Here is a 72,089-nt window from a genome sequence, read left to right on the forward strand (position 1 = left end):
CAGAGTATATCACGAGAAACGCTGGGCTGGATGAAGCACAAGCTGGAATCAAGTTTGCCGAGAGAAATATCAATAACCTCAGATATGCAGATGACACCACCCTTATGGCAGAAAGTGAAGAGGAACTAAAAAGCCTTTTGATGAAAGTGAAAGAGGAGAGTGGAAAAGTTGGCTTAAAGCTCATGGCATCCAGTCCCATCACTTCATGGCAAATAGATGGGGAAACTGTGGAAACAGTGGCTGACTTTATTTTTTTTTTTGGCTCCAAAATCACTGCAGATGGTGACTGCAGCCATCAAATTAATGCTTACTCCTTGGAAGGAAAGTTATGACCAACCTAGACAGCATATTAAAAAGCAGAGACATTACTTTGCCAACAAAGTTCCGTCTAGTCAAGGCTATGGTTTTTCCAGTGGTCATGTATGGATGTGAGAGTTGGACTGGGAAGAAAGCTGAGTGCCGAAGAATTGATGCTTTTGAACTGTGGTGTTGGCGAAGAATCTTGAGAGTCCCTTGGACTGCAAGGAGATCCAACCAGTCCATCCTAAAGGAGATCAGTTCTGGGTGTTCATTGGAAGGACTGATGTTGAAGCTGAAACTCCAATACTTTGGCCACCTGATGCAAAGAGCTGAGTCATTGGAAAAGACCCTGATGCTGGGAGGGATTGGGGGCAGGAGGAGAAGGGGACGACAGAGAATGAGCTGGCTGGATGGCATCACTGACTTGATGGGCATGAGTTTGAGTAACTCCAGGAGTTTGTGATGGATAGGGAGGCCTGGCGTGCTGCGATTTATGGGGTCACAAGGAGTCGGACACAACTGAGTGACTGAACTGAACTGAATTGAACTGAGTATAAAAAGCAGAGACATTACTTGCCAACAAAGGTCCATCTAGTCAAGGCTATGATTTTTTCAGTGGTCATGTATGGATGTGAGAGTTGGACTATAAAGAAAGCTGAGCACCAAAAAATTGATGCTTTTGAACTGTGGTGTTGGAGAAGACTCTTGAGAGTCCCTTGGACTGCGAAGAGATCCAACCAGTCCATCCTAAGGGAAATCGGTCCTGGGTGTTCTTTGGAAGGACTGCTGTTAAAGCTGAAACTACAGTATTTTGGCCACCTGATGTGGAGAGTTGACTCATTTGAAAAGACCCTGATTCTGGGAAAGATTGAAGGCAGGAGGAGAAGGGGACGACAGAGGATGAGATGGTTAGATGGCATCACTGACTCAGTGGACATGAGTTTGGGTAAACTCTGGGAGTTGGTGATGGACAGGGAAGCCTGGCATGCTGGCATTCATGGGGTCACAAAGAGTCGGACATGATTGAATGACTGAACTGAACTGAACTGAAGTTACTTAATCATACTTATTTTTATTGCTCTGTCTTTGTATTTTACTTATATGCATGTTTTTTCAAATGATTTCTGGATATTTGAGGATTAGTTGTTATATTAGCTTAAGTCAACAAATATTACAATAATATTGATTTAAATATATTAATCAATCACTTTCTCTTAGACATATAAGAAAAACCAAAAATATACAAACTAGGTAAATTGTGATGTCCACAATCCAAATATGTTAGAGCACAAGCAGCATAAAGAAGAGAATAAAGTTGGAAAAAAATTACTGCGAAAAATAAGACACAGTAAGATAAATAATTAAAAGTTAAATCGATTTGTCATTTAGTCACTAAGTTGTGTCTGACTCTTGGTAATCCCATGGACTGTAGCATGCCAGTCTCCTCTGTCCATGGGCTTTCCCAGTAAGTATACTGGAGTAGGTTGCCATTTTCTTCTCCAGGGATCTTCCCAACCCAGGGATTGAACCTGCACCTCCTGCACTGGCAAACAGATTCTTTACTATTGAACCACCTGAGAAGCCCAAAAATTTAAACAGCATTGTTAAATAGTTCATTAAGGTGCATGAAAAAGAGGTATTTATATAATTACATAATTTATATACACATATATTTTAGTATGAAGGAAAAGTATGCTTAACAATGGAGACTGATATTTTATAAGGTTTATTGGAAATTGCAAATATTGGTTATTTCTTATGCCATTTCCTTAACATGCATAGAATGTAATATAAGATAATGTTTCTAGTGGAATATATAAAGTCCAGAAATCATTCTTACCTTTTAAAGGAAATTTTGTATTTACCTAGAGTTGGATTAAAAATTCTTCATCATAAACCAGGTTTCTTTCCTGTACTGTCCTGTATATAGTCTGGAATATCAATTCGTGTAATTATTTTTAAAATTCCTAGCCAATGTAAATTAAAAATCAAACTGTTGAAGATTTTCTATCTAATACTGTGCTGTTCAATATGGTAGCCCCTAGCCAAATATAGCATTTAAGTTTTAATTTAAATTAATAAAACAAGAAAAAAGCAGAAAAAATAAAAATAAAGTAAAAATAAAAAATAAAAGTTGAATATAATCAAAAATCCAGTTTCTCAGCTGAATTAACCTAATGAAAGTAGTCACATGTGGGTAGTAACACCTTATGGGATAGTGTGGATATAGCATTCTCCCATCCATTTCATTGGGTAGTTCAGGTAATAAGAGAGATTACATGTCAAGAATTAATCATAATGCAATATAACATGAATGTGACAAGCAGGTATAAGGTGCTGAAGTAATGCAGAAGAGACAAGAGCAGGGAGAAGAAGTGGGGAATTAAGAGGGAAAGAAAGAGAAAGGGAGGAGAGGGAAGTTGGAGGGAGAAGAGGAGAGACAAAGAGAGAAAAGGAGAGAGATTTTATCAGGGGTCTGGTTCTTCTTTCTTTGACAGAGGCAATTACTCCACCCAAGTAATTAATAAACAAGGAGTTTCGTTTCATTCAACAAATACCCTGGGTTTTTTTTTAATTTCTTAAGAATAGTGGACGTTAATTCTAATGAACAATCAAAAGCCATACATTCCCATGGCTGTACACTTATCTGTTCATGTAACAGATATTTCCAATATCCAAGATTCAAAAAAAAACTTTTTTTGATTCCTTAATTTGTTTTCAGGAATCCTTGTTGGGGTGGGTAGCAAGAAGCCTTTACATTGTGCCACAGTGTCATGTATAAAGAATATATAATAATATAACATATACATATAAGATATGCTAAAGAAACATTTCTTTAAAAAATCATGGAGACAGAAGAATGGATAGACGTATCTATGAGATACAGACGTATCTCATTGGCCACTGCTCTCCAGGGAGCATCCAGGATTCAGTATGGTCTGGACATCAGACATAGACAAGGGACCCCTCTCCTTGGGCAGTGTGTCTTAGGGTTCCAAAATTATGGAATAGCAGCTACTCACCTGCTATGACCAGGTGCCAGAATATAACAGCAACGAGATGTGACAAAATCTTAGTTGTAGGTGTACACTGCCAAGTCAGCATTCATGGTTGTTGAAGCACCAGTGTTTCCTTTGGTGTAGCTTTTGGAGTCACTAAGATGCAAAGTCTTAAACCTTGGTTCATGCAGTTTTGCAGTTTTCCTTACGTCTCATGAAAGCAACCTATCAGCCCTAGCCAGGTTTATTCTCATTTAGCAGTAGAGCGTTTTATGTCGAAAATCATTTTTGTTGAAAAGCCAAAGGCCGTTTTCCATCCTCTTCTGAGAAATGTGCTAACCCTAAATGCAAAACAGAAAAAGAGACACAGATGTACAGAACAGACTTTTGGACTCTGTGGGAGAAGGTGAGGGTGGGATATTTCAAAAGAACAGCGTGTATACTATCTATGGTGAAACAGATCACCAGCCCAGGTGGGATGCATGAGACAAGTGCTCCGGCCTGGTGCACTGGGAAGACCCAGAGGAATCGGGTGGAGAGGGAGGTGGGAGGGGGGATCGGGATGGGGAATACGTGTAAATCTATGGCTGATTCATATCAGTGTGTGACAAAACCCACTGAAATGTTGTGAAGTAATTAGCCTCCAACTAATAAAAAAAAAATAAGATAATAAAATAAATAAATAAACTATAGCTATATTGTCAATAAATAAATAAATAAAATAAAATAAAATAAAAAGTCAGATGCTGTTCTGATTCTTACTCTTTTTTTTTAGATGGTTTCCTTTCCTTTTTGAAAGTGCACGGAATACATAACATAGAGACTATTTTTAGTCTTAAGGGTTTTAAATTTCACAGTGATGAAGGCGGGAGAAGAAGGGGACGACGACAGAGGATGAGATGGTTGCATCACTGACGCGATGGACATGAGTTTGAGTAGGCTTCGGGAATTGGTGATGGACAGGGAAGCCTGGCCATTCTGCAGTGCATGGGGTCGCAAATGACTGAGCTACTGCTGCTGCTGCCGCTGCTAAGTCGCTTCAGTCGTGTCCGACTTTGTGCGACCCCATAGACGGCAGCCCACCAGGCTCCCCAGTCCCTGGGATTCTCCAGGCAAGAACACTGGAGTGGGTTGCCATTTCCTTCTCCAATGCATGAAAGTGAAAAGTGAAAGGGAAGTCGCTCAGCCGTGTCCGACTCTTCGCGACCCCATAGACAGCAGCCCACCAGGCTCCTCTGTCCATGGGATTTTCCAGACAAGAGTACTGAGCTACTGAACTGACCTGAATATCTTTCTTTCTTTCTTTCTTTCTTGCATGCCTGTGTGCTGCTCAGTCACTTCAGTTGTGTCTGACTCTTTGTGACCACAGGGACTGTGTTCCAGCAGGCTCCTCTGTCCATGGGATTTTCCAGACAAAGATACTGGAGTGGGTTGCCATTTCCTCCTCCATTCTTTCTTTTTTACTTATTATCGGTCTATTTTCTACCAACGTGCTGGATAAATATAACTTTTCAATCTGAAATTCTCATCTTTCAGTTATAGAAATTTACTTGGATTAGACTTTGATGATTTCTTTCCCTCCAGTTCTTTCCACAATCCCTAGAATGCTAGAATGCATGCAAGAATACTGGAGTGGCTTGCCATTTCCTACCCTGGGGTATCTTCCTGACCCAAGGGTCAAACTTACCTCTCCAGCATCTTCTGTGTTGACAGGTGGATTCTTTACCATGGTGCTACCTGGGAAGCCCCACTCATTAATTACAAACCTTGAATTAATCCTCTCTTATCTTATAATATTTTCTCTTCTACTTTACATCTCTAGATACCCTGGATGATATTTTCATCTTATCTTTCAATCTCTCTCTATATATATATATATTTTCAATTTTGTTCTCATATTTTTAATTTTCAATACATTTTTATTATGTGACTAAATCTTGTATTGTTGACTACAACATCTTATTGATGTATATTAATATGTTTGGGATCATTTAAATTTTTTTTCGTACATGATTTCAGTTTCATTCAAATTGTTATGCCCACTTATCATTGTTTTTAATTTCAAAAAATATCTAGTGATCCCAGGTTGTATAATCCTACTTAAAAATTGGTTAATTAAAAATAGTCTGAAATATCTGTGCTATGGGTGGAGCTAACTGACTGAATATTCTGTTTCATCGAGGAATCCTGTGTCATTTACTCTCTTCTCCGGAATAATGAAGATCCCTCCTCTATTTCAACCACTGTCAAAATTTATATTTTTTCTCTGTGTGGAAGACAAATATCTGCATGATAAGATTTTGTAAATTAAGTGAGAAGAGATGGAGTGAGTTTGTCTAAGAGAGGGGAAACCCAATATTCACTATATAAGCTTTCACTTTGTCCTCCTGTTTTTCAGTGTGGTCCCTCTAACTTCAACAGTGACTTTTATCTCCAGCCCAATTATCTTGTTTTATGATCAGTTTTCTGCCAAAATGAATTCACCAACTATGTCTAGAAGTCTTACTGAAAAAATCCACAGTAACAAGTCTCACAGTATCTGCCAAGAAGTTTGGAGGCCTAATCCTTGAGATTATAGCAATGTGCTTCACAAAGTTTGCATAGTTATAACCATGCATTTCTCACAGTATTGCAAAAGAAAATTAAGAAATGCAATCTCTTCTAAAATGTGTATGTAAATTTTCCATTGAAACTTTAATTCACCTGTTTTAATCCATCTGTTAAATCTGAGTAGTTTTATACATACCTATGTCTCTACATAATAGTAGGAATAAACATATTATAAGGTAAAAGTTTGAGTTACAGTAAGAACATCAAACCTATAACATGCAGTATTATTCTCTTAAAAATGAAATCATGAGGCACTAGCTGTTATCTCCAGTATCACAAAACAGAAGATCATATATTCATAACCCTGCTGCTTGAAATGCTACAAAATATGGAAAAGGGCTGACAGCATATAAGTTATATGGGTTTTGAATATTTTCATTCAGTGCAAATAGGAACTTCCTGTGAAGTACATTTGTCAAATATTTTGGTCAACATTGTTGCTTTGAAATTATACATTTATATTCTGAAATAATGCAGTACTGGAGAATTCCATGAACTGTATATTCCATAAGGTGGCAAAGAGTTGGATATGACTAAGCAACTTTCACTCTCAGGACTTTTAAACACAAGAAAGCAAATATCAAACTGGATTTTAGCTATGTGATCTTTAAAACTCTAGTCAATTCAGCAAAACAGAAGCAATATCAATGAAAGCATAAATCCATTTTTCTTATGCAGAAATTAAGCATTTTTTTCATTTTCAATTGATTGCTCTGATTTTATGAAGACTGCATACCTAGGTTAAACAAACTCTATACTAAAAGTTGCTAATGTTTAAAATTAGTATTTTTTTTTACCTACTATATGTCAAGTTTGGGCTTCCCTGGTAATTCGGCTGGTAAAGAATTGAACTGCAATGCAGGAGACCCAGTTTGATTCCTGGGTCAGGAAGAGCCCCTGGAAAAGTGATAGGCTACTCACTCTAGTATTCATGTATTCAGTATACAGTGTTCAGTATATATATGCTGAATACATGTGTCCAGTATTCAATATACCATCCAGTGGCTCAGACAGTAAAGAATCTGCCAGCAATGTGGGAAAACTGGTTTTGATACCTGGATTGGGAAGATCCCCTAGAGGAGAGCATGGCAACCCACTCCAATATTCTCGCCTGGAGAATCCCCATGGGCGGAATCTGGTGGGCTACAGTCTGTGGGGTCACAGAGAGTCAGACACGACTAAGCACAGCATAGCTTGTCAAGTTTACTAAGCAACATTCCAAATAACAAAGGTAAATTACCAAATTAGATTTTGTGGTGGAATCTGTACAAGTATAGACTAGTATTTATCAAATATTTTAAAAAGAAAATGATTTATCTTATCTAATTGCAATGGCTAATACTCATATGACAATGTTGAAATATCATGGAGAAAGTAAGTAGTTTTTCCTTATTTCCAGTGTTAGTGGAAATGCCTAATGCCTCTAGTGTGTTTCCCTAATATTTAAAATACCAGCTTTGGGAAATTCATTATTTCTCAATTCCTTTTTAGTTAAGCATTCTTACTAGAAATAGGTATTGAATTCTGTCAGTGACTTCTTAGCATTTATGCAATTTCATTTTAGTTCTACTCCATCATGATGCATTCTATTCTTGACATATTATCTATGTACTATGCACAGTGCTTGATATAATCAGTGTACTATTGTCTCCTAATATTTTATTTTATATTTTATTGATGCACATGAATGATAATTGCAGATTTATTTTGGTACTGTTTTATCAGTTTTAAATCTAAATTCCTACTTATTCTAGGAATTGGAAAAAGTTCTTTCTATACGCTATGAAATGTAATACTATGGAATATTTTATAGAGCATTGTAATGATTTAGTCTTTAACGGTTTAGTAGAATCCCCATGTGAAATCATTTTGGGCCTGGTGCTTTTTGATTATATAATTTCTTAAAATCTTTCTCTCTTTGAGATTAAAATAAACGTCTTCTTTGGTTATACCTTCCTCTCCTCAGAGCTCTGAATACAAGTTTCTGGGAGATAAAGGACATCTAAGAAGTAATCTGTGTCATAGATAGTGCTGCATTTGGCTTTGCTACTGTAGTGAATAATCATCTTTAGATACAATTGGAGGTAATATATTCTGCATCCTTTGAAGATAAATTTATTCTTCACTTAAATATGCTGCATAGTTTCCTTTATATATGTTTAAAGTATAGGTTTTAAAGCTAGAGTTAAGGCTACTGAATTTCTGAATGTGTCTGGTGTTAACTTTATGCACAAATATCACACGTATTCAAGGCATGCATTTCTCCGCTGGGAGTCTGAGCATAAGAAACGGAAGATAGAGAATGATGAAGTATATGACATCTGATATTCAACTCAAACAAAACAAAAACTGAGAAATATATTTACCATCTCAAGTAATTAGCAGTGGATTGAGCAACCTATTTTTCTTAATCTCAAAATATCAAATTCAAATTGAAAAAATTCCAATAGATTTGGACTCCATTTGCAGTGCAGAAAAAATACATTACATTGTTTAAAAGTTGTATGTTTTTTCTTTACCTGAGAGTATTTCCTTGAATATTTCCATAAATCACTTGGGATATTGTTTTATTCCAATGGAAAAAAAAAAAAGCAAAATGGTTCAACTCTACCACTTTTTTGCAAGTTGATATTGTCAAGTAAAGACTAAGTTAACTGAATAGAGAATAGAATTCAATCGTCATTGGTGCAGAGTCACTAAGATTATTTATATCATTCAGTAGTAAAACAATCTAAGGGAGGGGTATCATTTAAGAGGTGCTAATGCTACTGAGCATGACATATGGTGCTAAATGTTACCCACACTCTCTATGATCCCAAGACCTTCCATTGAAAAAACTTTTCTAGTTTCTCAGAAACTTTTTATATGGTAGGTGAGGATTTCTCAACCTTTTAAACCACTGACTGACTCTTCAATATATACACAAAATCTCAGTCTCTTCATATTATTCAAAATTTAACAATCATATTTTAAAACTAAAAATAAAACAATAAGAGAAATGTAATTTTGTTTTCTACCCACAAATTTATGCTCTGATTCCCTGGAACAGTTGTCGTCGTTTAGTCACTAAATCGTGCCCAACTCTTTGCGACCCCATGGACTGTAGTCCACCAGCTCCTCTGACCTCCACTATCTCACAAAGTTTGGTCAAATTCATATGCCCATTGAGTTGGTGATGCTATCTAACCATCTCATCCTCTGCTGCCCCCGTTTCCTTTCATCTTCAATCTTTCCCTGGAGCAGAGCATGACTCAATTCTGAGTTGCTATTGTCTTACTATATAGATAAAAATCAGGAATTGAAAAAATGGCTTAGAATGAGGAGTGCTATAAAAGCAAAAGAAGCAGGAGATAGAAGCAAGTAGGGTTTAGAATTTTAAAAAACAGAAGATTAACCAGAGCACTGTACTATATAGGCACAGAAGGAATGATGTTGAAGAAAAGACTCCCTGTCCCACTAATCAAGATTAGTGAGAAGGCATTGTGATAGCTGTCATGAAAGTAGGAACTTTATTAAAATGTATTAAATAAAGACTGCAATCACAACCCCACGTATCTCTATTCAAATCTAAAGACTTTAGAAAGAAGCTATTTTCCCTTATCAGTTTACTTGTATGAACTCAACTTTTTCTTACAAATATCTTACCCCCTGAGAAAGCTGTTTTTAGGATTAAAGCATAAATAATTAGGGAAAGTTAGATATATATGAGGAAGTTGATATAGAATGCAAGTGATTAGGCAAACACACACATAAAGGATAAATTAGACAAGACACATCATCCTGAATGATATATGAAGTTATAAGGTATTAATCTTATAAATTGTTTCATCATGTTATGGAAAGTGAATCAATTCCCTAAGAAGTCAGAAGGGGATTTTTAGCATTCAACAAATATTGCTTTAAATCTTGGCTCTACTATTTTATAGTCATTGGCAAATTATTAATACTTATCTTAAAGTCAAGGTAATGCTTATGTTATAGCACTGTTGTAGTATTTAAATGAACTAATGAATTTTAAAGTCCAGACAACTGTGTTACCCTCAATATTAATATTAATATTCACATTCCTAAGTGCCTTTACAGTTTCTATGGTCCATTACTTGAGTAATTAAAAACAACTTTAAAGAAACACTGGCAACATCAAGGTAAGTATACCACACTAGTAAAAGAGAGGGAAAAAACACCCCTGTACTTACAATATCAAATGTCTGTGCCAGGGGACCAGAAGCAGTCTCAATGCTCTCATCAGTATGTTAATAAGGAGAAGCAGTTTCAAGAGCAAGGAAATGAACTTAAGTCTTTATGGCAAGTTATAGGGTTATAGGGAGTTCACCCTCCAAAAACTCAATGTCACTGCTGCTCTAGTCAAATCCTATCACTCACCTCTGGAAGGCATAATGGACCACTCCGTCAATAGGGATAAGGACACTGCCACCAAAGGTTCAGCTGAATTTTTGATGTGTGAAAGGCCCTAAATCAATGCAAATTATCATTTTACTATTGCATATCATCCACAGACCTCATCACCAATATGTGGAGTGTCAAAAGCAGTTTTGTCATTCTGTTATATGAAAGTGAAAAGCAAATAGATTTATATTATTATTTCAGTTAGTTCTAGGCTTGTCAAATTTTACCAAACCAGTATTTCATCCGCATGCTAATTTAATTCCTTCTCCAAAAAAGTGATTGATGTTGCAAAAATAGTTTTTCTCAAGAGTATATGAGAAAAGTCAATAGGCAATCAGAATTTTGGTTTTGCTGTTTTGATAGCACGACTGTCTTTGAGCAAATGTAAACTGTTTAGTTTTACAATCATAAAATGTCATCCACTTCTGTTAGTTTCTCTAAATTACAGTTCATGGCTGACATATAATGTGATGTTATTTGAAATGCTCTGCCAGTCCTTGTCTTCACTCTCTCCTAAACCCCAACAGCTGTTCACACAGGTCCATCCTACCTTTTGAGCTAAGTGGGTCATTCACCAATTCATCGTTAAGCAGCCTATTCTCTTGTTCAAACTCTGCCTTGCTCCTGATCATTTCTGTGATTATTGCTACCCAGCTTGATCTTTAGTATTCTATAACAGTTCTTTATAAACTTAAGTGTGCACTTGAATCACCTACAGATTTTGATTGTTATGTCTGGGGTGAGACTGTTCGTTTCTAACAAGCTTTCAGATAATTTCAATACTGTCTGTCCAAGGATCACCTTTTGAGACCTAAGTTTCTTCCCATTGGACTTTCCCCTCCAGGCTGCCTCATATAAGCTTCTGTTCTCCTATAATATTCCCCATTAGACATCACCCTATTTTAGATGAAATGAGAAGAGATTAGTCAAGTTTTTTTTCTCCTTTGGTCCTTGACCCTCAAAACTGCATGTTTGAGTTTTCACCATTGTCTTCAAGTCCAGCTAATTCACCTACATCATCAGTACCAGCGGTTTTATTCAAGTAAATGAAATTAATTTGAATCTATAAGCTATTAGCTTTTCAATCTAAAAAAAAAAAAAAATCTACCATTTTATCTTCTATATCTGGCAGCACAGTGGGTAAAGAGTGCTGACATATTTGGAATATTTCATTTAGCATCATATACATATTCAGAATACATTACAAAAAAACACTGATCTTCAAAATGTAAAGAATGTGTTTTCTAAAATCATCACTACAAATATTAGTCTTCTATCCAAGATTTGAAAAAATGAAACTAAGAAACTCCTCAATACATTCTCAGATATTGATGTGGTTGTGGTTTCAGAATATAAATTAACTCAAGTTGGAAATGACAAAAGCTATTAAAAAATAGAACACTGATAAGACCTAATAATTCTAGATTTAAAAGATACCTAAAGGTTTGTGATTTCAGTGCTCAGATTTAGAATGTTAAATAGCTATATAATCCAAAGAGTTCAGGCTTATAATTCACAGTCATTTCATTCTCTGAAAAATTCTACAGACATTGTATTTATTATTTAAAATGGTCTTGTAGGAACAATAAATCACAAATTTTTACTCTGTATATAAAATTCAAATTTAATATGGTAGTGGGTAGAAGACATTTTTTACAGTAATGGGCTATTATACTAATGTAATCTATTATATGTATTAATTATATTAATGTAATTTAAGTAATGGAACATATATATAACAATGATCCATATTATACACAACATCATAAATATTCTAGCTATTTGTTGAAGTTAGTTTAGGAACATCCAATAAATTTTATTGAGTAGATATTTATTTATTTACTTAATTTAGATTTCAGATTAGAAAGTAAATGTAATTTCAAAGAATATATGATAAGTATATAAACTAATATTGCAATATCAAGTGATACAACTAACTCTTATTCTCTCTTCTTACTTACAGATATTAGTTCTTGGTGACCTGTGACAAATGACTCCTCAGATCACCCTAAAATCTTCTCAGTCGAGTAAAATTAAGTTTAATAGATTTAGTATTATAAGGGAGAATATCAGATTGATTGTGTCCTGTATTATATCAAAATGAGGAAATTAGTGAAGACTATTTAAAGGGTCTTAAGGCTTGATATGACTGAAATTAAGTCAAGCCTTGCAAGATAGGGACCTAGTTTTGATGAGGCACAATTGATAACAAAGACAGCTCTTGACTGGTAGACAGAATGAGATAAAGATCTGGAAACAAGTATTAAAGAGCAAACTGTCAAGCATGCCTTTATAATATGAACTTTAAAGAAAGTTGTTTTTGTTAGTTCACAGTGTTGTGTTCCAGGAACAGATGTTTCTTGGAAGAAGTATCTAACCTACTGTTGTCTATTTTCCTATTGTTTAACGTAAGGTTATAAAAGTATGTCTGATATGTTATTGTTTAATAGAGGCACACAACAGTATGATTCATTATGGTTAGTTTTTAAATTATTTAACAGCTTTATGGATATTCTATTCACATAACATAAAATTCTCCCATTTAAACTGTTCAGTTCAGTGGTTTGCTGGTATATTCCAATTCTAATGCTATTTGCCTTTAGATGAAAGGTGTCTCTCCCCACTTCCTTTAATATATCATTGCTATGAGTAAAATTTCTGATGGGAGTCTTTCCAATCTCCTTAAGAATCAGATTTTCTTGCTCGTTATATTGGAAAGTTAGCTGTTTGGATCTTTGCATGGGTCAGAGGTTATGCAACAGCATTTGAGATCACATACCTGAGACTTGAAACAGAAAAAATACTTATAAAGATTACAAGAGTTTGTAATTCACTTCTAAACCAGATGTCATAAGTTAATTAGTTCAATTAAAAAAACAAACCTATCTCTTCGATATAAAGAGGTTACATAAAATATTGACCAAATTACCATGTTTTATGAATCCTTTTTAGTTTTTTCATTTATTTTTAGTAACAGTAGTGATATTAAAAAGGTGGGTAGTGGAAAAGACAAAATTTTCTCCCTAAGGAAATATATTTTGCACCTCAAATGACCAATATTATATTGAAAGAAATTTTATTCTAAATTGGTACATGTCTAAAATCATGAAACTCTCAGAAAACAAATTTTATGGTTTAGTAACATTGTTAGTACTCTTCCAATTTTCTGACATATGTTATCCTAATTTTTCATGCTGTTTGTAAAGCATGAAATTAAGAGACTTCAGAATAAAAGAAAGCAGAACAACATTCCCCTCTAGGTATTAGTTATTGCAATTAAATTATGTTCCCATTTTCTATTATTCTCCAATTAAAAAAACATAAAACTTTTCTTTTCCAAAGATAGGAATATGAGGGCCAGAATATATCCTAGATCATATCAGGAACTATCCTGCTTACAGGTATCCATCTCTATCTAATTTTGTGTGTGTGTGTGTGTGTGTATTAGTCATTCAGTTATGTCCGACTCTTTGCAACCTCATTGACTGTAGCCAACCAGGCTCCTCTGTCCTTGGAATTCTCTAGGCAAGAATACCGAAGTGGGTAGCCATTCCCTTTTCTAGGGCATCTTCCCAACCCAGGGATCCAACCTGGGTCTCCCTCATTGCAGGTGGATTCTTTACCATCTGAGCACCAGGGAAAACCCCTATCAAACTGTGGGTAGCAGTTAATAGATTTTCTATATTGAAAAACAAGTATCATCATTATGAACAAATCAATCATTTTAAGGTTAAAATAATCCTACTTTATTGAATAGTATTATAATAGCTTGCAATAATTCATCAAAAGTGCATTTCAGTGTCAGGTGATCAAATATGTACATGGGATATCATTGGTTAATTCTAAAAAAAAACAGCTTGGGATTGAACCTAGATAGTAAGTCTTTCTTATAAGATTTATAAAAATGAGAGAGCCTCTGAATATACTTCATCTATTCTCCAGCTCTATTTCTGCAAAAGTTTGATTAGGGCCTAGCTACTATTAAAGGTTCCATAGTGTTGTTCCAAGGTAACTGTAATCTTTAGCTCTATGTATGTGGTGTTAAAAAGTTTTAGACTTCTATATGTCTGGGCTTCATTTTGTTTACTATCTAAAAAGTAGCTAGTGATTAAGTCTAATAACCAAGGATACTAACTGATTACTATAAGAAACTGGGGAGCTCAAGAAAACTGGGTGGTTTTTAAAGGAATGTTCAAACAAAGTCAATAGTAAGTTTGATTGTATAGGAGATCCAACTAGTCCATCCTAAAGGAAATCAGTCCTGAATATTCATTGGAAGGACTGATGTTGAAGCTGAAACTCCAATACTTCGACCACCTGATGCAAAGAACTGACTCATTTGAAAAGACCCTGATGCTGGGGAAGATTGAAGGCAGGAGGAGAAGGGAATGACAGAGGATGAGCTAGTTGGATGGCATCACTGACTTAGGGACATGAGTTTGGGTAAACTACGGGAATTGGTGATGGACAGGAAGGCCTGGCATGCTGTAGCCCATGGGATCACAAAGAGTCGGACACAACTGAGTGACTGAACTGAACTGAACTTTAGCCAAATTATAAGCAAAGTCAAGTCAGTTGTATAACTCATATAAAGGTATGACTATAAGTGCACGAAGCATTTAGGGGTAGGATCTTTATAGCTATCATAATTTATGAGGCTGCTGCGAAGTCGCTTCAGCCGTGTCTGACTCTTTGCATCCCCACAGTCTGTAGCCTGCGAGGTTCCTCTGCCCATGGGATTATCCAGGCCTGAATACTGGAGTAGGTTGCCATGCCCTCCTCCAGGGGATCTTCATTCTAGGAATCGAACTTGCATCTCTTACATCTCCTGGGTTTGTTGACAGGCAGGTTCTTGACCACTTGCACACCATAATTTATGATAAGGTGTTAACATGACCAAACCATAAACCAGCAAAGAAAAAAAGATAAATTTTAAGAGTCAAAATGTCTGTGGGCTTTGGGTGAAACTTAGCAACTCCATGCCATTGTCCACCTGACCTAAAAGTCTTGAGTGAAGGATTGTCTGATTATTAAATATTTCTAAGACTCCCCCACACTTGGAATACACAACAAGAGGAAACAATTTGACTAACTGCTGTGATGTTGCTTTGCTATGTGCAAAACTAGCTTGTTCTGGAATAGAAAATGGTTTGTGAAAGTCTACAATCACTACAAGGGATTGTGTATGGCTAAAGGGACAGACATGAGAGAGGGGACAAGTGACTAAGCAAGAAGTTTAAATTGTCTTGTGTAAATATGACAGATAACTTTCTTCTCCATCTCCTCAGGAAAACAAGCAAAATCCACATTAGTCACTATTGCTTTGGCAATCTGATGTGGGATGGGGAAAAAGGAATATGACAAAGTACTGAGTTAATACCCTGGATTAGTAGAGGGTCAAGCTAATCTGCCAGTCACATCATGATCATATTATTTTTTTTATTATTATTTGTAGATAAACATCAAATACTGGAAGATAAATTTTATTTCCAAGAAATTTTGAATTCTTCTTATTGTTAGCTTGTTGCTTTGGAAATAACATAGTATCTAACACTTAGTACTGTTGCTTTGGTAATAAATAGTATCTAACACTTAATTAGTACTGAGGGCATGCTAGGTACCATTTGAGTATATTATATGAATTAGCTCATTTAATTTTATGAGGTTGGAAATAATATTTCCCCATTTTACAGAATAAGAAACTGATGCTCTCAACACCAAAGGTTACTTACCAAGTTAGGGTAAGGAGCAGGGTAAGGATCCAGGCAACTAGGCACAGAGTCCATCCACTCAATCACTGTGTCATCGTGAGCCCCACAGTGGGTTATCAAATGCTGAATGAATGAGAGGAATAGATTCTTGATGCTTTATAGATACTTTAAATGAGTATATTCAAGGTTACCTTTGAGCTTTTCAGATAAAATCATATAGAAAAATTAGGACTTCTTCCCTAACCATTTTTACATCAAAGACAGAATATAAAGATCTATGAACCAGAATCAGTGTCTTCAAGCTTCCCTTTTGTGTTGGAGTTTTGAATTTAACCTCAGCAAATTGACCACATTCATGCTCAAATTGTCACAAACAAAAGGACACAATAGGCAGTGAAGATAGGGTCATTATTTAATGTTCAGAGAAATTAAAGAACTGGAGCAAATCCAAGAATTCAGGAATACTCACAATACCAGGCTGTACATCAGTAATAACGTGGCTATGTGATGTATGGGGAAAACAATAGTAGTAAAATTCTGAGGTATAGGTGATAGATATAAATTATCGCCTTCTTTTTCCAGTTGTCATATACTGAAATATTTCTGAGAAATAAAGGATCAGAGTAGAGTGTATTCAACAGACAAAACAAAAAAAGTCAATTCAAGAATGGAATGAATCAAGTAGAAAAGAAGTCAAAACAATTGGCAGGAAACAGAAGATTTTATCTAAATCTGCAGGATCAAAATTAATTTAAAATAATATAGCTCAGCTAAAAACTAAGTCCTGTTATTTTCCCTAATTTAATTACCCAGTCAGTAAAAGGCAATAGAAAAAAAAAAAAAATATATATATATATATATATATATATATATATATATATATATATATATATATATATATATATATATATATATATATATATATATATATATATTGGGCTTCCCTGGTGGCTCAGTGCTAAAAATTCCACCTGCCAACGCAGGAGATACAGGTTTGATTGCTGATCCAGGAAGATCTCACAGGCTGTGGAGCAAATTAAGGCCCTGCACCACAACTATGAGTCTGTGCTCTAGAACCCAGAGATCCACGACTCCTGAGACCACCTGTGCAAACACTGAAGCCTGCATGGGAGAGAGTCTGTGCTCCACAAGAAGAGAAGCCACTGCAATGAGAAGCTCATGTACTGCAACTAGAGAGTAGCCCCCACCCCCCCACACACAACTAGAGAAAACCCACACAGCAAGGAAGACCCCACAGCCAAAATAAATAAATAATAAAATAAAATTATTTTAAAAAATCTTACTTGAGCCTGCTTTCATATGTCTAGAGGTAAAAACACGGTTTACTAACAAGAAGAAAAAAATCAAGTTTCAAAATCATGGAATCATATAAACATGGAAATAAGAATAAAATCAAATAAACTGTGTAATTTATTGAACCCACTTTCTAGATTTATAGATCTGTCTTCTATCTTAATATCTTTGCAGACTTTTACACTCACTCATTGTTAATTTGCAGTTCTAAATCTTATGGAAAACATGTTTTGAAAATTGTTACAATAGTTTGGCTTAGCAATAAGAAAATAAAAATTATCCACGCTATACTCATTAGTGATTCATTCCTAAATGGATCGTTTTTATTTTCTTGATGCAAAGCCAAACTACAGTAACAGTTTTCAAAACATGTTTTCCATATAACTTAGAGCTGCAAACTCAGAGAAGCAACAGTTTCTAAAGAATTAAAAACTGATCCAAATAATAGTATTTAGTAGAAAATGTGATTAATTATTAATGTCAAGATATTTTTGTTTCAACTCCCTGCTCTTGAGTAATAGTAAAGATTTGTTAAGCATTGACATTCAATATGATATACAACACGGAGTGGACAAGGGTAAAGGCTGGATATAATGGCATCTGGAACTTTTCAATGAAAAGTACTGTATGATCAAAAACTAGATGAGGCAGCATAGGGTAGTGCTATTAACATCGATTCTGGGTATTGATGTCCTGGTATGATTCTGGGTCTTTCATATTTTACTGGTACTAACTCTTTCTGATTATCAGTTCTGTAATCAGCGAAGTCAGAACAATTATAGGATATATCTCATATACACTTATGAGGATTAAATTAGATCACATTTACATAGAGTGTAGAATCAAACTCTATACCTAGTGGTCAGGATATCAGCTGAGTGCCTTCAGTTAAGTTCAGTCATTCAGTCGTGTCCAACTCTTTGCCACCCCATAGACTGCAGCATGCCAGGACTCCCTGTCCATCACCAACTCCCAGAGTTTACTCAAACTCATGGCCATTGAGTCGGTGATGCCAATCAACCATCTCATCTTCTGTCGTCCCCTTCTCCTCCTGCCTTCAGTCTTTCCCAGCATCAGGGTCTTTTCAAATGAGTAAGCTCTTCGCATCAGGTGGCCAAAGTATTAGAGGTTCAGCTTCAACATCAGTCCTTCCAATGAATATTCAGGACTGATTTCCTTTAGGATGGACTGGTTGGATCTCTTTGCAGTCCAAGGGACTCTCAAGAGTCTTCTCCAACACTACAGTTCAAAGGCATCAATTCTTTGGCACTCAGCTTTCTTTATAGTCCAATTCTCACGTCCATACATGACTACTGGAAAAACCATAGCCTTGACTAGATGGACCTTTGCTGACAAAGTAATGTCTCTGCTTTTTAATATGCTGTCTAGGTTGGTCATAACTTTCCTTCCAAGGAGTAAGCATCCTTTAAATTCATGGCTACAGTCACCATCAGCAGTGATTTTGGAGCCCAAAAAATTAAAGTTTGTCACTGTATCCACTGTTTCCCCATCTATTTGCCATGAAGTGAAGGGACCAAATGCCATGATCTTTGTTTTCTGAATGTTGAGCTTTAAGCCAACTTTTTCACTCTCCTCTTTCACTTCCATCAAGAGGCTCTCTAGTTCTTCACTTTCTGCCATAACAGTGGTGTCATCTGCATATCAGAGGTTATTGATATTTCTCTCAGCAATCTTGATTCCAGCTTGTGCTTCTTCCAGCCCAGCGTTTCTCATGATGTACTCTGCATATAAATTAAATAAGCAAGGTGACAATATACAGGCTTGATGTACTCCTTTTCCTATTTGAAACCAGTCTGTTATTCCATGTCTAATTCTAACTGTTGCTTCCTGACCTGCATACAGATTTCTCAAGAGGTAGGTCAGGTGGTCTGGTATGCCCATCTCTTTCAGAATTTTCCAGTTTATTGTGATCCACACAGTCAAAGACTTTATCATAGTCAATAAAGCAGAAATAGATGTTTTTCTGGAACTCTCTTGCATTTTTGATGATCCAGCGGATGTTGGCAATTTGATCTCTGGTTCTTCTGCCTGTTCTAAATCCAGCTTGACTATCTGGAAGTTCATGGTTCACGTATTGTGGGAGTCTGGCTTGGAGAAGTTTTAGCATTACTTTCCTAGCTTGTGAGATGAATGCAATTGTGCAGTAGTTTGAGAATTCTTTGGCATTGCCCTTCTTTAGGATTAGAATGAAAACTGACCTTTTCCAGTCCTGTGACCACTACTAAGTTTTCTAGATTTGCTGGAATATTGAGTGAAGCACTTTCACAGCATCATCTTTTAGGATTTGAATAACTCAAATGGAATTCCATCACCTCCCTAGCTTTGTTCATAGTGATGCTTCCTAAGGCCCACTTGACTTCACATTCCAGGATGTCTGGCTCTAAGTGAGTGGTCACACCATCGTGATTATCTGGGTCAAGAAGACCAGATAATTCTTTTTTGTACAATTCTTCTGTGTATTCTTTCCACCTCTTCTTAATATCTTCTGCTGCTGTTAGGTCCATACAATTTTTGTCCTTTATTGTGCCCATCTTTGCATGAAATATTCCCTTGGTATCTCTAATCTTCTTGAAGAGATTGCTAGTCTTTCCCATTCTATTGTTTTCCTCTATTTCTCTGCACTGATCACTGAGGAAGGCTTTCTTATCTCTCCTTGTTATTCTTTGGAACTCTACACTCAAATGGGTATATCTTTCCTTTTCTCCTTTGCTTTTTGCTTCTCTTCTTTTCACAGCTATTTGTAAGGCCTCCTCAGACAGTCATTTTGCTTTTTTACATTTCTTTTTTGGGGATGGTCTTGCTCCCTGTCTCCTGTACAATGTCACAAACCTCCATCCATAGTTCATCAGGCACTCTATCAGATCTAGTCCCTTAAATCTGTTTCTCACTTCCACTGTATAATCATTAGGGATTTGATTTTGGTCATACCTGAATGGTCTAGTGGTTTTTCCTACTTTCTTCAATTTAAGTCTGAATTTGGCAATAAGGAGTTCATGATGTGAGCCACAGTCAGCTGCAGGTCTTGTTTTTGTTGACTGTATAGAGCTTCTGCATCTCTGGCTGCAAAGAATATAATCAGTCTGAATTTGGTGTTGACCTTCTGGTGCTGTCCATGTGTAGAGTCTTCTCTTGTGTTAGTCAGCACTGAGTGCCTTAGTGTTGGCTAACAGAACTGGCATGAACTTTAGCACCTCAGCAAAGTACATTGTCTTTTTTGCTTCAATATAAAACCAATTATATCAAATATTGCATCAGAGTCATGATTTTCCTATTAAAACTATTAAAAATTATAAAGGACCTTTGTTTATAGCATTATTCAATACCCAAAAAGAAGTGGAATAAGAATCAGAAGACCAGAGATTTCTACAAGCACTGTATTGATTATCTGTGTTCTGTTAAGACAACTTCACATGCATTTTCTATAAAATAGAAACAGTAATAATTTTGACCTCCTACTCCCCAAAAAGACCTATAATGCTAATTCAATACTCAAGTAATGTTGGGTTTATCATCTCCTCAATAAACAGCAGCACCACCTGAACAAAATATCTGTTGATTTTTAAAGGGATGGGGATCCAGGACTGATAATTACACAGTCTGGGGACTAACCTCAAGTAGTTTGAATGGGCATTTCACTGGGTATCTAAATGGAATTTGGCCAAAATTCACAAAATAATGGTTTAGGATTTGATTGAAACAGAGGTGAGGATATTGAAATGAGTCTGAATAGGCAAACCACTGCAGCTTGCCTGTTAAAGCAATCTGTTGTCATGAGAACAAAGCTGTGCAGATGAACAACTATTGTCCTAAGAAAAAGGCTGTTTGAGCAGTCTATTATTTGTATAAACTGATTTTTAACAAGCTACTGCAGCAAATAAGACATTTACTGGTTCACAGTCTTATCTACCTGGGTAAGAACTTCCTGAAACAAAGAGTAAAGTCACACTGATGAAGGCATCCTTAGTTGTTAGTCTTATAGGTAAGCTGTATAGATGCAGGCAGTCTCAATTCTCACTTTGTAAAAAGGAAAATAACTTCAGAAGGCAGAGCCAGATAAAAAATAATAGAACTGTGTAGTGGAATGGGACTTTAGAAATCACCTCATTCACATCAATCTCCTCCCTCCCCAGCTGATGGATGAAGAAGATGAAACTCAGAGGAAGAACAAATGAGTTTGCCACATTCTGCCTCTGGAGCAACTCAGTCTTGTCACCCTGAAGTCAGTACTTTACTGGTGGGTCCCTGACCTCATTATCTAATCAAACGATATAATCGAAATCCAAGCTCACCACATAGTGCTGCTTCTCTTAAATTTTCATCTGTCTCTAACTTCCATCCAAAGACAAACTTCAAAGTATTTGTCTGAAAGAGAGATGACCCAAAGTAAATAAAATTGGTCAGCTATGTACAAGTGAGGTCACATCCACATTCAAACACACACATTCAAAAAAAAAAAAAAAAAAAAAAAAAAATCCCGAAAGCCAAACAGAGATTTAAGTTAGCAAAATTTGTGTTCAAATTAAACTAACAGGGCAATTTTCTCAGAGTTTTAATCATTTCCTTACTGACTATGGAGCTGATCAATATGCAAAAAGAGCTGTATATTAAGGAGTTTCTTTTAGCCCTAAATTGCCTGCCAAAAAAAAAAACAAAAGCAATCTGCACTTTGGCAGGTTGTTTTACAAAATTATTATAACTGAAAATTTAAACCCGCATATTATGTATAATAACCTAATGGTTAACTTCCCATTTGATAAAATTTAAAGCTGATTGTAAATAAGCATCTGTTATTATTTATATATTTAAGAAAATCCAGTTTTTCCTGTATAATTCTGCTATTTAATTAGACCAGAAATGCACCAGATTCTATCCAATTCATTTTTAGACTTTTACTTTAGAGTTTAACTTGGTTAAATTTTGTTTGTTTGTTTTTTTTCACCTGAAGTGACTTCTTTCTTATTTAAACTTTAAGTGGTTGGTCAGGAAGAACTATTTACTTTCCAAAGAGGCCACACACCATAGTACATAGTTAGACAAGGGGCTCCACAGTTAGTTGGTATACTGCAAATTGTGTTTATTTTTTAACTATTAGTCATATTAGTGCAGCCATGAAACTAAATGATGCTTGCTCCTTAAAAGGAAAGCTATAAAAACCTAGACAGCATATTAAAAAGCAGAGACATCACTTTGCCGGCAAAGATCTGTGTAGTCAAACCTATGGTTATTCCAGCAGTCATGTACTGGTGTGAGAGTTGGACCATAAAGAAAGCTGAGCACAGAATAATTGATGCTTTCAAATTTTGATGCTGGATAAGACCCTTGAGAGTCCCTTGGACTGCAAGGAGATCAAACCAGTTAATCCTAAAGGAAATCAACCCTGAATATTCATTGGAAGGATTGATGCTGAAGCTGAAGCTCCAATACTTTGTCCACCTGATATGAAGAGCCAACTCATTGGAAAAGACTCTGATTCTGGGAAAGATTGAAGGAAGGAGAAGAGGCAACAGAAGATGAGATGGTTGGATGGCATCATCTACATAGTGGACATGAGTTTGAGCAATCTCTGGGAGATAGTGAAGGACATTGAACCCTGGTATGCTGCTGTCCACAGGGTCACAAAGAGCCTGACATGACTTAGTGACTGAACAACAAGTCATGTGGGGCTTCCCTGATAGCTCAGTAGGTAAAGAATCTGCCTGCAATGCAGGAGACCCCAGTTTGATTCCTGGGTTGGGAAGATCCACTGGAGAAGGAATAGGCTACCCACTCCAGTATTCTTGGGCTTTCCTTGTGGCTCAGCTGGTAAAGAATCCGCCTGCAATGTGGAAAACCTGGGTCTGATCCCTGGGTTGGGAAGGGTTGGGAAGATCCCCTGGAGAAGGGAAAGGCTACCCACTCTAGTATTCTGGCCTGGAGAATTCCATGGACTGTATAGTCTATGGGGTCGCAAAGAGTCAGACACAACTGAGTGACTTTCACTTTCACAACAAGTCATGTGACCTTGGAAGAATTATTACTCTCTCTGCTTCTTAATTTCCTCATTTGTAAAATGAGGCTTCTGTTGAAATTTTACATGAAATAATATTTGAGAAGAACCTAAATCCTTAATAAATATAAATCATTATTATTATTTACATTGAAAGCTTTTGTATCAAAACATCAATCATTTTATGGAAAGCAGAATTTCCCAGTTATATAGAATATTATACTATAGTACTGTAAGTTTGTTTTTCTGAAACCTATACAACTGTTTTCTACAATAGCCTGCTTATGATTCCCTACCCTTATAAATGAAGCATTGACATGTATAATTAAAACTTTTAAATCAATAGTTGTATAATGAACACACTGTTTATTTTGCTGATTTCTACATATACTTTCTTAATTGTCTTTCTTATTGTTCAAAGTAGCTGTCATGGTGGGAACACCCAGTTCTGATATCACCTACTTCTGCACATGCCACTCACGGTGCCTGAGCCTCTAATAGCTTTTGATATGGCTGAGGTCCTTGGGCTTCAACATGATTTAGAGCAATCTGAACCTTTCATCCAAATATTACTAGGTGATATATATCAATTACATCTTCCACATAAATTCAAAGTTACATAAACTGCAAGAGCATATAAGAATAGACATAAAAGTTTTTTTTAATATAAAAATAGCTAGGCCATTTTTCTTTCCACTCTACATTTTAGCCTGTGTACACACACACTTTCTCAGATACAGCATTCCACCTGAAAATGTAGCAAAAACTGATCTCTCTTTCAACTATTTCTTTTAAGGCATGAGAAATTGTAACACCTTTAAGAAATAAAATCTATTATAATCACTTATTCCCCCATGTTCCTGTTAGGACTGCAGCCATATGTTTTAAAACTTCCACCAGCAAAGCTAGAACAGTGATTTCAGGTAGGTCAGCTTCAATCCAAATAGAATAAATGCCATCTCTCTGGTAGAATTATGTTGAAGGAGGGTTTCTTTCACCTGAATCTGATATTATATCTAAAATTCCAATGCTCAGAGCTCCACATTTTTAAATTTCTAGATAAAGTCATTTCAAATTCCTGGGCCTCTTTAACTAGTAACATGTGATATCATTCACAGTCATTATGTTTTTAGTGGGGCTGAGTATAAAAAGGTATTTTATAATCATTAGAGCAAGATGAGAAGCAATAGTATAAAGTCAAAATTTGAGAGACAGCTTTTTGCCAAGGTCAAAGTAGGGCATACAGAGTTTTATTCAGAATGAGCAATTTCAGGGGCACCCTAAATGGTATATACCTGGGATTTAGAATGCATGTGTGGAGGAGCTTCCAGAAAGAGCCAAACTATTTAAAAAATAAAGAAAGCAGTGGTCACAGGCTCATCTTGCTAACTAAATCATTTTGCTTTCTGTGTAATCAGTATAATCTGTGTAATTCTGAAAACCACACAGCAGTGATGGATGAGTCCCACCCTTCCCACATGTTTATGGTCACATAAGTAGACCTGATAGCACGAAGCACAAGTGTAAAGACAGAATCGTTTTTATTGTAAAATAATATTTTATAGCTCTATACACCCTGTAAAGCAAAACTTTAAAAAGCAGCATTATGTTTTCCTTAAGGGATATTTCAATTGTCTCTCAACATGTTTAAGATCTAGAGGGTGCCAATAAATGTCAGTTTTCAGGATCTAGGAAGATATATTTACCAAAGACTTCAGAAAGCTATAAGTTTTAAGGACTTAACACCTGTGAGTTTCATTTCAGAGGAAAAATACATTTTTTTGATATGATGAAGTGCTTCAAGGTCTCAGGTATATATCACTATGGAAAACACTGGCAGGTTCACTTTTAATGGGTAATTTTAGCTTAATTATCTTCATCTCCTTGTCACCACTCCCTGGTAGCTCTTGTAAAGAATATGCCTGCAATGCAGGAGACCCTGGTTGGATTCCTGGGTCAGGAAGATCTGCTGGAGAAGGGATAGGCTACCCACTCCAGTACTCTTGGGCTTCCGTGGTGGCTCAGACAGTAAAGAATCTGCCTGCAGTATAGGAGTCCTGGGTTCGATCCCTAGTTTGGGAAGATCCCCTGGAGGAGGGCATGGCAACCAACATCAGTATTCTTTCCTGGAGAACCCCCACAGACAGAGGAGCCTAGCGGGCTACAGCCCATGGGGTAGCAGAGAGTCGGACATGGCTAAGTGACTAAGAACTCCACTAAAATCTGGATCACTCCACTAGAATCACAAGTGATTTAGGATATGAGTTCTAGAGGGCTCATTTGAAACAGATTACAAAAAACAACTTGAGAAATATTACAGCAAATTTAAAAGAACAAAAAGAAAGAATATTCCATACACAGGCTAAATTACTGGTGATTTTTCATACATGTATTTCATTAAAGAAATATGAACATTATACTTCTCTCTTATTTCCACAAAAGGAAAAATATTTAAAATAAATGAAATAAGGTTAGTTTACTTACATGAAAACCTAGTTTTGAGGTTTAGAATTATGTTTTTCTAAATGAGAATGCTGAAAAGATATTACACCAAAACAAGAGGATTCAAAACAGTTTATCAAATGACATTTCCCCACCATTTAAAAATAAACATCTTCAGTACTCCTATTTGTAGTAGTAAGTTTTGTCATTTCAAACATTTCCAAATGAGTTTCCAAAAAGATAATCATTCATTACTCTTTGACTATACCAAAGATTCTTTTTATCTGGTTCATTTATTCAGACATTAAACTCTCTTCCTTGATGAGTCAACTAGGTATTTCTTTCTCTCTCTCTCTTTATTCTCCTTTTGCTTTCTAACTGGGGAATGACTTAACTGAAAAATGGAGGAACTATTTGATTTTAACTGAAAATTACTATTTCTTTCCTTCTCTCAAGAGTCATTTATTTTAAACTTTGAATATGAAACATTTGTCTTAAAAAGTTCCAGCTGAATGGACTAATCTCTGCTCTGGGAAAGAATGTTTCTTTTCAGTGAGAATATCTAGATAGATAGGAAATTACCCCAGAGAAAGAATATTTTCTACCTCAAAGCCAAAATTCTCCCCAGTACAATAACCACAATTAACCATAATTACCATGTTTTCCCAGTTTAAAAATTGTCATTCCAGAGTTTTAATTTCTTCTTCCATCTTCCTGGTCTATCATTTTGAATAGCAATTTGAATTGGGTATTGAGATATAATGAATTCATCAGAATTCTAGAGCAACCATTTAAAACAAGCTTTCAGTTTCCCAACTTTAGAGCATTTCAGTAGCTTCTCTTGGAGCAAAATCCCAATTCCTCCTTAGCAAAGAGGAAAAGATTTTATGTGACCTGGGTGCAGCTTACTTCTATAGTCTCAAATCATGATGTGCACAAGCTAAGTTGCTTCAGTTGTGTCCCACCCTGCAACCCTATCGACCTAGCCTGCCAGGTTCCTTCTGTCCACGGGGTTCTCAGGCAAGAACACTGGAGTGAGTTGCCATGCTCTCCTCCAGGAGATCTTCCAGATCCAGAGATCAAACCCACATCTCTTACGTCTCCTGCACTGGCAACCAGGTGCTTTACACCAGCACCACCTGGGAAGCCCAAATCATTATGTTTTCTCATTAACTCATGTACTCCAGCAACTTGACCTGATTTTATCCTTCAAAATGCCAAACTCATTTCTTCCTTAGAAGCTTCGAGTTTCTTGTTCCCCAACAGACTTTGTATAGTTGACTCTTGCACTGTGGCAATCTCAATTCAAATGCTATATCCTTTAAGGAAGCCTTCTCTCTCTTCTTATCTAAAGTGTTAACTTTATGTTAGTTACTCTGTAATTTTTCCCTTATAGACCCATAAAGAATCTTAAATTATCTTGCTTTTTATTTACTTTGCCTGTTCATTTTGTCTTTCTCAACATGAACGTGATCTACTTGGCGACAGGGTTGAGATATAATACTTAATTTTATTGTTCATTTGTGAATCTGCTGAGCCAGGAACACTGCCTGGCATATGAAATGCCTTCAATAAGTATTTGTTAAGTGAATGATGGAATGTGTGAGGGAATGAACAAAAGACATGTCCCAGACTGGAATCAATTCCAAAACCTATTGCTTACAAGTTGTATCTGTACACACCAGTTCTAGATCTAAATAAATGAGAATTCATTTCATACCCCCCCCCCTAATGAATAAAGTATAAACTGAATATTGCAATCATTGATTCTAAAACACTACTGGAACTCAAGATTAAAAATAAAAACTTTGCCAACCCCCTCTTTCATCAGGAGATCCACACTATGAATTGCCCTTACTAGTTCTCAAGTACATAATGAGCAAAAAAGTTATTTACAAAATTACTTTCATTATTATCTCATATTGAGTTGGCCAAAAAGTTCATTCAGGTTTTTCCATAACTTCTTACTATCTTCTCTCTGTCTCTCTCTTTGTCTCTCTTTCTCTCTCAGTCCTTGCTATAATTGCCAAAATTCAGTGCTTTCTTTTTAGTTCTCACACTGTTAATTTCTAAATTTTTGTCATCAGTGACAAAATTCATGAAATATAGTATTGAAAACTATGGAAGAAGTAGCCTCATGTGGTCACCTTGTGGTAGATAGCATTTTTAGGTGAGCCTAAATCAAGTGTTTAGACCATCCCCCTCCCCCCTAAATTTGATTGCTTTCCATTTTTAAAATCAGGCTTCCACACAGGACTCTACTTTAAGAAATGGAAAGTTGACTCTACTCTACTTTACTATAAAGAAATGGAATAACCAAGCTCCTTTTCCAAGGGAAAGTGTGAACACACACACAGAGAAGCCTTCTAATGTAGAATAATAATCACTTCCTCACTCAAGTCTATGCTTCTTCCCATATCATTGCCATTAAATTATTAATATAAATTCATAGAAGCAATATGCCAAAACCCAAACAAACTTGCCCCTTTCAAGGCAAGATGATCTTGTTTTACTTTATAGCTCCTAGCTTTTCAAACTAATTGAATACTGTATAGATGTGCCTGTTGCAACCTAAACTATAAATAACCCCCTTCACTCTCTTTTCATGATATTTCTTTTCCTGTGAATTATTGTCAAAACAAGATTCAAAGAGAAAATGAGTTTATGTAGTTGAAGAGAAAAATCAACCACAGTCTGCATCATTTTTAAGGTCTGATTATTACTTTGGGATGGTCAAAGCTTAGGTATTTAGCCTAGAATTGCTCATATTTGAAAGACTTTGATAGTCTAAACCAGTGACATAATAAGTGGGAGGATAAAAGAAGACAGAATCTTTTCGAATTAAAAAAAAATGTTTCAAGGAATAAAATAAGATTTAAAAAGCAGTACAGGGTCTTAAACTACAGCAAATAGTTTAGTTCAACAAATATTGTGGCCTGATCAAGTAATTTATAAAACTATGTCTCAGTTTACCATCTATCAAAAGAGTATTACATCCTGTTTCAAATGCAATGGCATTTATAGAAATAATAGAACAAAACAGAAATAAATAGAACTGTTTAATGGGAGTACTTTTTGAAGTCTAGACCTATAAATTAAAGAAATATAAACAGTATAAATCCTTACTACTATGTGTTTCAGTTTTCCCACCTATGATCCCTTCTTATTCTAGTGCCACTTCTCTGACATGAAAATATAAACCTTTTACAAATTATTGCTCTAACTAGGTCAAGCACTGTTCCTGTTCACACACAAGTACCCCTTTAGAAGAAATTACCTCTCAAAGCCTTTACTGACACTGAGGTGTGGGATAGGAAGCCATTTAAAACCGCATGACTCACTGAGCCACAGTTTCTTTTTTTTTTTTTACTTTCTTTTTTTTTAAATGTATATATTTATTTTAAATGGAGAACAATCACAGTGAGCCACAACTTTTTAAACCATAGCTGGTCAGCAGCTGCAGCCTGGTGTAGTAACAAATTCCTTCTCTTAGTCATACATTCTGGAGATAAACAATGAATTTTCAATTAAGAGTAGGATAGGAAAAGGAATCACTATGCTTCTGATCAGACACAAATGCAACATGTCTATGAGTATGCTAAGTTGCTTTGGTCTTGTCCAACTCTTTGCGGCCCTATGGACTATAGTCCACCAGGCTCCTGTCCATGGGGTTTTTCAGACTAGAATACTGGAGTCAGTTGCCCATTTCCTCCTCCAGGGGATCTTCCCCACCCAGGGATTGAACCTGCATTTCCTATATCTCCTGTGTCTCTTGAACTGCAGGCAGCTTCATTACCCACTGAGCCATCAAGGAAGCCAACACACATAAGGCTCTAGAATAATCTAGAAAAGTGCTGTTCTGCAAAGAGAGAGAAATAACATTGTTCTAAAGACCTTGTTTAACCCAAGAAATATTAAAGGAGGACATACTGCTTCTCCCTCTGGTCTTGTGACTTGCTTTTACCCATAGAATTTACAGAATTGAACAACCCTGCATAGTTACTTCAATTATCTTTATCTCAGTTAAACATATTTTTCACCATTTCCTTAATATTTGTTGATCTTATAATTCGGCACTTGTGAGTTCTTCTCATATTTAAAATGATTAAAAAAATCAATGACAAAAATAGCATTTAACTTACTATAAATTTTTTCCTAATGTTTAATTTGAAAGTCTGGATTTGGTTAAAACTAATTTACATAATGCCAAAACTGAAACAAAATAGGTTTCATGAACAACAGTTTTTAGAAAATGCTGATCTCTAACAAAAAAGGAAACGCCTAATCAATTTTTGTGCTATCAATTGTCATTGCCTTGTTCTTGCAAATGTTTCAGAGATATATACCACAAAAGAGAACATAAGCAGAAACAAAATGCAATAAACAATAAAAAATTCAGTTAATAAAATGATAAATATTAAAATGAATAATCAGTCTTAGTAGAGTCAAATAATTAGAAAATTGATATACAAATACTTGAAAAATGAAAATAAGTCCACAGATTTCTAACAGAGCATAAAGGACAGCATTTGAACAAAACAGAGGCAGAATTGCAGAATTGCATATTTTTTAAAGATATCAGGATAATTATGAAGAAGAAAATCAAAAGTAACCTCAAAAAAGAACATAAAAATCCTGAAAACTTGGCTATCTGATGTGCACTTCAAATTTTATTATTTTCTACCATTATTCTGGGTAATATGAAGTTTTGTTGATATTATCCCCTTGCAAATTGTTTTTTATTATTTCTAATTATTACCCAGTTATTATCATATTACTGGCCATAGATGCACACACACAAAAAAACAAAAAACACATGTTTAGAGGTTCTTTGAATTCAAGGCCTTCCAGAGCTGAGTTTCTTTTTGACCAGAGCTCCCCAATATAATGTTCAGTGTATGGAGTATCAGGGCATTATCTAAAACAAATACTTCAGCTACTTCCAAAAGGCTTTGGTCTAATTTCAACATAAACAGGTACATGTCAACATTTTTCAAGGATTTGGACGTTGGATTCAATGTTTAGCTTACTGAATAAGGAGAAAATGCTTACCATACAATCATTCCTGTGCAACAAACTGGTCCCATATCTGATCATCATTTTGAATCTCAGGGGAGTTTACTTCAACCTGCAAATAATTTTTTCTTCTCCAAATGATCTACTTCTTCATCCCAATGCTAATATCATCTGCAGAGAATTGACCCTAAGGAGAGTTTAGTAAGCAACATTTCCTGAACCTTTATAAGCCTTCCTTTTACAGAACCATATACATGTGCATCACAAAGTGCTTTAGATCCTTTATAACATGACTAGAGCAGTTTGGGATTTCCAAGTGACTTTTCTCTCAACATTTCTCTCAACACTAGTCAGAATGAGTGAGCTCTTGGCTTCTTTCTTTGTCCCCTACAGACTATTCTCAACACTGTAGCCATAGTTAACCCCAACATCTAACCAGAGTTTTCAGTTCTGCTGAAACCCTACAGTAGCTCCTATCTATCTCACTATACAAGCAAAGTCCATACTTATAAGACTGTCTTACCACTGATTATTTTTCTAATGTCGTCCCTTATCATTACTCCACTCTAGCTCTTAACTCTGCAGTGCTCACTTAAGATACTAGACAGGCCACTCCCACTTTAAAGTCCTTATGGTTTGCTCACTCATTTCCTTGACCTTTTTCACCTTCACTTTTTCTGTCACCTTATCAGGTTTTCCTATTCAGGCACTTGTTGCCAGGGTACTTTCTGCTCCTGAGTCCCTGAAAAAGGAAGTCTTATCTACTATTGATAAAGATAAAAGATGGTATAACCACTTTAGAAGAGAGTTTGGCAGTTTCCTACCAAACTAAATGTGTCTTTAACACTTGATCCAGCAATCTCACTCCTTGATGTTTACGCGAATGAGCTAAAAATTCATGTCTATACAAAAACCTGTTCATGGTTGTTTATAGCACTTTATTCATAACTGAAAGAACTTGGATACAGCCAAGATTTTCTTTACTAGGTAAATAGATAAACTATGGTGAATCCAGACAATGAAATAGCATTCAAAACCAAAAAGAAATGAGCTCTCAAGTGATAAACAGGCATGGATGAACATTAAATTCATATTTATAAGTGAAAGAAGGCTATCAGAGAAAACTACACACTGTATAATTTGAATTATATGACATCCTGGAAGAGAGAAAACTATGGTGATGCTAAAAAGATCAGTAGTTGTTCAGGTGTGAAATAGAAGGGGATGGGAATAAACCAAATATAGGGGAATTTGGGGGAAGTGAAGTTACTCTGTATGGTATTAAAATAACAGATATATGTCATTATACTTTTGTCCAAACTCACAGAATGTACAGTACCAAGAGAGAACCCTAGGGTAAACTATAGACTTTAGGTGATTATGATGCAGCAATGTAGGTGCAACTTTGATTTTTAAAAAATGCCTTTCTGGTGAATGATGTTGGTAATAGGGGAGTCTATACACGTGTGAGGAAAGGAAAGTGAAAGTGAAAGTCACTCAGTCATGTCCAGCTCTTTGTGACCCCATGGACTATACCATCCATGGAATTCTCCAGGCCAGAATACTGGAGTGGATAGCCTTTGTCTTCTACAGGGGATCTTCCCAACCCAGGGATTGAATCCAGGTCTCCCAAATTGCAGGCAGATTCTATACCAGCTGAGCCACCAGGGAAGTGAAGAATACTGGAGTGGGTGAGCATGGAGCATATGATAAATTTCTGTACCAGTCTTTCAGTTTTGTTGTAAACCTAAAACTTTTCTAAAAACTGTCTTAAAAATATATTACTCCAACACTAGGAGACAATTTGGATGACAAGAAGATGTATATCAAGAATAATGTTTTCACTGAAATTCTGCACAGTGACCAGAGAATGAGTGGGAATGTATTGAGTAGCACAGGAAAAAACAGCAGACAAAGTGCCTTAAGAAAAAGAGCAGAGGAAAAGTCCATTTTCAGGTACAGTGGAGATGTTTCAGTTGCCCCCTTGAACTTGGGTGGAAGAATTTGAGGATGATAGTTCTACCTATTTTTACCTGTAGCAGCTAAGCATCAGCAATACAATTTTATCACTGCTAATGCAACCCTATTGTACTGAGCAGCAAGGTACCAAATCAAAGGAATTGAAGCTCAAGGCAATGCAACGACTGAGAAAGCAGATAGAAAAAGTACTGAAGACAAATCTGACCTCGGAGCTTTGTTCAGAATCATTTGTTTAGTTTATTCATTTCCTGTGGCTGTTGTAACAAATTACCACACATTTGGTGGCTTAAAACGGCAGAGATTTATTTACTCATAAATCTGGAGGCCGGAGGTCTGAAATCAGAATAACCAGGCCAAAATCAAAGTGTGAGCAAAGCTGTGCTCTTTCCAAACGCTTCAACAGTCATTTGGTCTTCCAGCTACTGGTGGCTGCTGGCAAGCTTAGCTTCTGGTGGAATCACTCCATTCTCTGCTTTTGTGGTCAGATAGTGTTTTCCTCTTCTCTGTGCCAAATTTTCCTCTGCTTTCTTCTTACAATGATACTTGTGATTGCATTTTGGGCCCACCCAGATAGTATCCAAACTAATCTCCCCATCTCAAGATCTTTAAAATACCTGCAAGCATCTCAAAGTCCTTTTTTCTTTTCTCCCTCCATATAAAGTAACATTCACAGGTTCCAGGGATTAGGTCCTGTAAATTGTGAGGAGTGCAGCATTATTCAGCCACCACATTTCCCTACTAATTATATGTCAGTTCAAACCATAGATATAAGGCCCTATGCCAGACAATAGAGACTTTTACCACCATCAATTAAATCTACCATAGCAGAATGAGAAGCAGAAAGTTTTGCCTGACGGCTAAATCTGTAAATATAATATACTTAATGTGAGTTCTTCTCATAAATCTGTTTAGTTATAATCTCTAGTTCTCTATACTATTTATACAATATAAAATACAGCTTTTATCACAAGATTATTTGATATACCTTATGATTTACTTCTGTAATTAAACAATTTTCTCATCTTTTGAGGAAAAAAATAATGTAAACAGCAGAACCCTCTGTTGCACCCAATGTTAACATGTATACCTAGATGGCTTTTACACTTCTCAGCATTTCCAGAACAGTTGTCAATAATCTAAGAAAATCTAATTCCTTTTATGCATTTAGTAAAACAGAATTTGGAAAAAACAACCCAACAATTTGACATATGTATTTTGATCTCATGATCATATCTGTAACTCAGAGGCACTCTATGGGAAATGGAAAACTAAAGAGAGGGTAAGACACAAAGGAATTTAGAGTAAATAAATGAAAGATATCTAAAGGATTACAGAGTTGTGAAGTACTTAGGAGTCAGAATATCACTACAGACCTTGCAGAATTTTTATTAAATTATAAGTCAATAATGTTAGTAATTGCATGCCACAAATTTGGTAACTTAGATTAAATGGAGAAATTACCAGAAAGACACAAACTATCATAATTGATTCAAGAACAAAGAAAAATATGAAGACATCTATCATAAAGAAATTGTAAAAGAACTGTAAAAATTTTAAACTTCCCACAGAGAAACGCCCAAGCCCAAATGCCTTCATTGATGAATTCTACTAAATATTTAAAGAATTAATACCAACTCTTTAAATTGTTTCAAAAAATAGAGGAAAAGTGGGTTCTTCCTGGCCCATATTTGAGGCTATTGTTACACTGATGCCAAAAGCAGAGAGACATGTCATGAGAAGAAAACTACAGACCAATATCTCTATGGACAAAGACAAAACAAATCTTCAACAAAATAATACCAAACTAAACCTTCAGTTCAGTTCAGTTCAGTCGCTCAGTCATGTCTGACTCTTTGCAACACCAAGGACTGCAGCATGCCAGGCCTCCCTGTCCATCACCAACTCCCAGAGTTTACTCAAACTCATGTCCATTGAGTCGGTGATGCCATTCAACCATCTCATCCTTTGTTGTCTCCTTCTGCTCCCACCTTAAATCTTTCCCAGCATCGTGGTCTTTTCAAATGAGTCAGTTCTTCGCATCAGGTGGCCAATGTATTGGAGTTTCAGCTTCAACATCAGTCCTTCCAATGAATATTCAGGACTGATTTCCTTTAGGATGGACTGATTGGATCTCCTTGCAGTCCAAGGGACTCTCTAGAGTCTTCTCCAACACCACAGTTCAAAAGCATCAATTCTTCGGCGCTCAGCTTTCTTTTTTTTTTCCCCCAATTATTTTTATTAGTTGGAGGCTAATTCCTTTACCATATTTTAGTGGTTTTTGCCATACATTGACATGAATCAACCATGGATTTACATGTGTTCCCCATCCTGAACCCCCCTCCCACCTCCCTCCCCATCCCATCCCTCTGGGTCATCCCAGTGCACCAGCCCCGAGAGCACTCTTGTCCCATACATCCAACCTGGACTGGCGATCGTTTCACACTTGATAATATACATGTATCCATGCTGTTCTCTCAGATCATCCCACCCTCGCCTTCTCCCATAGAGTCCAAAAGTCTGTTATGTACATCTGTGTCTCTTTTTCTGTCTTGCATATAGGGTTATCGTTACCATCTTTCTAAATTCCATATATATGCGTTAGTATACTGTATTGGTGTTTATCTTTCTGGCTTACTTCACTCTGTACAATGGGCTCCAGTTTTATCGATCTCATTAGAACTCAGCTTTCTTTATAGGCCAACTCTCACATGCATACATGACTACTGGAAAAACCACAGCCTTGACTAGATGGACCTTTGTTGGCAAAGTAATATCTCTGCTTTTTAATATGCTGTCTACTTGGTCATAAGTTTCCTTCCAAGGAGTAAGCGTCTTTTAATTGATGGCTGTCGTCCCCAATGCAGTGCTTTTGGAGACCCCAAAAATAAAGTCTGCTACTGTTTCCACTGCTTCCCCATCTATTTGCCATGAAGTAATGGGGCCGGATGCCATCATCTTGGTTTTCTGAATGTTGAGCTTTAAGCCAACTTTTTCACTCTCCTCTTTCACTTTCACCATGAGGCTCTTTAGTTCTTCTTCACTTTCTGCCATAAGGGTGGTGTCATCTAAATATCTGAGGTTATTGATATTTCTCTCAGCAATCTTGATTCTAGCTGTGCTTCCTCCAGCCCAGCGTTTCTCATGATGTACTCTGCATATAAGTTAAATAAGCAGGGTGACAATATACCTTGTCATACTCCTTTTCCTATTTGGAACCAGTCTGTTGCTCCATGTCCAGTTCTAACTGTTGCTTCCTGACCTGCATACAGATTTCTCAAGAGGCAGGTCAGGTGGTCTGGTATTCCCATCTCTTTCAGAATTTTCCACAGTTTATTGTGATCCACACAGTCAAAGGCTTTGGCATAGTCAATAAAGCAGAAATAGGTGTTTTTATGGAACACTTGGGTTTTTTTTATGATCCAATGGATGTTGGCAATTTGATCTCTGGTTCCTCTGCCTTGTCTAAATCCAGCTTGACTATATGGAAGTTCGTGGTTTACAAATTGTGGAAGCCTGGCTTGGAGAATTTTGAGCATTACTTTACTAGCGTGTGAGATGAGTGCAATTGTGCAGTAGTTTGAGCATTCTTTGGCATTGCCTTTCTTTGGGACTGGAGTGAAAACTGATCTTTTCCAGTCCTACGGCCACTGCTGAGTTTTCCAAATTTTCTGGCACATTGAGTGTAGCACTTTCACAGCATCATATTTTAGGATTTGAAATAGCTCAAGTGGAATTCCATCACCTCCACTAGCTTTGTTCATGGTGATGCTTTCTAAGGCCCATTTGACTTCACATTCCTTGATGTATGGCTCTAGGTGAGTGATCACTCCATCGTGATTATCTGGTTCATGAAGAACCTAGTAACATATTAAAAACATTATGCATAAGGTAGATTAATGATACAAAAATCCACTACTATAATAGATCAATAGAATAAATGACAAAAAGCATGAATGATCATTTCATTATGTGAAAAAAAAAAAAAAAACACTTGACAAAAACCCAATACCTCTTTATGATAAAAACACTCAACAAGTAACAGAAGAGACCAGCCTCAACTTAAGAAAAAGCATCTATGAAAATTCCATGGATATAACACTTAATAGTGAGAAAGATTTCAGATTTCCCCCATGGTCAGAGGCAAGGGAATGCTCATTCTTGACATTGTTATGCAACACTGCATGGGTGGTTATTTTCAGGACACTTAGGCCAAAAAAGGAAAGAAAAAGAAAGAAAAGCTACCTTGATCGGAAATTAGGAAGTAAATTATCTCTATTCACAGGAGACATGACCCTGTACACAGAAAATCCTTAGGAATGCATAAGTAACTACTAGAACTAATAACAAGGTCCATACAGTCAAAGCCAAGACACAAAATAATTTGTATTTTCATACTATCAACGAACAACACAAAAATGAAATTAAGAAAATAATTCTATTTACAATAGCATCAAGAATAACAAAATACTTAAGAATGACTTTAACAAATGAAAACTTATATACTATAAAAATTTTAAAATATCATTGTGAGAACATAAAGAATAACTAAACAAGTAGAAAGATCTAAGATGGAGATATTCTCCAAACTGATCTATAGATTAAATGTAATTCCTGTGAAAATCCCAGTTTGAAACTGCCTTTTGTTTTTTGCAGAAATTGGCAAGCTGATCATAAAATTCATAGGGAAATGCCAAGTGACACTGAAGAGCCAAAATTGTCCTGAATAAAGGTACAAAATTGGAGGACACACACTTCTCAATTTCAAAATTTACTATCAAACTACAGTACCCAAGACAATGTGGGATGAGCATAAAGTAAAATATATAGACCAATAGAATAGAATTCGGTCAGGTCGTCCCTAGTGGTCTAATGGTGAAGAATCTGCTTATGCAGCAAATGTGAGCTCAGTGCCTGGTCTGGGAAGATTCCACATTCCATGGTGCAGCTAAGCCTGAACACCACAGCTACTCAACCCACAAGGCAACTACTAAAGCCCACATGCCCAAGAGCTAGTGCTCTGCAACAAGGGAAGCCTCTGCAATGAGAATCCTGCACACCACAACTAAAGAGAAAGCCTGCATGCAGCAACAAAGGCCCAGAGCAGCCAAAATATACAAATAAAATTCTGAAATAAAGAGAGTTCAGAAGTTAATCCTCACATTTATGGCTAATTGTTTTTAAAATTTTTAAATCTTGCTTTTTAACAGGACAATTCAATAGCGGGGGGAATGTCTTGAAAAAATGGTGCTGTGACAGCTTAGTATCCACAAGCAAAAGAATAAATCTGGAACCCACCCTCAAATCATACATATTTCAAAATGGACCAAGGACCTAAATGTGAAAGCTAAAACAATAAAACTTTTAGAAGAAATATTAAGTGTAAACCTTCAGGACCTTGGAATAGGGGTTGGTTTCTTAAATATAAAATATCAAAAGCACGAACTACAGAAGAAATATAGACAAAAAAAAAAATAGATGACTTCATCAAAGTTTGAACTTTTGTGCTTCAAAGGATACCATAAAGAAACTAAAAGACAATACACAAAATGGGACAAAATATTTGTAAAATTTACGTCTGAAAAAATATGTGTGCAGAGTATATAAAAAACTACATTCAGAGTGCTCATACTATATACTATAGAATACTACCTATAAATAATGACCATTATGGTCAAGCAGATGAACTCAATGTAACATTGACATTTTAGTCTATGCATTTACTTAAAAATTGTAGATTATATAATTTTGTATAAAAATTTTATGGTTAATATGTTAACCTCATTTTCCTTTATGCCAAGTTGCTTCAGTCGTGTCTGACTCTTTGCAACCCTGTGGACTGTAGCCCACCAGGCTCCTCTGCCATGGGATTCTCCAGGCAAGAATACTGAAGAGGGTGGCCATGTCCTCCTCCAGGGAATCTTCCCACCCCAGGGGATGAAGCCACATCTCTTGTCCCCTGCATTTGCAGTCAAGTTCTTTAGCACAAGCTCCACCATTCCTCAATTATTTCTCTTACAAGCAATTTGCATAACTGTTATCCTTAAGTGTTTCAGTATCACTTGGAAAAGTAAATAAAATTGAAAATTATAAATTTTTTAACTAAAAGATACATGATCATTGGTGCAAATTATAAAAACAATTGTTTTTCTCCATCTCTAGCCTTAAAGACATTAAAAATTTGGATAAACATTCATTGATATTGTCTCTCTTAGTCCAGGGAAAATTTTCTGGCAAGTATGATTGAGCTCTCTTTATATAATTTATTTCATAGGTGCAAAACATCTAAAAAATGATATTATTATTAAACCATTGCAGCAATTTTCCCCCAAAAGTTTTAATAGCAACTTGTGGAAATGCAGAGATTTTTTTTTTGAAGTATCTTTTTGGTGAGGAGTATGGGGTTCAAGGGAAGGAGAAATAAGTTTATATTTTATGTCAAAAAGTGAATATTAAGACTATATGTGTGCAATCGACACATATGGTGTAATTGACACGGGATTCTTCGAAATTCATTTCAGGCAGAATTTGCTTTCTGAAAAGCCCTTTTATAAAATGCTTATGATCCAAAGCATTAGCCCAAAGTCTTCACAAAGACAGTATCCTTGTGAGTTCAAAATAAAGTTTGACTTCCATCTGACTTTTCAGAGCAAGCATTATAATAGAGTAAATCTCCAGTTAACATGGTTTCTACCATTTATTTGGAAAAGGATTCTGTTTTAAAATATCCTCAAGAAGATTCTCCTTACTGGTCAGCAGCAAATAGACCTTAGCAGGGCTATTGTAGAACTGCATCAGTGTTTTGTCAGGCTCATTACACAAAAACACTAGGAATAATAGTTGTAAGTAAAATACTACCTAATCCTCAGAGGCTTTAATGAGAGGGGTGGACGCATGGACCAAGAAAGGAACACTTCCCTTTCAATTGGCAGCATCTTTGCCCATCCCGGTATGGATCCCTGATGGGTCAGCTTTAAGGCTTCTGATCTATTCAGAAAAGAACATTTTTTAAAAAAGAATCACATCAGCTTAATTTGCATAAAAGAGGTTACACTGAGAGCAAAATTCACTGATCTCATAAATAGACACTGATAAGTTCAAAAGAGCTTAGTATCCTTGAATTTGAATCTAGGGAGAATAGCTCACTTTAATGTTAGTAATTTTCAAGGTTTTTTATCTAGTAGCTTATGAGATGAGCTTGCTCTGGGATTCTAGATAATCCTGTTCCCTTGTAAATGCCCTTGGAGATGTATGTGGGTTGACTGCAGAATTACTTCTGGCATGAAGAAGGGTACAGCAGGCTTTGGAAGTTATTTATTTCACTGCTACAACATTCCTAGACAGAGTGCCTGGCAGAGGTTTTATACTCACAATGGTGAATGTGGGATTGACTACAACGTACTTGAATATTTATGGTTGAGAGGTATTATTTCTTTTTTCTAATTTTGAGTATCATTGCAGATATTCAATTTTCCCTAGAGACTGTCACTAGATTATCATTTAAATTACCCACTGAATCACACACAGGAAAGCAATGACTAATGTTATTTTTAACCATTTAGCATAATTCCTTATATCATTTTCACTTTACTTGAATGCGGGAACATTAAAATTGTAATAAAAATAACTTTAGATAGAAGCAAGTTTATTCAAAAAACTATATAGGAAAAACCTCTGACTTTCATCTGACCTTGTTTTTGTGTGTGTGTGTGTGTGTGTGTGTGTGTGTGTTGTTAGTCACTCAGTCATATCTGACTCTTTGCAACCCCATGGACTGCAGGCCCAACAGGTTCTTCTGTCTATTGAATTCTTCAGACAAGAATAGTGAAGATTCCCTTCCCCCAGGGGGTCTTCCCGACCCAGGAATCAAACCTGAGTCTCCTGCAGTATTTCCAATAAAAGTTTTTTTTTTTAATTTTCAAGAATCAATTACTATAACAAGTGTCATATTTTATGTACTATGAGAGTCACACAGTAGCATAAGATACAAAAGCTTTATAACATAGCTGATGGAAAAACTACCTATACATACAGAGGAAAATGGTCATTCAGACCAAAATCGTGTCTGACTCTGCAACCCCATGGACCACAGTTTGCCAGGCTTCCCTGTCCATCACTATCTCCTGATTTTGCTCAAATTCATGTCCACTGAGCTGGTGATCCTATCTAACCATCTTAATCTCTGTTGCCTCCTTTTTGCCTTCAATCTTTCCTAGCATCAGGGTCTTTTCCAATGAGGAGGCTCTTTGCATAAGGTGGCCAAAGTATTAGAGCTTCAGCATCAGATCTTCCATGAATATTCAGGGTTGATTTCCTTTGGAATTGACTGGCTTGATCTCCTTGCAGTCCTATGGACTCTCAAGAGTCTTCCAAACCACAATTCAAAGGAACCAATTCTTTGGCCTTCAGCCTTCTTTATGGTCAACTCTCACATTCATACATGACTACTGGAAAAACCATAGCTGTGACTATGTACACCTTTGTCAGCAAAGTAATGTCTCTACTTTTTAATATTCTATATCATATTTCTTGTCATAGTTTTTCTTCCAAGGAGCAAGCATCTTTTAATTTCATGGCTGCAGTCACCATCCACAGTGATTTTGGAGCCAAAGAAAAGAAAATCTGTCCCGGTTCCAATTTCCTCCTTCTATCTGCCATGAAGTGAAGGGACTGGACTTCATGATGTTAGTTGTTCTCAATGCTGAGTTTCAAGCCAGCTTTTTCACTCCTCTTTCACCCTTATCAAGAGATTCTTTAGTTCCTCTTCATTTTCTGCCATTAGAATGGTATCATCTGCATATCTGAGGTTGTTGTACTGCAAGTACTGAATTTCAGACTCTTTTGTTGATTACAAAGGCTACTCTCACTATTTCTTCTAAGGGACTCTTGCCCACAGTACGTAGATATAATGGTCATTTGAATTAAATTCACCCATTCCCATCCATTTTAATTCACTGATTCTTAAGATGTCAATGTTCACTCTTGCAGTCATCTGGTTGACCATGTCCAATTCACCTTGATTCATGGACCTACTATTACAGGTTCCTATGTAGTATTGTTCTTTATAGTATTGGATTTTATTTTCACCACCAGACACATTAACAACTGAGTGCCATTTCTGCTTTGGCCCAGACACTTCATTCTTTCTGGAGCTATTAGTTATTGCCCTCCACTCTTCCTCTGTAGTGTATTGGACACTTTCCAACCTTCTCTTTTGGTGTCATATCTTTTTGCCTTTTCATAATATTCATAGTGTCCTTGTGGCTAGAATACTGGAGTAGTTTTCCATTTCCTCCTCCAGTGGGCCACATTTTGTCAGAACTCTTCAGTATGACCCTTCTGTCTTGGGTGGCCCCGAACAGCATAGATCATAGCTTCATTGATTTACACAAGCTCCTTTGCCACAAAAAGGCTGTGATCCATGAGATTCCATACCTGTGAGACTCCAAATAGAGCTTTAACCTAGCTGAGCCAGGATGTACTCAGACTTCTGATCAACAGGTTTATAAGGTGATAGACCTATGCTATTTTACGCTGCTAAACTTGTGGCAATTTATTACAACAGCAACAGAAAATTAATACAATCAATTTAATATTGAGCAAATTAAAATAAAACTAAACAGAGATGAATAAATATAAAATTTTGCAAAATGTATAAAATAAAGAATATTTGAAAAAAAAGTTTCAAATCTGAAGCATTTTTATGGATGAATGACCTCCATCTTTATAAGTGAGACTTGGGTTCTTCCTTGTATTATATTCTCTTAAAATTTCTCTCTTATACACTGCCTCAATGATAGGATTTCAATAAATTCACTCAAAATATAAAGGAAAAGTTCCTAATGGCTCTTACCTTAGGACATCACTTGTTCCATAGCATAGGATTTGCTATTTATTCATTTCATTTACATTCAATGTTTTATATCATACCTATTATTAGCATAAATCTTGAAATTTGTTTTCAGGTGCATCACTAAACTAATAACCTTTAACACTTACAAAAAATACATAATAATTCTTAAAATTTCAGATACCTTGCTTCTACTTTAATGCTCTTCAGCTGAGCCATGCTAAGTTTACTGCTGCTAAGATATTTCCTTGTTATTTAGTCACTAAGTCATGTCTGATTCTTTGTGACCCCATAGACTGCAGCCCACCATGATCCCCTGTCCATGGGATTTCTCAGGCAGCAATACTAGAGTGGGTGGCCATTTCCTTCTCTAGGGGATCCTCATGACTCAGGGATCAAACCTATGTCTCCTGCATTAACAGGCAAATTCTGTACTGCTGAACCACCAGGCAAGCCCAAAGATATTTCCGTACTAACACACAATTGATATGTTCCTCAATATCATCTAATTAGCACATTATTAATAATGAAAATCATAGTCTGTTAGGAGTGTAAGTGAAAGATCTTTGATTCAATCTTTCTAACTCCAACCTAGCTACATTTGGACTGGGTAAATATGTGACTTGTGATGTTCTAGGCTCCCTAGCATAGTCACCGTGATATACAGTATAATGCTTCCCAGAGATTTTCATACATAATCCCTGGAAACTAAATATTGTATGTTATACACAAGATAGAATTAAGTTTTCAGATGGAATTAAGGTTGCTAATCAGATGACCATAATATAAGGAAATTATCCTGGATTATTTGGAAGGCAGACTTAAAGATCCTGGGGTTTTCTAAATATGGAAGATGGAGGCAAAAGAGTAAGGTACAAAGAGAGATCTGAAGATGCTATGATGCTAGCTTTAAAATACAAAAATATATAATAAATCAAGGAATGCAGGTGGCCTCTAGAAACTGGAAAATGCATGCTCTAATATAAAGCCAGTAAGACCCATGTCATACTTCGGAACTTCAGAACTGTAAGATAATAAATTTGTGTTTTCCTACTCACCATTGAGTTTGTGGTGATTTATTGCAGCAATAATAAGAAACTAATTCAGCCAATATTGACATAAAGAACACTGAAGAAAATCCACATGTCCTAGAAGTACCAGGGTGTCATTGTCTGTTCTAGAAAGGGCCATCCTTATATGAGTTTATTAAATCCAGATTTTCCTCCATACTCTTGTTCCAAAAAGAAACAATGTTCATGGTTGGCATTACCAGAACTACAGCAGATGACCATCATTACAAATGATTATTTGCAAGAAACAAAAATGATTATCACATCTTCTCCAAACAGGGTTCTCTGATCTAACTGCCAACTGATGGATTCCAGTGGTCTTTATTCTTAATTGGCTTCTGCATACAAGAAGGTAAACTAACAGCAAACTCAGTCCCACTCCATCAGTCCTCTTCAATGTCAGCCTATAATTTTTAGTGCTCCTCTTTCTCTTGAAATTCTATAAGAGCTCAAAAATAATTGGAAGCACTCCATAAATTTTTCCTTTAACCATACTGATTGATCTCAGTTCAACTTCTTCAAACATCCCTAGGTATTCTATTATCAGCAATTTTCAAAAGACTTCTTTTTCTGATCAAAATGATACTTTTTAAATGAACCTGAAGTTTCTAGATAAAGAATCTGAGCTGTTTTTTTTTCAATAGGAGAGCCTACTCTTCAAATACATGACAATCATTAGATACGCCTTCAAATTACATGCTTATTACCCTTAACATTTTTGCAGTTGGCACTTAGTCAAGAGATTCTCCTTAGAATCAAGGAATGTAAGCTCTGACAGAGACTAGCAAAGCCTTGGGCAGCTGGGAAGTTCATTTATCTTTCTCTTCCATTTTCCCTCAAATTGAGTTCATAATTTCTGCCAGGAGTGGTGTGAGAGTTAATTGAGTGTTAAAATAAAGAACTACTGGAGTAACCTTTGGAACACTGTGACATGTACCTACTAACTTTCAATTCAGCTCTTCATTTTTTAACCATCTTCCCTGAGTAAAACTTCATATATCAATTACATAACTATGTTAATATCTATACTCATATATTAATGTCTTGAACTAAATTGAGATACAGTTCTATACATTATTTTCCTGCAGAAAAAATTTAAACAAAATTTCTCTTTATAATTTGGTGCATTCAAAATGCTTTTTCTATGTATACCAACTCTTAGAACAACATAAAATAAACCAATCAACTAAATAAATACAACCTCACCAGCTACTTTTCTGCCAAAAACCTCAGAATATGAAAATAATAACATTAATTCAAAAATTAGTAATTATAATAAATCTAAGGTTTGTTTTATCCTCCTCCAGGGTATTGTTTTCTTTAATCATCTTTTTCAAAAAGTTATTAAGGTATAAATTGCATACAATAAAATGCATCTATTTAAATGTTTAGTTTAATAAGCTATAAAATATATATATATACCCATGTAACCAAAAAAAATCAAGTTATAGAATATTTCTATAACTTAAAAATCCCCTCACGCCCTTTTGCAGTAAATTACTCCCATCAGGTAATCCACTAGACTCTTTCCTTTTTATGTTTGCTTTTATTTTTCAGGAAGATATATAACTAAATCATTCAGTATGTAATTTTAGTGTTTGGATTCCTCACTCAGCATCTTTTAGAGACCCATTCATGTTGTTGAATGGATAAGTTGTGTGTAACTTTTTGTTTCTCAGTAGTATCATATTGTATAGATATATTTTCTTTATTCTTTCATCTGTTGTTGGACATTTGAGGTGTCTCCAGTTTCTGGCTAATAGGAATAAAGTTGCTAAGAAAATTCCTGTACAAATGCTTTCATGGACATAAGATTTTAATTCTCTTGATAAATACTTAGAAGTGTCATTGCTAGGTTGTAGATTAAGTGTACATTTAACTTGGTCAGATACTACTACTGTTTTCCAAAGGGTATCACTTTACATTCTCAATAGCTGTGCATGAACATTCCCATGGCTTTATATTCTGGCCAATACTTGATATTGTCAATCTTTTAAAGTAGAGCTGTTCAAATGAATGTGTGTAGCATTTAATTGTGATTTTATTTTAAATGTCTCAGTGATTTTTCATGTGCTTTTCTGCCATTCATATGTGTTTTTCTATGAAGTGACTATTTAAATATTTTGCCTATGTTTTTAGTAGGATTTTTGACATCTTATTGTTGTTTTGATAGATATTTATACATTCTAGATGCATTCTTTTTTCATACATCTATTATATTTTTTCTAATCTGTGGCTTGAAAGTGAAAAGTGAAAGACACTTTTTGTGATCCCAAGGATTATACAGTCTATGGAATTGTACAGGCCATAATACTAGAGTGGGTAGCCCTTCCCTTCTCCAGGGGATCTTCCCAACCCAGGGATCAAACCCAGGTCTCCCACATTGCAGGCTGATTCTTTACCAGCTGAGCCACAAGGGAAGCCCAAGAATACTGGAGTTGGTAGCCTATCCCTTCCCCAGCAGATCTTCCCGACCCAGGAATTGAACCGGGGTCTCCTGCACTGCAGACGGATTCTTTACCAACTGAGCTATCAGGGAAGCCCTGAACTGTGGCTTACCTTTTCAATTTTAATGGAGTTTAAATATAATTTATCATTTGCTTCTTTTACTGTTTGTTCTTTTCATGTTCTAAGTAACCTTTGCTCAGCCCAAGGTTTCAGCATTATCTCTCTTTTTACATTATCCAGCATTATCTCTCTAGCTTTTACATTTAGATCCATGATACATTTTAAGTTAGTATTTACATATGATATGAGGCAAAGGCAAAGGTTCATTCTTTTATATGAAAATACGGTTATGTTAACACCATTTATTGTTTCCACACTGAGTACCTTGAAGCCTTTGTCAAAACTAATTGACTACATACTTCCACATTTTCAGGTCTGCTCTATTGATTTATATATCTATATTTATGCCAGCACCACACTGTTTTTAATACGCTAACCTTATCACAGTCTTTATTACTCTAACCTTATAAGGAGCAATAAAATAAGTAGTATAAATACTATAACTTTGCTATTTTTCAAAACTGCTTTCCCTATTCTCCTTTACATTTCCTGTACATATTAGAATTGGCTTGAACCTGTGTAATCACAATGGGTTCACTCTCTTTAAAAGACAAATCTCTTATATTTGAAATGATTTAATAATATCAGCTTTAGTAATAATTTATTTTGATGAATCATGGAAGTTTAAATATTTTACTTTAACATGGTAAAATTACTAGATGAAATACTTCCAATTTAAATACTTTATTGTGAAAATAGGAGGAAGGGATAAAAGCGTGAAGAAGATAAAGGAAATAAAAGCAAAATAAGCATTTTTTCACATAACACTAAAGAGTTTCTATTAAAAGAAAAATAATTAATAGGTATGTTTTTTGTTTTTATTTTTAACTCTACTCAAGATGAGACATATAAACGGTAGTATGTTCTCCTAAGGAACATAGAAAACAAAAAGATGGAGCTAATCAAGATTCCCAAAAATGGTTCCAACATTTACTTACTATATGATAGTTGAATAAGACAAAAATAAAATTTTATTTAAGATGTTGCAAGTATGTTGACTTCTCAACAGATTTTATAAGGTGAACCTAGATAGGCTAAGTTAAATGGCATTGAGAGAAAAGTCAGAAAGACCGAAAGGCCAGCTAGCCACGGTTAAGGAGCAGGTGAAAAGGCAGGAGCAACACACAGCAATTGATGTGCTGTATAAGAATGATGTAGATGTCAATAATACTCTACATATCTAATTTTAGAAGCGTGGGTCCCAGATTCAACTCTGTAATAAATAAGGTGTTAAGTCTAGGAAGCCACTTTACAAAATTAAGTCTCAGTTCTACAGCAATAAAATAGGGCATGATAGTGGAGTACAATACAATTCTTAAAATTCTGAATAGCTTTGAAAATATAACGAAAAATTGCTATAAAGTTCACACTATCTCAATTGTCCTAGGTTCTTCAATCAGAGTGTTATATTTTGCTATCCCATGCAATCCTAAAGTCTAAACTTTGTGGTTGACACTGTCAGAGCCATGAAACAATCAAAAACAAAGTGAAGAGCATTTTCTGCTCTCAATGTTATGATATAACTCTTAGAAAAATAAAGAAAGAAAATCCAAATAAAAATGGCAATTGATAAAGGGCAGAGTAAATAATCAAGTTTCAAAATTAGTATCAGATAAATGTTGGAAAAGTTTGGAAAGGACAAACACTCGGAGTTGAGATCATTTTCAAACAGTTTCCAAACCATCAATTGCTATGTGTTGCTCCTGCCTTTTCACCTGCTCCTTAACCGTGGCTAGCTGGCCTTTCGGTCTTTCTGACTTTTCTCTCAATGCCATTTAACTTAGCCTATCTAGGTTCACCTTATAAAATCTGTTGAGAAGTCAACATACTTGCAAATTATACTGTCACCCTGCTAACTTGTATAAGTAGCTCAACATAAAGCAAATTATGCCCTTCTTTCTGGAATCTATCAAATACATGAGTATATATCTATGTTCCAACCTACAAGTGGAGTTGAAGGAATGAGTCTCTTCTGGGAGATATTTCGAAAAATGCAAATGCACAAATATGTGAATTTATAATGTCTTCATTCTCCTTTGCCTGACTCACATAGTTATTTGACTTTGAAAAATATATTAGTAAAGGTGATGAACTAAAAGACTTGTCAAATAAGCATTTCTTCCAAACTAATTGAAAACTCTGAGATTCTCCCAACAAGAATATTAATTTTTTCTATTCTGACTTTGCCATCATTGTTAACGATGCTACCATGTTCTAAGATCTACTGCAAAGTGGGATAGATTTTTAAAATAACTGTGTTCTCAAAGTGGAATACATTCTCATATTTATGAACTAATTTATGTTCATATAGGCGGTGCAGGAAGAACGAGTAATAATCACATAGTATGCCTCACTTTTAAAATCTACTTTAAAAGAATTGTTTTAAATAAACAAAAACAAGGTAATAAATCATATGAATATTACAGAAGTGAGATGAGTATAATAAGTGAGATAGTGACATTAGCCTAAAGAACTTGAAGCTGAAACTATCCTGAACAAAATTCTACAGAAACAGTATGATTAAACATGTTTGGAATGAGTAAAGAAAATGTAGAGCAAATAAAAAGATGACCAGTATTTGTGGGATGGAAAGAAAATGTGAATCCCTAACCCAAGCGTCAAGATAGCCCAAGTTTTATCTCAAGTAAGCAGGGTTGAACTGTATTTTTAATATTTTGAAACTTTACCCACTATATTGCATTCTACCTAAAGAAAACTCACATAAACAACAAGAAAGCACAGAGTCTGAAAGTTAGAAAAAGGAAGCCCAACAAATACAAGGTGATATGGTTTATCCGGCATCCTTCAGAATGAGACACTAAATTTGAGGAACCCACATAGAGTCATTGGAAATAACACCTCTGTTTACAAAAAGGGATACATAATCAAGTGTCACTGTAGGCCAAATGAAAAGTTTGTCATGATATTTCACCTTACTTTACTTTCATTTTCATTTCTAAGCAACATTCCATTTATAATTTGATGATAATGAAAGTTGTGACCTAACTAGGCAGTTTGAACATCACAGTTAATGAAAATAATATTCTTCGCTGTCAGTTAATATATTGACCTTGCTTATTCTCTAGAATATTTTGAATTTAGTTAACGTGAGTTGCCTTTTTATACTGTTCAACAGGACTGGAAGAGGTCAGTTTTCATTCCAATCCAAAAGAAGGGCAATGCCAAAGAAAGTTCAAACTACTGCACAATTGTGCTTATTTCACACACTAGCAAAGTAATGCTCAAAATTCTCCAGCCAGGCTTCAACAGTACGTGAACCAAGAACTTCCAGATGTTCAAACTGGATTTAGAAAAGGCAGAGAAACCAGAGATCAAATCACGAACATTCACTGGATCATAAAAAGCAAGAGAATTCCAGAAAAATATCTACTTCTGCTTTATTGATTACACCAAAGCCTTTGACTGTGTAGAACACAACAAACTGTGGAAAATTCTTCAAGAGATGGGAATACCAGACTACCTGACCTGCTTCCTGAGAAATTTGTGTGCTGGTCAAGAAGCAATAGTTAGAAACGGATATGGAGCAACAGACTGGTTCCAAATTGGGAAAGGAGTACATCAAGGTTGTATATTGCCACCCTACTTATTTAACTTACATGTGAAATGTTGGGCTGGATGAAGCACACGTTGAAATCAAATGTGCCAGGAGAAATATCAATACACTTAGATATGACTTCCTTGGTGGCTCAGATGGTAAAGCATATGCTTACAATGTGGGAGACATGGGTTCAGTCCCTGGGTCAGGAAGATCCCCTGGAGAAGAAAATGGCAACCCATTCCAGTACCCTTGCCTGGAAAATCCCATGGGCAGAGAAGCCTGGTAGGCTACAGTTCATGGGGTCATGAAGAGTCGGGCATGACTGAGCGACTCCAATTTTCACTTTCAGATATGCAGATGACACCACCCTTATGGAAGAAAGTGAAGAGGAACTAAAGAGCTTCTTCGTGAAAGTGAAAGAGGAGAGTTCAAAAGCTGGCTTAAAACTCATCATTCAGAAAACTAAGATCATGGCGTCCTGTACCATCACTCCATGGCAAATAGATGGGGAAACGATGGAAACAGTGACAGACTTTACCTTCCTCGGTTTCAAAATCATGCAGATGGTACAAATGGTGCCCGCAGCCTTGAAACTAAAAGACACTTGCTCCTTGGAAGAAAAGCTGTGACCAACACAGACCAACACAACATATTAAAAGGCAGAGACATTACTTTGCCAACAAAAGTTCATCAGTCAAACCTACGGTTTTTCCAGTAGTCATGTATGGATGTGAGAGTTGGGCTATGAAGAAAGCTGAGTGCTGAAGAATTGATGCTTTTGAACTGTGGTGTTGGAGGAGACTCTTGAGAGTCCCTTGGACTGCAAGGAGATCCAACAAGTCAATCCATAAAGGTATCAGTCCTGGGTATTCATTGGAAGGGCTGATGCTGAAGCTGAAACTCCAATACTTTGTCCACCTGATGCAAAGAACTGACTCATTGGAAAAGACCCTGATGCTGGGAAAGATGGAAGGCAGGAGAAGGGGATGACAGAGGATGAGATGGTTGGATGGCATCACCAACTCGATGGACATGAGTTTTAGTAAGCTCTCTGAGTTGGTGATGGACATGGAAGACTGGCATGCTGTCGTCCTTGGGGTCACAAAGAGTCGGACATAACTGAGTGACTGAACTGAACTGAACTGAACTGAACGTGAGTTGTCATCCCTTGTTCCACTTAACATAAGTACCCTAACAAAGGCCAAATGCTGGACAACAGATAAATTATCCCAAACATTTACATGCAATCAGATCCCTTAGTGAACAGTCATTCAACTATCCTCTCTTGATAAACCAAACTTAGTTCCAGTTCCAGTTCAGTTCCTCAGTCGTGTCCAACTCTTTGCGACCCCATGGACTGCAGCAAGCCAGGCCTCCCTGTCCATCACCAACTCCAATGGTTTGGAGTCTACCCAAACCCAAGTCCATGTCCCCAAGTTATAATCCATGGGGTTGCAAATTGTTGGACACAACTCAGCGATTGAGCACACTGAGGGCATCTATACAGTGCTATATATATTGCATGTAATATGTATAATTTGAATACTTCTAATAATTAAACTAAACCTATATACAAACTATAGATGAATTAGATTAATACAATTTATAATGAAAAAAACTGAGAATAATCTAGACACAAAAGAATATATATTGTATAATTCTGTTTTTATAAAGTTAAAAAACAACAAAATTAAGCAATGGTATTTAAGTCAAAATTATGGTTACCTTTGGGAGTTTATCCTGAAATGGAATGTGGAGTGGTGGTGGTGGGGAGAGGTGTTTTGAAGTGATCACAGTGTTCTTGTTCTGGCTTCCAGTTACACAGGTGCATTCAGTATGTGACATTTTGTCAATCTTTGTAAACGAACCAGGGATTTTGGAAAACAAAGTACTTCTGAACTGTCTGACCACAGGTTTCAAATGTGGTAGAGAACTCCAGTTCTGGTGTTCTGCAATGCATTATTTATTTATTATAGTTTTTCTCACACTACATTATACTCGCTTCTTTGCTAAGTGTTTTTCCACTCATCTGTATCCTTATGAGGGCAGAAGCTGTAATTCTATTGCTCATTATTGCATGCTGCAGCACATAACCCAGTATTCAACATATCAAAAGTGATCAGTCAAATATTGTGCTGAATGTTGACATGAACCAGGAAATAAACTATACAGGAAGAATGGGAAAAGATAGCAATAATAAAGGAAATAAGAATCTCAAGACCCTCTTGATGCCTGGGACACGGCAGTGTTCAAAATCTACCTGTCAGAAGTGTCATAGCCAATCAAGTTTCCAGATCTATGAGGTACATCCAGTCAGCTATGGACAAATTAAGCTAAACCTAGATCTTTCTCACAGGGTCACATAAAAACCTGAAGACAAAGAGGTAAAAGTAGCCCCATGGTCAGATTCTTTTTGTTATTAAATATTTTCTCTTCCTACTTGATTCTGCCTCTCTCTTCAGCTTAGGAGGAGGTCATGACCTGTGACCCTGTAGGTTGTTTGGCATTTATGCTCTTCTAGTTCTTGTGGTTTTTGACATGATGATAACCCTGACCAATGTGTTATGATTCTAGCCTGCCTAACTTCCCTGTTTGGCTTTAAAGTCTAGATAGGGGTTAAATTAAAGGGTTAAATATTTCTATTTCATGTACCTCACTAGCATAGCTGTCTGATTTCCTGACAAATCAGAATTTTAGAAGTAAAGCAACTTTAGAAATCACCAAATTTAATGCTCTAATTTTATATATACAAACATGGAAAACCAGAGAGTTTAAATGGCTGATCCAAGACAAGCCACATATATAGGTAAAAAAGAAATAGATTTTAGAATTTATGCCATCTGACAGATTGTATAAGATACAGTTTAAGAAAGCAAACTTCCAGTTGGTCAACTTGGGATTTAAACCACAATTCTGTTTGTCACTGTTACTTCAAGCTCATCATCTGTAAATCATGTTAATATTAGTCTGTATTTCTACATATATTGTGTATATTAAATGAGATTCTATTTGTAGACCTCTAAGCTAAGCGTCTAGTCAAGGCTATGGTTTTTCCAGTGGTCATGTATGGATGTGAGAGTTGGACTGTGAAGAAAGCTGAGTGCCGAACAATTGATTCTTTTGAATTGTGGTGTTGGAGAAGACTCTTGAGAGTCCCTTGGACTGCAAGGAGAGCCAACCGGTCCATCCTAATGGAGATCAGTCCTGGGTGTTCATTGGAAGGACTGATGCTGAAACTGAAACTCTGATACTTTGGCCACCTCATGCGAAAACTTGACTCATTGGAAAAGACCCTGATGCTGGGAGGGATTGGGGGCAGGAGGAGGATGAGATGGCTGGATGGCATCACCGACTCAATGGACACAAGTTTGAGTAAACTCCAGGAGTTGGTGATGGACAGGGAGGCCTGGCATGCTGGGATTCATGGGGTTGCAAAGAGTCGGACACAACTGAGCGACTGAACTGAACTGAACTGAAGCTAAGTTTGGCACATTGCTATCATTAAATAAATGGTAATTATCACCAGCACCTAATGTTAACCTTCTGACTTTCAGGTTCATTCTCTTTCCAGGACCATAAAGTCTCTTGATAAGACTGAGTTTTTTCTAGACAATTTTCCAGTTGATAAATAAAATAGTTAACTATATTTCTCTTATTGGACTTCATCAAATTTTTTTTGTACTTAGCCACTTTCATAAAGTGAACGTCTTATTGTTTCAACCACTGCATCTCATAACGGATTTGCCATACAAAATGTGACAGGTAATTAAATTTGAATGGAAATTCACTTTAAGTGGGTGTCTTCGATTTTAAATTGCTAAATCTGGAACCTCCACCTCAGAGTCTACCAGTCAAAGCAGATTTTGCAAAATTCAATATCATTTTATAAGCAAAGACAACTTCAGTCAAATACCAATTAAAGACCTACTTAGGTAAAAATTTTCAATATTACCTCAGGTTTATTTACTCAATACTTCATTATTTTAATAAACTTAAACACACCAAGCTTAAACTTCAATGAGTAAACATATCCTTTAGCTACAAATCTCTCTTATCAATAACTTTCTTTTTGTGAAAATTAACACTAGCAATCCCACAGAAAAGTCTAGCTCATAAAGCCATATTTTTTTTATATTTCCCCATAATAACTGTGAGAGAAAATAGGAATTTTAAATAAGAAGTTTAAAATACTCCCTATTGAAAATAGGGAAGACATTCCCTCCTATTTTTCTTATAGTATTTACTAAAAATATTTTTAACTGGAAGTTTTCATTTCTTTTTAAAATGGAGGTAAACCACTAGACCATTCAGGTATGACCTAAATCAAAACGCTTATGATTATACAGTGGAAGTGACAAACAAGTTTAAGGGATTAGATCTGGATAGACAGAGTGCCTGAAGAACAACGGATGAAGATTTGTGACATTGTACAGGAGGCAGTAATCAATATCATCCCCAAGAAAAAGAAATACAAAAAGGCAAAATGGTTGTCTGAGGAGGCCTTACCAATACTTGAGAAAAGAAGTGAAGCTAAGGGCAAAGGAGAAAAGGAAAGATATACCCATTTGAAAGCAGAGTTCCAAAGAATAGCAAGGAGAAAGCAACAAGGAGAATAGCAATAAGAAAGCCTTCCTAAGTGATCAGCGCAAAGAAATAGAGGAAAACAATAGAATGGGAAAGACTAGAGATCTATTCATGAAAATTAGAGATACCAAGGGAACATTTCATGCAAAGATGGGCACAATAAAGAACAGAACAGAAATGGTATGGACCTAACAGAAGCAGAAGATATTGAAAAGAGGTTGCAAGAATACACAGAAGAGCTATACAAAAAAGGATCTTCATGACCCAGATAACCACGATGGTGTGATCACTCATCTAGAGCCAGACATCCTGGAATGCGAAGTCAAGTGGGCCTTAGGAAGCATCACTACGAACAAAGCTAGTGGAGGGGATGGAATTCCAGTTGAACCTTTTCAAATCTTAAAAGATGATGCTGTAAAAGTGTTGCACTCAATGTGCCAAAAAATTTAGAAAACTCAGCAATAGTCACAGGACTGGAAAAGATCAGTTTTTATTCCAATCCCAAAGAAAAGCAATGCCAAAGAATGATCAAACTACTACGCAACCGCAATCATCTCACACACTAGCAAAGTAATACTCAAAATTCCCCAAGCCAGGCATCAACAGTACATGAACAGTGAACTTCCAGATGTTCAAGCTAGATTTAGAAAAGGCAGAGACCAGAGATCAAGGTTCCAACATCCATTGGATCATCGAAAAAGCAAGAGACTCCCAGAAAAACATCTACTTCTGGTTTATTGACTACGCCAAAACCTTTGACTGTGTGGATTATAACAGATGGTGGAAAATTCTTAAGAAGATGGGAATACCAGACCTCCTGTCCTGACTCCTGAGAAATCTGTATGCTGGTCAAGAAGCAACAGTTAGAACTGACATGGAACAACAGACTGGTTCCAAATCAGGAAAGGTGTATGTCAAGGCTGTATGTTGTCACTCTGCTTATTTAACTTATATGCAGAGTACACCATGAGAAATGCTAGGCTGGAGGAAGCACAAGCTGGAATCAAGATTGCTGGGAGAAATATCAATAACCTCAGATATGCAGATGACACCACCCTTACGGCAGAAAGTGAAGAAGAACTAAAGAGCCTCTTAATGAAAGTGAAAGAGGAGAGTGAAAAAGTTGGCTTAAAACTCAACATTCAGAAAACTAAGGTCATGACTTATGGTCCCATCACTTCAGGGTAAATAGATGGGGAAACAATGAAAACAGTGACAGACTTTATTTTGGGGGGCTCTGAAATCCCTGCAGATGGTGACTGCAGACATGAAATTAAAAGACACTTGCTCCTTGGAAGAAAAGCTATGACTAACCTAGACAGCATATTAAAAAGCAGAGATGTAACTTTGCCAACAAAGGTCCATATAGTCAAAGCTATGGTTTCCAGTAGTCATGTATGGATATGAGAGCTGTACTATAAAGAAAGCTGAGTGCCGAAGATTTGATGCTTTAAATTGTGGTGTTGGAGACTCTTGAGAGTCCCTTGGGCTACAAGGAGATCCAACCATTCCATCCTAAAGGAAATCAGTCCTGGATATTCATTGGAAGGACTGATGCTGAAGCTGAAACTCCAATACTTTGGCCACCTGATGGGAAGAACTGACTCATTTGAAAAGACCCTGAGGCTGGGAAAGATTGAAGGTCAGGGGAGAAGGTGACGACAGAGAATGAGATGGTTAGATTGCATCACTGACTTGATGGACTTTGGTTTTAGTAAGCTCCAGGAGTTGGTGATGGACAGGGAAGACTGGCATGCTGCAATCCATGGGGTCACAAAGAGTCAGATATGACTGAGCGACTGAACTGAACTGAAACCTTTTTTAAACTAACTATGCCTCTTGCCAGCCCTATGACCCAGGGATGTGTTTATCAAGGGCCTGGGAACTCTTCTTAATATGCAGTCATACCGGAAGTCAGTGACACTATCTCCGTTATTGTGGATGGTAGGAGCGTAACTTCAGTCAACGCCCTACTGAAAACTTTTTCCTGTCATTAAGATATGAGTTTATTTTTTCTCTGGATAAAGCCAGTTAGCAAACACAGATAGTCACCTCAATTACCAGGTGAGTTCAAGATGAAGTATGTGTGAAAATGTTTCTGTTAAGTCCTATTACTTGAGGACTATTTATTTTTATCTTAAAAAGACATGTAATAGGCTGTTTTTGCTTGGTCTATAAAAAAGTGCAATGTCTTTCTGTCTCTGCACTCTTTTAGCAGATTGCTGCAACTCTACATTCTGGTTTCTTGTTTGTTTAAAAATAAAATTGTTTTCTTTCTTTCCTACCTCTATGGAGAGGCTTTCCTGAGTTGAGAGGATATTTCAGATTAAATTCTATTTCCCTAACAGTATTTAAATCTGAGGCTTCCTAAGTGGTGCTAGTGGTAAAGAACCCACCTGCCAATTCAGGAGACTTAAAAGACATGGGCTCCATCCCTGGGGAGATCCCATAGAGAAGGAAATAGCAACCCACTCCAGTGAATACTAGAAAATTCCATGGACAGAGGAGCCTGGCGGGCTACAATTCATGGGACCACATAGAGTTGGACAAGACTGAGGGACCTGAACATACAAACAACATTATTTAAATCCAGGCTATGGTGAATCTGGGCTGGTACCTCTGGTCTATTATACAAATTTTTGGTATAAAAGTCAAAGGGAAGATTGCATGTGAAATTAATATTTTAAATGAACAAATCAAAAAGTTTTTCACAAATTAATGATAATTTTCTGTGCTGCCTAGTCCTACACTATGGCAAAAATATTCTTCCTTCTTAATTTCCATTTTTTTTGGAATCTCATTTTTAACCTTGGAAAATAATTCTGAAGATAAGCTATAAAGTAATTTTGCTCAGCAAGAAGTCTGTGATTCAGTAAAGACCCAAGCAACATCATAAATGATTTTGAGATTCATAAGTAAATATCTAATGGCAACTAAATGTTAGAAAACTTTTCTTAAACTAGAGTCAATAATTGAAGTAATTATGTGCAATGAACAAAAATCTTAAAATAGGACAATTTTCTGGATGAAATTGTTTTATTCACCAAAATTCTCTCTTCAAATTGTTTGCTATATAGTTTACCTCACATGTAGAACAAGCACAGACTTTTTGGAAGAATTCGTACAAATAAAAATTACTGATATTCATAAAAGAAGGTTTTAAAATTGGTATACTTTAGCTATAAAAGAAAGACAAGGTAATTTCAACAAACTACATCCTGAGTTTCCAGGCTAATATTTGTGTCTGTCATCTGCTAATGGCAAATTAGTAAACTGTATGGCGCTTTCCTGGTGTCTCAGAAGGTAAAGAATTGACCTGTGATGCAGGAGATCCAGGTTTGATCCCTGGGTTGGGAAGATCCCCTGGAGAAGGAAACGGCAACCCACTCCAGTATTCTTATTTAGAGACTTCCGTGGACAGAGGAGCCTGACGGGCTACAGTTCAGGGGTTCCTGAAGAGTCAGATACGATTGAGCAACTAACACTCACGTGGCAGTTTCTACCTGAAAGTGGATTCCTTAATATTTTGGCATTACCAAAAGGATTGTAATACTAACATACTTTAATTTGCCCATATTTCTATTTTTATCCTCAATAGCAAAGGAAAAATGTGCCTGTTTCATCACGTTCTCAGCCAGGTTATATCAACTGTCATAGAAACCTCTTGCTGGCCTACACTTAAGTAAGAGGTCCTCCATAGTAAATAATATCCACCTACAATGCAAACCAGTGCAATCATAAATTGGCAGGATTGTGAAGCTAAAGATATGACACTCCTCATTCCCTATCATAACATTGTTACAACTCATAAATTTGGTGTAAAAATATGAGCTTTTTTTTTTTGCAAGAAAAGGGTATCAAATGATATATATAAATATATATATATATATATGTTTTAGAAATAAGCACTGTCTGATTTTTGTTCATTAACCTTTTATTTTATAGAAGGGTGAAATCAATAATCTATTTATTCAGCCAAGTGAAAGGTAATTTCAAACAATTTCATGAGATTGAACTTTTATAGTTTTTTCTCTCTCCCACAAATTCCAACAAAAATAATAATAACTTTTCAAATGCTGGACAAATATAAACTGTCAAATCTTGGCAGTCTTTCAAATACATGAAATAAAATCTGTTCACAGGTGAATAATCATCTTACTAAAAGTACTGCTTTCTGCAAGACATTAAGTAGTTTTTAGAGCAGATTACTGGCATACTCTAAAGCTGAATATGATTGGGCTTCTGTATTTTACATGGTCTACTAGGCTGACTTGAGAATTATGACCATTATCTTTTTTGGTTAGGGCTGTCTTTCTGGCTTATAGATGGTGCTTTCCAGCTAAATCCTCACAATGAAGTGTAGTGAAGATGCAGTCACATCTATAGAAGCTCAGTCATGTCTGACTCTGCAACCCTGTGGTCTGTAGCCGACCAGGCTCCTCCGTCCATGGAATTCTCCAGGAAAGAATACTGAAGTGGGTAGCCATTCCCTTCTCCAAGGGATCTTCCCAACCCAGGGACTGAACCTGGGTCTCCTGCAATGCAGGCAGATTCTTTACCATCTGAACCACCAGGGAAACCCAATCCTCACATGACTTTCTGCAATGCCTGAACTCTCAAATAGTGAGCGCACTGGTGTCTTTTCTTATTAGGACACTAATCTTAAAGGATCACATCCCTCCCCTTATGACTTCATTTAAAATCATTTTTGTTGTATTTTATTTCACTAGGTTTTTATTGCAATAAAATTGGTATAAAAATTTATCTTTTAGGGCTACAACAATATGTTTTGGCAACTGTATTCATTAAAATAGTGATCACCACCAAAAGCCTAGTTACAACCTGTCACCAAATAAGTCACCTCCTTCATTCATTTCACCCACCCCCAAACACCTCCCTCTTTTGGAAACTTTTAAAGAGAATAATATATTTAACTACAAATTTAGAAAATCGAACAGTTAAGAGCTAAATGTTTTGTACTGAGAAGCACCAGTGTCACCTCTCAAAGAATGATTTTAAGTATTTCTGTTTCTATTATATAATCTTGTTCCTCTTTTCCTTCTTTATTTTTTAATCATTTTCATTCCTCTTCTGATTAACTTAGCAAAAGTAAATAATATGATAGTGAGCTTCCCTGATGGCTCGGTGGTAAAGAATCCCTCTTGCCAATGTAGGAGACACGAGTTTGATTCCTGATCGAGGAGGATCCCACATGCTGTCAAGCAGCTGGGCCCATGTGCCACAACTGCTGAGCCCATGATCTAGAGCCTGCCAGGCACAGCTAATGATGCTTGCACACCCTAGAGCCCACACACCCTAGAGCCCACACACCCTAGAGCCTGTGCTATAAAAAAAGAGCAGCCCCCTCAATGAGAAGCCAGTACACCGCAATTAGGGAGTGGCCTCTCTCACCACAATTAGAGAAAAAGTCCAGCAGCAAGCAAGACCCAGCACAGTCAAAAATAAAATAATTTTAAAAAATTATATGACCACAACTTTATTTTGCTACATTAAACAATAATTTCTGTCTCTTCATTACATAAGATGGTATTTTATTCCTTCCTTTGGTATCTACTAGCCATTTGACAGCCTCTTTCTGTCAACTTTATCTTTATTTCTTTTTACAGTGTTAAGATTGATCACATATTTCTTTACTAACAAAAGTATGTTACAGATTTTGACAAAAATTGATTTTAACTTATAAAGCCAATAAATGCAATTTTACATTAACATATATACAAATACCGATCACTTATGGACCAAGTGATATACTAATATTTTATAATCTTTTGTAAGATTCTAAGGTTACATCTTACATTGATGCTATTTTAAGATAACTTTTTATAGGCAAAAAGTTAAGTAGACTTTATTTTCTACACTTATCAATTGATCATGTCATGTTCTATTTTACTTCTTAGTTGGAGCATAGCTTAACCATACATTTCCCCTACTCCTCACAAATCTCCAATGATCTTTCATTTTTTCTTGCTGATAAAAACATAATACAGTGTTATCAAGTTCCTGAATCTCATCCCTTAATATATCTATTGTCCCAAATCCATTTTTTCCAATCATTTAATCAACCATGAAATGACTCTGTCTGTTGCCAGCTTTATATTATAATCTCCTTATAATGTGATAATTTCCATTTATTCAACTGATGAATCAGTACATTATTTCCTAGAATCTATGACTCCCCTTAATTTTCTATCTTGCATTTCTGGAATTTATTCTCAGTTACTTCCTCAGGAAACATGTACATTAGTTACACTTTCTGAAACCTTAAGTTTCTTTATTATCTCTTCCTGTTTCATTGAATTTTTAATAAATAAAAGTAAATTATTTTCCCATAGAATTTGGGATTTCTACAACTTAATTATGGTATCCTATTTTGTGGCTTATTTTATCACTGTGGATGATTTTTTTCCCAAAATTTTTCAGAATGAATGTTCTTTACCTTGGAATTTGAAATATTCATCATACAGAGTAAAGAACTTGGATTTTTTAAACTCTCTTTTAGATACAAAAGTTTATGGCCTTCTTGAAATTTTAGAAATGCCCTGTTACTTATTTGAGTAAGTATTCTTTTTTTCATTTTCTTTGTTCTCTCTTTTAGGATCTCCTCAGACTTAAATTGAAGAAAGTGGGCAAAACCATTAGACAAAATTCAGGTATGACCTAAATCAAATCCCTTATGATTATACAGAGGAAGTGAGAAATAGATTTAAGGGACTAGATCTGACAGAGTGCCTGATGAACTATGGACGGAGATTCATGACACTGTACAGGAGACAGGAATCAACACCATCCCCAAGGGAAAAAAAAAAATGCAAAAAAGCAAAATGGCTGTCTGAGGAAGCCTGACAAATAGCTGTGAAAAGAAGAGAAGCAAAAAGCAAAGGAGAAAAGGAAAGATATACCCATTTGAATACAGAGTTCCAGAGAATAGCAAGAAGAGATAAGAAAGCCTTCTTCAGTGATCAATGCAAAGAAATAGACGAAAACAATAGAATGGGAAAGACTAGAGATCTCTTCAAGAAAATTAGAGATACCAAGGGAACATTTCATGCAAAGATGGGCACAATAAAGGACAGAAATGGTATGGACCTAACAGAAGCAGAAGATATTAAGAACAGGTGGCAAGAATACACAGAAGAATTGTAGAAAAAATATCTTCATGACCCAGATAATCAGGATAGTGTGATCACTCACATTCACCTACAGCCAAACATCCTGGAATGTGAAGTCAATGGGCCCTAGGAAGCATCACTATGAACAAAGCTAGTGGAGGTGATGGAATTCCAGTTTAGCTATTTCAAATCCTGAAAGATGATGCTGTGAAAGTGCTGTACTCAATATGTCAGCAAATTTGGAAAACTCAGCAGTGGCCACAGGACTGGAAAGGTCAGTTTTCATTCTAATCTCAAAGAAAGGCAATCCCAAAGAATGCTCAAACTACTACACAATTGCACTCATCTTACACGCTAGTAAGGTAATGCTCAAAATTCTCCAAGCCAGGCTTCAACAATATGTGAACCATGAACTTCCAGATATTCAAGCTGGTTTTAGAAAAGGCAGAGGAACCACAGATCAAATTGTCAACATCCACTGGATCATCGAAAAAGCAAGAAAATTCCATAAAAACATATATTTCTGCTTTATTGACTATGCCAAAGACTTTGACTGTGTGGATCACAATAAACTGTGAAAAATTCTAAAAGAGATGGGCATACCAGACCACCTGACCTGCCTCTTGAGAAATCTGTATGCAGGTCAGGAAGTAACAGTTAGAACTGGACATGGAGCAACAGACTGGTTTCAAACAGAAAAAGGAGTACATCAAGGCTGTATATTGTCACACTGCTTATTTAACTTATATGCAGAGTACATCATGAGAAACACTGGGCTGGAAGAAGCACAAGCTGGAATCAAGACTGCCAGGAGAAATATCAATAACCTCAGATATGCAGATGACACCACCCTTATGGCAGAAAGTGAAGAAGAACTAAAGAGCCTCTTAGTGAAAGTGAAAGAGGAGAGTGAAAAAGTTGACTTAAAGCTCAACATTCAGAAAACCAAGATCACGGCATCCGGTTCCATCACTTCATGGCAAATAGATGGGGAAACAGTGGAAACAATGGCTGACTTTATTTTTGGTGGCTCCAAAATCACTGCAGATGGTGATTGCAGCCATGAAATTAAAAGACACTTACTCCTTAAAAGGAAAGTTATGACCAACCTAGATAGTATATTAAAAAGCAGAGACATTGCTTTGTCAACAAAGGTCCATCTAATCAAGGCTATGGTTTTTCCAGTGGTCATGTATGGATGTGAGAATTGGACTATAAAGAAAGCTGAATGCAGAAGAATTGATGCTTTTGAACTGTGGTGTTGGCGAAGAATCTTGAGAGTCCCTTGGACTGCAGGGAGATCCAACCAGTCCATTCTAAAGGAGATCAGTCCTGGGTGTTCACTGGAAAGACTGATGTTGAAGCTGAAGCACCAATGCTTTGGCCACCTGATGCAAAGAGTTGATTCATTTGAAAAGACCCTGATACTGGGAAAGATTGAAGGCAGGAGGAGAAGGGGACACCAGAGGATGAGATGGTGGATGGCATCACCGACTCAATGGACATAGGTTTGGGTGGACTCCGAGAGTTGGTGATGGACAGGGAGGCCTGGCGTGGTGCTATTCATGAGTTTGCAGAGTCAGACATGACTGAGCGGCTGAACTGAACTGAACTGATTCACAGATCTCCTTGGAGTAGAAAATGGCAACCCATTTCAATCTTCTTGCCTGGAAAATCCCATGGGCAGAGGAGCCTGGTGGACTACAGTCCATGGGGCTGCAGAGTCAGACATAACTGAGCAACTGAACATTCATAGATCTCCTATTCCAGAATAGACCTCTTGAGTTTCTTATCTTTCCCTAATAATTTCATTTTTTTTAGGGTTTAATGTTCTGGAAAGTTTCTTAAACTTTACATTTCTACTCATATAATAAATGTTTTCTTGGTGTTTATTCGCTAAGTCATATCCAACTCTTTGTGACCGTCATGGACTGTAGCTCATTAGACTCCTCTGTCCCTGGGATTTCCCAGGCAAGGACCCTAGAGTGGGTTGCCTTTTCCTTCTCCAGGGGATCTTCCTGACCCAGGGACAGAAACTGTGTCTCCTGCTTGGCAGACGAATTCTTTACCATCAAGCCTCCTGGGAAGCCCAAAATATGCTTAAACATTGGCAATTATATTTTTAATTTTCAAGAGAACTTTGGTGTTATTTATTTTTTGTAGCATATTATGCTTTCTATGAATGACATATCTTGACAAATAACACTGAGGGTCAGAATTAGATTTTTTTTCTCTACTCCGCCTTGTATTTAAGTTCTGTAAGATAAGCTATTTTGTTAATTAACCAGTCTTTTCATTTGCCTGAAGACCTTAATTGCTTTTATATTCAAAAATGAAACAAGCAAAAATATTATTCTATATTATTTGTGTTTCATTAACTGTGTAAAAGGTGTAAAAGGCTTTGTTTCCCTAGTATACCTCTTCTCAGACTGGAAAAGCTAAATGATATTTCCAAGTACACATGTCAGGGGTTTTGGACTGGGAGGATTGCTTTAGATGCAGGATCAGGAAGTCAGCTGACAAGTCTGTCTCCTCCATCAGGCATATCTGAGCTTTTTACTCTCAGGTACCAACATGCATCCTAACATCCCCAGCATTTCTATAGTGGTTATATAAATATCTTTAGAGAGAAATTCTCTAGTTTTTTTTTTTTTTTTTCTTTTCTTTCTTTCTTTCTGTCTGTGTTTGTTTCTGTTATGTTGTTTCTAAATTAAATGTAAAGGCCAGCCTGCATGAAGAAAGGAGGAAAAGAGAACGTAGATAATACGACTGAAAAACACAGCTATTCTTCACACAGAGGTCCAGTTAATCCAATTATTTTGAGTTCCACCTCTTTATTTTTGTGCTGAGTTTATACCAAATCTACATCCTATAAAGCATTCTCATCCATACTCTCAGCTATGTTATCTTTGACTTGTCTTCATACAATTCTGACTTCAAATACTGTGCTGACTATATATTCCAGTATTGAACTTCCTTCTTTCTCTTTATTATTATACAGGACTTTTGTATTTATTCCACTGGAGCCTAAAACACATAAACTCAATCTGTCTAGAAAATGAATAAGTTCTTAATAGCCAGTATTCATATGTTACAGTGGGATCATCCAGTTGAGTACATACCCAAAATGGCCCAACTAAGTTTTCATTGACAAAATTATTGAAAATTTTTTGAAATGTGCTTACAGTCAGGAGGCCCCATCAGAGAACTAGCACCAGAAGCTGAATAGTTTCTCATATGCTATTAGTTAACATATTTATTTAATATTTTGAACACCTATTAAATAACAGATCCTGCTTAAAATGTTCACAATAGATCAACACCAAAAGAAAAAAAAAAAAGAAATACAGTATGTCCTAATGCTTTTATTCAAATAATATCATATTAGTATAACTATGAAGGCAATCCTGAAATGTGAAAACAATCACATAGACACAGAGAAACAGAGGTTCTGCCCTAAGATAATTTCTTCCTAACAAAGTCTGTAAGAGGGAAAACATTTTGGAATTTTTGTTGCTTTTCAGTCACTAAGTTGTATCTGACTCTTTGCAACTGCATGCACTGTGGCACATCAGGGTCCTCTGTCCTCCACCATTTCCTGGAGTTTGCTCTAATTCATGTCCATTGAGTCGGTGATACCATCTAACCACCTCATCATCCTCTGCTACCTCCTTCTCCTGTTGCCTCCAGTCTATCCCAGCATCAGGGTCTTTTCCAACGAGTAGACTCCTCACATCAGGTGGCCACTCAGTATTGGAGTTTCAGCTTCAGCATCAGTCCTTTCAATGAGTAGCCATGGTTGATTTCCTTTAGAATTGACTGGTTTGATCTCCTTGCAGTCCGAGGGACTCTCAAAAGTCTTCTCCAGCATCACAATTTGAAAGCATCAATTTTTTGGCCTTCAGCCTTCTTTATGGTCCAGCTCTCACATCTGTACATGACTGCTGGAAAAACCATAGCTTTGACTACATGGACCTTTGTCAGCAAAGCGATGTCCCTGCTTTTTAAAATGCTGTCTAGGTTTCTCACAGCTTTCCTTCCAAGGAGCATTTTTTAATTTCAAGGCTGCAGTCACTGTCAGCAGTGATTTTGGAGTCCAAGAAACTAAAATCTGTTATCACTTCCACATTTCCCCTTTCTATTTGCCATGAAGAGATGGAACCAGATGCCATGACCTTATTTTTTTTTAATGTTGAGTTTCAAGTGAACCTTTGGTATAAATACATACACACATGCACACACATATACACAAGCAAAAAAAAAAAAAAAAAAAACTTAGGCTAACCAGACTGATCCTTCACCTTCTAAAAATGCTCTGACAAGATAACTCAGGCTCTCTGGGTTCTTACCTGTACATAGTGCTACTCCCCATACTTACATAATTCTACATTTTAGAAAAAGAACAGTATAACATTTCACTTTTGAGTTCTGTAGTTTGAATTGAGACTGCCTTGAGCAGAGAGTTTGGTCCTCCCGCTTACCTGCTTTGTAATATTGGGCAAATATCATAGTCTCTTTAAGCTTAAATTTCACACAAAAATAAGGTTTTAATAATATATACTTCAGAGCTTGTTTTGAGATTGAAATAAACATGACATGTAAATGTTGGTAACATAGTAAATGCCTAATGAATTCCATATAATGCATCTTTTTTGTTATTTTCTATTTTGCCTCATTTATCCCAAAGAATATACTATTTTCAATTCACTTACACTAGATTTAGAGAATTGTACTAGATTTTAAATATTATCATTTTATAAGAATCTATACATTAAAACGTCTATAATTTATTGTTTGTCTTAGTCACTCAGTCGTGTCTGACTCTTTGCAACTCCATGGACTGTAGCCCGCCAGGCTGCTCTGTCCCTGGGGATTCTCCAGGCAAGAATACTGGAGTGGGTGGCCATGCCCTCCTCAAGAGAATCTTCCCAACCCAGGGATGGAACCCATGTCTCCCACAATGCAAGCAGATTCTTTACCATCTAAACCACCAAGGAAGCCCCTGTAATTTATTATATGGATTTTATTTGATTTCACTGTACTAAGTTCTGCTCCCTCAACCTGAAATTACATTTGGCTGGAACCAAGAAAATTCTCAGTGAATTATATGACCCTTTGGGGCCAACTGGGGCTTCCCTAGGGGCTCAGATGATAAAGAATCTGCCTGCAATGTAAGAGATCTGGGTTCAATCCCTGGGTTGGGAAGATCCCCTGGAGAAGAGAATGGCAACCCACTCCAGTATTCTTGCCTGGAGAATTCCATGAACAGAGGAGCCTAGAGGGTTATCATCCATGGGGTCACAAAGATTCAGACATGACTCAGTGACTAACACCTAGGACCAACTAGAGCACTGCTTTATATTATCTTCAATCCTAAATCCATTCAGTAGAAGCCGACTTTATGTGAGCGTATTGCTAGTCAGTGGTACAGAAGAAAAAGGGAAAGGTGAGACCACATTCTGGCTTTCATAATTTCTCATCAAAAGTGCCACATGTTACTTAGATTCTTATTCCAAAGACCTAAGTTTATCATCAATGGGCAATGAAGTATAAATTTTTCCCCTAGAGTATAGAAGCAAATATTTATGAATAATCATATAATTTACTACACTGAGTGGGAATATAGGTATATCCCAGCTTCACTATGTACACTATATTTTCTACATGCATTATATATTTATCCTTGCAATAATTATGTGAAATAGACAGCTATGATTATCTCCACTTTCAATCTGAGGAAGCTGATTCAAATGAGCAAGGTGAACAAAGGCAGAATTCTTGAAACTCAGAGTTGCCTGAGACCAGTTTAAGTTCACTGGGTTGTAATGAGTTCCCTGTTCGCTGAAAACAGTTAAACTGAACCAGAATGATTACTCAGTGGGAGTGCTGAATAAAGAAAAGATCTATGAATTCTGCAAATAACTGGACAATATAACCTTTGAAATTCCTTTTATCCTTGAGATTTTGCAAGTTGTCTAAGTTCACACAGCTTGAAGAGGCTATTAAAGGAAAAAGTCATTTCCGAAGAAGTGACCTCATTTACAGGAAGAAGAAATGAGACTTCAGTGTGATTTAATAATCTAGTGTTCAGGAACCACTACTGTGAAACGCAAATGTTGAAGAAGTTTTATTATAGATCACTTCTCAGCCAGTATGCAGAAATAATCCAATGATTTGGTGACAGAAAATGCTATGGATTATCATCAGTATTATATTGAATTTTCCAAATACACTGGAGATTGCTGTCCTGACATGTTTATAAATAAAATATGGCCTACTGGCCATATTTCTACCATTACCCAGAAGTAAACATTTTCTTGGGTTGCATAATAAATAAACAGATGTTCTAATGGAGAGTGAAAACAAGTACTTCTTAGGTCATTATTTCAAATAAGATTCTTCAAAATAATGAGCTATACTAAGGTCTTGCTTTCTAAAGATATTTTTAGGAATTTCATAAAGAATCAGCTCACATATTGATGACTATCCTTTCTCATCACAGATTCCCAAGGGCTTTATAGATTTAATAACTCTAGAGTGCTGTGACTCTTCTTTCAATTATTTTAGTTATATAGTAATGGTTATTTCATGCAATGGTTTGAATTTTGACCACTTTGTCAAGTGAAGAAATAATGGAAATAAACAGAGAGATTAAATCTAAATATAATTTTTAAAGTCAGTCACACTTAAGTCTATCATTTTTATTTAATGACTCACAATTTACAAGCTAAGACAGTGCAAATCTGCAGAGTGATGTGTATTTCCTTATTTCGTGTATCAATATAAACTTATACATAAAATGAGAAATAGTAAAAATACTAGATGAAAATATGAATGAATATATAATCTCACCAAATGCATAAAATTGTAAAGGAAAACAAAATGTATTTTATTCTAGTAACATAATACAATTTATGTACCTAATAAAACTTTAGTAGAAATTCTATTGGCTCTGCAAGTTTGTCAAGTTTACTTATAACCAGCCTATATATGTCCTCTGCCTTTAAAGAATCTACAACTTAGCACATGTTTTCAAATAAAATAACTTAAAAACATCTGTAAAAAATATAAGATGTGTTAAATAAAATATAGTTTGTAGTCCAAGTCAAGTTATGCCAACTCTGGAACAGAGTTATATGAAATTAAACTAAAAATTGTTCAGGATAGTATTAATTTCTATTTGTAACACATTCCCCAAAGGCACCATCTAGAATTGTTAAAAATTGCATAAGAATTTTAATATTCTTCAGAAATGAAAATTATTTATAAATCAAATATGTATGTAGTTTTCTGATTTTTAACTTAACGATCTTTTATATATCTATTATAAGACTTAGGCATAAAAATGGCCCACTGAATTTTTCTTGCCAAATAACAGGAAACTGGAAAGCTGCTACATAATCCCATTTGTCAGCATTTTTATAGTCCTATCAGACACTCTTGTGTGTCTTTTACTATTTACTTTGCTGTATCAAATTGGATGCCAAATTCATTTTCTAAAGAGTTAAGTCTGAGTTATTTCTCAGTTAACTTGTCAGATTACTGAATTTGAATTATGCCATCAAGGAATGCTATCTAAGTGAGCAATAATGCTTCTGAATCATTAAACTTCATGCAAGCATTACAAATATAGCTATTGAGGCTTGAAACTTTTGGATACTATTAACTTACAGTCTAATCAACTGGAGAATTTAGAGTTCTATCATTGTTACCAAAACCCCAAGATATATGTTCAAGAAATGATAACAGGGTTCAAATCTATAGTGATTTGGTTAAACATTCCAAGTTCTTTATAATCATCTAATTCATACCTCTAAAGATAGTTATATTACCTTTACCCTTCTAAGCAGAGTGATTGTATTTCTATTGCTGAATTTGTTAAACTTATTCCTTTCTTAGTTACTTGATTCTTGTATTTTCTGACTGGAAAAATTTACTTGAGATTTTTCTGCATCTTTTTTATTCTTCAGACTCCAGCTCATTTTTATTTTAGAGCAGTTTTACAAAAATTTGCATAGATAATACAAAGAAGCCCCATATACCCAGGCCTATTTTCCTTTATTATTAACATATTACACTGCTGTTGCTTAGTCACTAAGTCATGTCCCACTCTTTTGCAACACCACGAACTGTAGCCCACCAGGCTCCTCTGTCCATGGGATTTCCCCAGGCAAGAATACTGGAGTGGGTTGCCATTCCCTTCTCCAGATGATCTTCCTGGCCCAGGGATCAAACCCATATTTACTGCATTGCAGGCAAGTTATTTACTGCTAAACCACCAGGGAAGCCCATTTGTTACAATTAAAGAAATAATACTGATACACTATTATTAACTAAAGTTCATACTTCATTCAGATTTCCTTATTTTTTTCCTTTTATTTATTTCCCCTTTTATTCTCCAGGGTCCTCTCTAAATACCACATTGCATTTAGCCATCACATGTCCCCTGTCTCCCTTTGGCTGTGACATTTTCTTGGATTTTTCCTGTTTTTAGTGACTTTGATAGTTTTGAAGAGTACTGGTTAGTTATTTTGTAGAATATTCTTCACATTGTATTTGCCTGTTGGTTTTCTTATAATAGGATGGGTTATGCATTTTTAAGAGGAAGAGCACAGAGGTGAAGTATCAACTTCATCACATCATGTATTAATAAAGGTATGTAATATCAGCATGATATCACTGCTGATGTTGATTTTGATCCCCTGGCTGAAGCAGTTTGCCAAGTTTCTCATCTGAAAAGTTGCTCTTTTTTATATGGTTTCATTCTGTACGCTTTAGAAGATAGTCACTGCAGGCAACCCGCACTTAGGAGGGAAAGTATTACTTCTTCTGCACAGATTTGCCTATTCTTTATATCCATTCATCTGTTCAATCACATATTTATACCAGCATGGACTATGGATATTTATTTTATACTTTCACTTATAATCTAACACTATAATTATGTACTGTGATGTTCAGATTGTTTTAGGGTGCTCTTTCAGTTCGTTCCTGTGTTTGTTTGATATACTCCACCACTGTGGACTTCTCTCTCGTGCACTTCCTTATTGCAAATTCACCGTGAATATTTCCTGCCCCAGTCTTAGCATCAGTTATTTCTTCAAGTACCACTAGCTCCCTATTTTGAAGAATTGTATTAAAAATCAAGATATGGGCACTAGGTATGCTACTGAGGTATCATTGCTTCTAAGATTATCAGATAACAGAACAAGAAAATACATGTAGGTATATTACATATATTCCCACTTATACACACATATCTATAAATAAGTATTTTTGTAAACCATCTGCTTTTACTTGTGAGCTAAAGTACATGAGTGTATAGTGGGATCTCCAACTCTAAGTAATTATCACATGGATCATTCTAACCTCTACCCATTATTATCTGTAAACTAATATTCAAATAATGAAAAATCTGACATTCACAATTCATTAATTTAATTGTTCAATTATAATGTAAGTATATAATGCTATCAGAATTGTGAAGCTGTACTCCTATGGAAAACAATTTTATCAACTACAGTAGAAAGTTTATATAGTTTCCTTTGTCTTTAGTCTTACAGACTGCACTTATTTCCAAAGTTACTTTGTCATATTTCTCCTCACCTGCTCTAGTGAGACTGTTTCATATATTTTTAATATACTTTGATTGATTGTGTGATAACTTCTGCATTCCTTCCTGAGGTTCTCCAATCTCTGAAATGATTTGTAAAATGTATATACCTTAAGGTTCACATATTGTGTTGTAAATTTCTACAGGTTTGCAAGATACATAGGGACATTTATCCATCATTACAATAGCATACAGATTAGTTTTATTGCCCTAAAAATCCCTTGTGCTTCACCTATTCAACCCTCTTCCTCAACCCCTGGAACTCCTGAGACATGTCATTATAGTTTTGCCATTTCCAAAGTGTCATATAATTTTAATTATAAAGTTTGCAGCCTCTTCAGACCAGCTTCAATATGCATTAACAATTCATCCATGGTATAATTAGTCATGGTATTATTGGTTTATTTTACCCTAGGGATTCTACGTTTGAGAGGAATATGAATTCAACTGAGCTAAATATGCACCTGTACTATGTAAGCATCCATGATTACCAATTAGATTCAGAGAAAACTTGCAAAGAAAAAAAAATACTGAACCAGCACAAGTTAGTCTTGTTAAATACTTTAATAGAAAATTTCTTAGTTTTTGAAAACTTTTCATATTTTTATAATTTATACTATAATTTGAAGGCAATCTCAATAAAATAAATTGTTATGAAAGGAGAGATTCAGGGTTACAAAGTATAATAAAGTTCTTGAATCTCACAACATAGCAATTTAAAATAAAATAGCTGAAGAAACCTGACTATACGAGGATTTTATTTTGAATATATGAATGAAAAAAAGTATTGTAATCTTTACTAATAATCATTTACTATTAAACCAAAAGCACCAGACCAAAAAATAGGGTTTTAAATTCCAAGACTACAAAACAACCAATTTTGTACACTTTATGTGATTTTTGGATGCACAATCAAATATTATCATCAAAAG

This window comes from Dama dama, chromosome 15 (assembly GCF_033118175.1).
Source record: "Dama dama isolate Ldn47 chromosome 15, ASM3311817v1, whole genome shotgun sequence".
Taxonomy (NCBI): Eukaryota; Metazoa; Chordata; class Mammalia; order Artiodactyla; family Cervidae; genus Dama; species Dama dama.